General features: G+C 50.6%; 5 protein-coding genes across 5 annotated transcripts; all 5 read right to left on the reverse strand.

The window, feature by feature from the left end:
- Window positions 1–51: 51 nt before the first annotated feature.
- Window positions 52–5,854, reverse strand: LOC120379864 (putative olfactory receptor 10D4). Its single transcript, XM_039497383.1, has 2 exons — window positions 5,758–5,854; window positions 52–887 (listed from the first exon to the last, which is right to left on the reverse strand). Exons 1-2 carry the CDS (start codon window positions 5,852–5,854, stop codon window positions 52–54), a joined length of 933 nt encoding a protein of 310 aa, XP_039353317.1.
- Window positions 5,855–10,450: 4,596 nt separating this feature from the next.
- On the reverse strand, window positions 10,451–11,383 carry LOC120379865 (olfactory receptor 958-like). Its single transcript, XM_039497384.1, has one exon. It carries the CDS (start codon window positions 11,381–11,383, stop codon window positions 10,451–10,453), a length of 933 nt encoding a protein of 310 aa, XP_039353318.1.
- A 21,381-nt stretch (window positions 11,384–32,764) lies between these two features.
- On the reverse strand, window positions 32,765–38,346 carry LOC120381064 (mast cell protease 3-like). The gene is made up of 5 exons (XM_039499104.1): window positions 38,262–38,346; window positions 37,425–37,581; window positions 37,086–37,221; window positions 34,064–34,324; window positions 32,765–33,357 (listed from the first exon to the last, which is right to left on the reverse strand). The coding sequence occupies exons 1-5, from the start codon at window positions 38,317–38,319 to the stop codon at window positions 33,208–33,210; spliced, it is 762 nt and encodes a 253-aa protein (XP_039355038.1). The 5' UTR covers window positions 38,320–38,346; the 3' UTR covers window positions 32,765–33,207.
- Window positions 38,347–40,609: 2,263 nt separating this feature from the next.
- Window positions 40,610–41,725, reverse strand: LOC120379867 (cathepsin G-like). Its single transcript, XM_039497385.1, has 3 exons — window positions 41,681–41,725; window positions 41,362–41,496; window positions 40,610–41,029 (listed from the first exon to the last, which is right to left on the reverse strand). The coding sequence occupies exons 1-3, from the start codon at window positions 41,723–41,725 to the stop codon at window positions 40,610–40,612; spliced, it is 600 nt and encodes a 199-aa protein (XP_039353319.1).
- Window positions 41,726–47,343: 5,618 nt separating this feature from the next.
- LOC120381069 (mast cell protease 3-like) lies at window positions 47,344–53,736 on the reverse strand. The gene is made up of 5 exons (XM_039499112.1): window positions 53,676–53,736; window positions 49,899–50,046; window positions 48,940–49,075; window positions 47,705–47,977; window positions 47,344–47,493 (listed from the first exon to the last, which is right to left on the reverse strand). The coding sequence occupies exons 1-5, from the start codon at window positions 53,731–53,733 to the stop codon at window positions 47,344–47,346; spliced, it is 765 nt and encodes a 254-aa protein (XP_039355046.1). The 5' UTR covers window positions 53,734–53,736.
- Between the last annotated feature and the right edge of the window lie 16,016 nt (window positions 53,737–69,752).

The following is a 69,752-nucleotide window of genomic DNA, read 5'->3' on the forward strand; positions in this document are numbered from 1 at the left end:
GGAGATGTATTTCCACACGGAGTCGCTTGCTATTTCTGCAACTGCCGCACATCAATGTTCAGGCATTTGACCCCCTCTCCGTTTTCTCAGAGCCGCTTTCACCTCCTTGTTTCTCAGTGTGTAGATAGCCAGGTTCAGCATGGGTGTGACCACGTTGCCGAAGATCTGCACAGCAGTCACCAGCACTTTGCTCAGGTGGGGCTGAGTGTAGATCAGGGCACATTGCCCGAAGAACAGCGTCACCACTGTGAGATGCGAGGCGCAAGTGGAGGCCGCTTTGCGCCGCCCTTCAGATGATTTCATCTTCAGGACAGAGAACATGATTCGGATGTAGGAAATGAGGATGAGGTGGAAGCAGGTCATGGGCACCACCCCAGTGTTGGTCAAGGTCACGTTCTCAATGACGTACGTGTCTGCACAGGCCAGCTTGACCACTGGGAAGATGTCACAGAAGAAGTAGTCCACCACATTGGACCCACAGTAGGGCAGCGTGAAGGTCAGACTGGTGAGGATGGTAGCGTGGAAGGAGCTGGTGATCCAGGTGCCAGCGGCCAGGAGGGCGCACACCCTCCGGTTCATGATGAGCCGGTAGCGCAGCGGGTGACAGATGGCTACGTACCGGTCGTAGGCCATGAGGGTGTAGAGCAGGGACTCAGTGCTGCCCAGGAAGTGGTAGAAGAAAACCTGGGACATGCACCCACCCAGCGAGATGACCCTGCTCTGACCCCAGAGGTTGGTCAGTATTTTGGGTGTACTGATGGAAGAAAAACCAATGTACATCACGGCGAGATTGCAGAGGAAGAAATACATGGGGGTGTGCAAGCGGGGGTCAGCAAGGATGGCTGAGAAGATGAGCAGGTTGCCCAGCAGTGTGCAGAGGTAGAAGGCTAAGGCCTGGTCTACACTAGGACTTTAATTCGAATTTAGCAGCGTTAATTCGAACTAACCGCTCAACCGTCCACACCAGGAAGCCATTTAATTCGAACTAGAGGGCTCTTTAGTTCGAATTTGGTACTCCACCCCGGGAGGTGGAGTAATGCTAAATTCGACATGGCTAGCTCGAATTAGGCTACGTGTGGATGCTAATCGAACTTAGTAGCTCCGGGAGCTATCCCACAGTGCACCACTCTGTTGACGCTCTGGACAGCAGTCCGAGCTTTGATTCTCTGACCAGCCACACAGGAAATGACCCGGGAAAATTTGAATTCATTTTCCTGTCTGGGCACTTTGAATCTGACATCCTGGCTGGACATCGGGGCGAGCTCCGCAGCACCTGCAACGCTGCAGAGCTCTCCAGCAGAGGAGTTCATGTAATCTCTGAATAGAAAGAGGGACCCAGCATGGACTGACTGGGAACTCTTGGATCTGATCGGTGTGTGGGGCGAGGAGTCTGTGCTTTCGGAGCTGCGCTCCAAAACAGGGAATGCGAAGACCTACGAGAAGGTCTCCAAAGCCATGAGAGACAGAGGATACAGCCGGGATGCAACGCAGCACCGCGTGAAAATCAAGGACCCCAGACAAGGCTACCAAAAAATCAAAGCGGCAAACGGACGCTAATGAGCCTGCAACCACTGCCCCACCAGTGACCGTGGACTCTGACTATGGGACAGTGTCGACGGACAGTTCCTCGGCGATGTTCACGGACGGGGAAGATGAGAAAGGGTTTGTGGAGGACGAGGCAGGCGACAGCGCTTACAACGCTGGTTTCCCCGACAGCCAGGATCTCTTCATCACCGTCACGGAGATCCCCTACCAACCCTCCCCGGCCGTTAACCCGGACCCTGAATCAGGGGAAGGAGCAGTCGGTAAGTGCTTTAAACATGTAAACTTTTATTCTTAATATAACAGGAATCTGAAGTATGTGAAAAGGAGGTCTCTATATATATGGGGATAGAACAGAAATCCTCCTGGGAGATCTCCACGAAGCTCTCCTGGAGGTAATCGAAAAGCCTCCACAGGAGGTTCCTGGGGAGAGCTGCCTTATTGGGTGCTCCGTGGTAGCACAGTTTTCCACGCCAGGCTTTCATGAGGTACTCAGGGAGCACTGCCTCCCCGAGCATGGCTGCATCGGGCCCTGGTTCGTGCAAGCTTTCACGCAGCATGCGCTCTATATCTCCTTCAGTGACCCTCCTCAGGGTGATCTCGCTCGGAGACTCCTGCATCTAATTAGGGTAATTACTGTAATGTTACGCCTGGTCCAAAGTATTTTTAAAAAATCTACGGACACACGGCATAGCACAGCCTCAGCACGCAGCTGCATGACGAGCGTAACGGAAAGCCAAAGAATATAATGGACGCTCATGGAGGGAGGGGGGAATGAGGACGCAAGGTATCCCACAGTTCCTGCTGTCTCCGAAAAGTATTTGCATTCTTGGATGAGCTCCAAATGCTTCTAGGGTCAAACACAGTGTCTGCGGTGGGTCAGGGCATAGTTCGGCAATTTGCGCACACACCACACCCACCACCAGAAGTGAAAACAATCCTCTGTTGAGTCTTTTACATGTCACCCTATCTTTACTGAATGCTGCAGATAGACGCGATGGTGCAGCACTCAACACCAACATCCTTGCTCCCCCCACGCTATGGATGGCTGATGGTACAAAAAGCTGGAAATCCGTCCTCATCATCAGCCTCTTGGCACATGGGGCAGTGCAAAAGGGCTGGTAACCATGCCGACTAGTATCAGTAATGTCGATCAAGGGCGCCTGTCCCTAATTTTTGATGGCTGATGGTACAATATGGCTGGTAACCATCCTCATCATTGCAACAGGGGGCTGAGCTCCATCAGCCCCCACCCTTCATTGTAAATAAAAGATTCAATTGCCCCTGGACTAGCAGAGGGATGATGGGCTCCTTCATCCACACTCCTTAATGTCCTGCCTGGACTATCATTGCAGCTGGAGGCTTCCTTCCAGTCATTTCTCACAAACAAGTCACTGTGTCTTATTCCTGCATTCTTTATTACTTCATCACACAAGTGGGGGGACAATGCTATGGTAGCCCAGGAAGGCTGGGGTAAGAACGGAATGAACAGGTGGTGTTGTTGCAGGAGCACCCCCTGTGAATAGCATACAGCTCATAATTTATGCAGGATCTGACACAAAGCAGCTGTGCTCTCTGGTTCTCTGATATAGTGGTTCTCTAGTACACTTGACCATAATCTAGGCAGGACTGATTCTATTTTTAGATACCAAAAAGGAGGGATTGACTCAGGGAGTCATTCCCAGTTTTTGCTTTTGCGCCCCTGGCTGCTCGGCCAGGGGCACTTATGACAGCAGCAAATGGTGCAGTGCAAAAGGACAGGTAACCATGCCCATCTTATTACCATCTTATTACCAATTTATGGTATGGTTGATGGTACAATATGGCTGGTAACCATCTCTGCTGTCATGCAAAAGCAAACTCATGCTGCTGTGTAGCGCTGCTGGCCCGCCTCTGTCAGCGGCATCTAGTACACATACGGGGACATACACAAAAGGCAAAACAGTGTCCATGGTTGCCACGCTATGGCGTATGCCAGGGCAATTCTGGGAAAACGGGCTTGAAATGATTGTCTGCCATTGCTTTCCCGGAGGAAGGAATGACTGGCGACATTTACCCAGAATCCACCATGAAAATGATTTGTGCCCCAGCAGGCACAGGGGTCTCAACCCAGAATTCACAGAGACAGCCTAGACTCAGTTAATTGTTCGCCAAAATGTATCTTTGCAAGGAATTCACTCCCTGTTTCCCATCTCACAGCTTCCACTGTCTCCAGACCTGCCACAGCATCCCCCTCGCAGAGGCTGGCAAAGATTAGGCGGCGAAAGAAAAAGACAAGGGACAAGATGTTCGAGGAACGTATGGGCTGCTACCTAGCAGAGGCGGACCAGCAGAGCCAGTGGAGGGAGACCGTCTCTCTGTGCCAGCGCTCACACAGCGAACGGGAGGAGAGGTGGCGTGAGGAAGACAAGCAGGCGACTGAAACGCTGCTTGGACTAGTGAGGGAGCAAATGGACACGCTCAGGCGCCTTGTGGATGTTCTGCAGGACCGCAGGAGGACAGAGACACCCTGCAGTGTATCTGCAACCGCACTCCCCTGCCACAAAGTCCCATACCCCCCTCAACGAAAGTAATCAGGAGGAGGGGCGGCCGGGGATGTGAATACTGTCACTGCACCACAGCACAGTGCTCAAGTACCCAAAAGCTCTCATACCCTACCTTTGCCGAAGTCCTTCACTTCCACACTCACAGTAGTCCCAATCCCAGTCCCATCCCCTAACTGTGTACTTAATTAATAAAAATGCTTTGCTGTTAATTACTGTTTCCGTTATGTTTTTTCAAAGAAGACTGTGTTTGAATGGGGGGCGTGGGGAAGGGGATGGTTAATTGCATAGGACAATCACCTTTCCCAGGGTACAGACACGGGGGCAGGATCAGCAGCGGGTCACACACACGGTGCAGTCAGTAGGCACCCTGGTCGGTTTTCGGAGGTGGTTTCCAGGATCTGTGTGGGCGGGGGAGATGTGACTTTGCAGCGGGGGAGGGCGGTTACAGATCTTATACAGCGGTCCTTGTCCTGGACCGCTGAGTCACGCAGCTGAAGAATCTGTATCCGTCCTCCTCCCATACAAGGTCACATATCCACCCGCACACAGAATTCCATAAAGAGGAATGGCAGGCTCCGTTGAAAGAAGCATTCCGGCACTGCGGACCGCTCTAGGAGCAGGAGCCTGTCATTCCTTGAGTTTAGAGGCGGTCTTTACATCACCGCACACCCTACCCAGCACAGCCTGCGTCCCAGTTTCAACCCTTTCACGAAAAGTCATGAATAAAGAAACCTTTGTTAAGTAATAATGGGACATGTATTTTATTTTTACACGTGTGCTGGAAGTGGGGGTAACGGGGTGAACGGGGTATGTAACCGAAGAGGAGAGTCAACAGTAACTGGGTAAAGAAACAGGGGCAGGTTCAGCTTCTCTGTAAAGAAACTGAACAGTCACAGGTCACGCTGCTCGCTGCTCGCTGGTTTTTGAAGAGTTCCTTGTCGCTGTCCCAGGAGCCTGTATAGGGCTTCATGAGCAAGTGCATTAGCGGGTAGGCTGGGTCCCCGAGGATGACTATAGGCATCTGCACATCCACAACAGTTATTTTGTGGTCCGGGAAGAAACTACCTTCCTGCAGGCGTCTGAGCAGCACACAGTTCCTGAAAACACACGCATCATGAACCTTGCCCGGCCACCCGACGTTGATGTTTGTAAAACGTCCCCTATGGTCCCCCAGTGCTTGCAGCACCATTGAAAAGTGGCCCAATTTCTCAGCAGCTGACTGTGGAAGAGGTGGACGATAAAGTGCGAGGAGGAGAAAATGGCGATGATCACAGCGGGCTCCATGCTTGCAGTGCTGTGGCGTCCGCGCTGCCACTGACCAGAAAAGTGCACGAACAGATTGCCCGCAGGCGCTTTCAAGGAGGGAGGGAGGAAGGTAGTGATTGACGGTTCAATGACGACACTTACCCAAAACCACCCTCGACACATTTCTCCCCCCAGCAGGCATTGGGGGCTCTACCCAGCATTCCAATGGGCAGCGGGGACTGCGGGAACTGTGGGATAGCTTCCCACAGTGCACCGCTTCCAAAGTCGACGCTGGCCCCGTGAATGTGGACTCAGAAATTTGAATTAGTGTATTTAGTATGGATACACAAATTCGACTTCATAAGGTCGAATCCACAAATTCGAACTAAGTTGATTCGAAATAGTCTTGTAGTGTAGACAAGGCCTAAGAAGGTGATGAAGAGGATGGTCTGGAAGCCGTCGGCATCAGGGATCCCTAAGAGGATGAAATGAGTCACCAGAGTGTGGTTGACCAGCCCCATGTGGAACTCATTCCTGGGTAGGGGAGAGAAATAATGCCAGTGAGTTACTGAAACAAAAAGACCTATTGTCACATAGCTGCAATAGTCACCCTTCCTTCCACTGCCCCCATTATTCACTGCCATCGGGAGCGGTGTATATTTCTCTCACTGGATGGCCAGTTGGGGTCCTGGCCTCACTGGGCTGGTGCTGATCACAGAGAGAGAAAATATCTGCCTTGAAGATCATACCGTCCAGAGACGAAGAGACAAAGGTGACGTCTATTCTATTCTATTCTATTCTATTCTATTCTATTCTTCTCTTCTCTCCTCACCTACTCCAGTGTCTTCAGTTCTATTCTATCTAGGCCCTTATCTCCCATTCTCACCACAGTACCTCAGAGCCTTCCATTTGTGGCTAACGTTTCTCACTAGTAGTTTTTTTCCCTCTCAGCTTTGAATGACCTCAGCTTTGTTGCAGCTGAGAGTTGTTTGGGGGTATTTATCGGGGTTAAAGAGAGAAGGAAAAGGAAAGCAGGAGAAGGGGAAGAACCACAGCCAGAGGTGGTGGAGCTAGGGGTGCTGGGGGTTCGGTAGCACCCCCTGGCTTCACATAGTTTCCATCATATGCAGGGTTCACAGTTTGGTTCAATGGCACTCAGCGCCCTCACTACAGAAATTGTTCCAGGGCCCCTAGACACAGCTTGTCTTCGCTCTGCTGTGAACATCAGGCTGGGCTCTGTAGATGGGACTGGGGCTTTTTAAGGTGAGCTTTGAATGACAATGACAAAGTGTCTGTGTGAATTTTTCCAGGGAGTTCCCAGGCAGGAGAGCCATGGGAAGCGGAGATACTGGTGGGTTCAGGTTATGACAGATGGAGAGAGGAAGATAAATGATACAGAGACTGGCAGACAGGCACTGCCCAGGGAAGGATGGGTGGACGGCTGGATCGATTTCTCTCTAAAAAAAATATTTGGCAGACACCTTCCTCGGCATGAGGCACAGTGACAGGTTCAGAGACAGACACAGATTGAGGGACAGAGAGAGAAGAACTTTACCAAAGAGGGAGCCTTACACTGGCTGCATTGGGAGAGGTGGCTCCAGCTGACGGGAATTCTCCTTTTCTGTCCCCCGGCCGTGACTCCTGTCTAGCACCATCCAGCTTTCTTATCCCAAACGGCCCATCGCCCAGGAGAGGTGCACAGCCTGCGTGCTGGGTATCCAACCGGGAGACCTAATCTGCAGCATATCACCCCATGCTGCTGCAGACCCCACAGCTTTCTCACAGCTTCCAGCCTCCTTACAGCTCTCCCGGGTGTTTAAATCTCTGCCGAGACCCTCAGGACCAGGGCCCTATATCCCTGAGAGGCTTCTGGTCTGAGACCTTGGCAGAGTCTCCAATTAACAGAAATTGGGCATCATTTCAGCTAACGCTCATGGACCTCTCGGACTGGCCCTACTGCAGTTTCAATAAGAGTAGCACCATGGAACTGAATTGGCCCGATCCCCACCTCCACCAAGGTCGAGATACAAGTCTTGCTCCCCCTGACCTGACTCCTGAGCAATTCGATTGGATTCCCTGGGGCTCCTTCCCCCCCCAGCCAGGCACCTGGTGTAAATCAGGAGTAACACTACTGCAATCATGAGAGCTGTGTAGATTTCTACAAGCTGAGAATCTGGCCCAGCCATTGGAGTGGGGATGGGATGGGACATTCATGCTCGTCTAGTCTCTCCGGTTCTGTGACACAAGCCAGCGAATTTCCCCCACTGACGTTAAATAGGTGTAAACTGGGCTGGAGGATCAGCTGGAGGGCTCTGTATCCAGCACAGCTTTCTCCTGCGTTTGTATGTCCTGCTGTTCTCCTGCCCCCATCTCTGTGTCTCTGTGCGCACAGGGATGTATTCATGCAGTGGTGTGGTTATGTGTGAGGGTGAAATTCCCCCCTGCGTAGATGGAGGACAGCTTACATCCTGAGTACAACTTCACATCATGTTTTGCAAGATACCAGAGACTCCAAGAAGAGCATTGAGTCATTTGAGGCAGTACAGTAGCTCCCAGCAACTCCAGCTAGATCCTGGCACTGTTGTCCTGGATGCCACAGCGACAGAGGGTGAGACAGATCCTGCCTGTCAGAGCTCACTAGCTAATTAAGCCAAACACCGTGATAATTATCAGCCACAAGTTACAAGGGGAAACTGAGTCACGGAGAATTTCAGGGTGGGATTTTCAAAGGAGCCGGGCTCCCACAACTCATTCCAGTTGACTGGGCATTGGGACCGAATTCCTATTGGTTGGATGAAACTCTCAATCGTATTGAATTGTCTAAGGTGACAGGTTTTGGAAGAGCCGGGAATCTGGTCCAGATTTCCTGGGTTCCAGCCCAAGCACTGGCCGTGAGAACCTTCTCTTTTCATTGGGATGAACCTCGCTCTGCGTCTCTCTAAGTCTCAGGCCTGTTCTCTTACCCTCCCCTCTGTGGAATCAGGGTTCAGGAGTCGAGGCCTTTAGAGCATTAGGGCTGATTTAAGTAAACCAAAGCTGCTTCTTTACTAGCCAAGAGAGCGGAATGATAGACCCGCACCTCGTCTCGGACCTCTACTGTGCATCTGCGCTAAGGGGTCAGGAGTGGTTAGCTAAATAGGTGTGAAGTATGTTAATGTGGAGATATTCACAGACCCCACACAGAGAGGGATGGGAGAGAGACAGGGCTAGATTAGGGGGTTTCCAGCAATTATCTCATCCATCCATTTGCTGGTGTCCAAGCTCCGCAGTTGTAATAAGGTCCCTTGCGATTCCTGTAATCTCTCTCATTTACTCCTCGCCCTCTGCGGGGCTTCTTACTTGGGAGCCAGAATGCAGGGGCCGAAGCAGACGTGATAATTAATCTCTGTAGGTGTGTTATCCCCAGCCCAGGCATAACACCCCAGGGGGCGCAATGGCCATTGAGGTTAATTAAAATGGTGATATTTCTAAGGGGTCCCAGGCTGAGCCGTCTCACTGCTCTGGAGACCAGTCTCAGAGGTTACTCTTGGTTAGCATGAGCTGAGTTCTGTGTCTTTGCCACAAACACCAGAACCGGAACTGCCCTTGAGTATATTAGTTTGTATTATCACTATTTTTATCAACAGTATTATGGTACGACCTACAGTCTGGAACTGAGACATAGGCTGCTTCGTGCCACACCCCGCAGAGACACACAGTAACAAACAGTCCCTGTCTGAATGTGATTCACCTTTAATAGCTGACAGTGACAAAGGTTTTAATTAGCCATGTATAACAGATGAGGAAACTGAGGCACAAAGCGATTGAGTGAGTTACTGAAGGGCAATCAGGGACTCTTCTACCCACCCACACACGGCCAGAGACAGCCCCTTCACTAAAGAGCTTACAAGAGAAATGGGTGGGAGAAAGGAATAATTTTTACCACTGTGTCTCAAGTGGGGAACTGAACCGCAAGGAGATGACATCATTCACCTAAGTTCCTGCCTCGCCCGCATTAACCCTGGCACGAATGTATTCACTTCCTGCCTCACCCCAGCCCTGGGTAACTTTATTAACCTCATGCATCAGCTGAACCCTAATGTCACCCAACTGCTCTGCCTCAATCCAAGCAGAATTCCTTTGACCTTTTCCCCAACGCTAACCCTAGGATAACACCAGTGCCCTCCTCCCTCACCCTGGGAAAACTCCCCTGACATCCATCCCAACCCTACAGGGCCGCCCAGAGGATTCAGGGGACCTGGGGCAAGGCAATTTTGGGGGCCCCTTCCATTAAAAAAGTTGCAATACTATAGAATATGATATTCTTGTGGGAGCCCAAATGGGGCCCAGGGCCTGGGGAAAATTGCCCCACTTGCCCTGTCCCCTCTGGGCAGCCCTGGAACCCTAACCCTGGAATAACTCCACCAACCTCCTACCCAGTCGGGATCTGGATCCGGAGTGATGGAAGCTCCCTAAAAGTCAGGATCCACTGGCACCTGAACAGCGGACAAGCCACCCGACCCTTCCCCTGAGACCCTGCCCTCACATCACTCTTCCCCCAGTGCCCTGCCCCCCACTCTCTACTCCCTCCCTGTATCGCTCAGGGTGCATTAAGGAGGAATATTGAGTCTGAGCAGAGAGTTGATTTTACCTCTCTGTTTGGCACTGGCACGACCACTGGTGCTACAGGGTCCCGTTCTGGTGTTCACAATTCCAAAAGGGGGTTGATAAATCAGAGACGGTTCAGAAAAGAGCCATGAGAATAATTGAAGGAGTAGAAAACGTTCCTTGTAAGGATAGATTTAAAGAGTCTGAGCTCTCCAGATGTGTGTAATAAGGCTGAGATTTTCAAAGTCCTCTTCAAGGTTCCGATCTCCAATGCCTGTTAATTTGAATGCATACGGAGTGTGCATCTCCCTTCGGCTGCTTTGAACATGTCAGCCTTACAGTGTGTCAAAGACAGCTAGGGATCTTTAGGAGCATTTCTATGACGTGTAGAGCTGCACATAGATCGATGGAGCTGAGTGGGGATGTGGGGGAGAGAGAGAGGTTCACAAAAGCCAGGGAGCAGCCATGCAGATGTATATGTAGATGTATTTCCACACGGAGACGCTTGCTATTTCTGCAACTGCCGCATATCAATGTTCAGGTATTTGACCCCCTCTCAGTTTTCTCAGTGCCGCTTTCACCTCCTTGTTCCTCAGTGTGTAGATAGCCGGGTTCAGCATGGGTGTGACCACGTTGCCGAAGATCTGCACAGCAGTCACCAGCACTTTGCTCAGGTGGGGCTGAGTGTAGATCAGGGCACATTGCCCGAAGAACAGCGTCACCACTGTGAGATGCGAGGCGCAAGTGGAGGCCGCTTTGCGCCGCCCTTCGGCCGATTTCATCTTCAGGACAGAGAACATGATTCGGATGTAGGAAGTGAGGATGAGGTGGAAGCAGGTCATGGGCACCACCCCAGTGTTGGTCAAGGTCACGGTCTCAATGACGTACGTGTCTGCACAGGCCAGCTTGACCATCGGGAAGATGTCACAGAAGAAATAGTCCACCACATTGGACCCACAGTAGGGCAGCGTGAAGGTCAGACTGGTGAGGATGGTGGCATGGAAGGAGCTGGTGATCCAGGTGCCAGCGGCCAGGAGGGCGCACACCCTCTGGTTCATGATGAGCCGGTAGCGCAGCGGGTGGCAGATGGCTACGTACCGGTCGTAGGCCATGAGGGTGTAGAGCAGGGACTCAGTGCTGCCCAGGAAGTGGTAGAAGAAAACCTGGGACATGCAGCCGCCCAGCGAGATGACCCTGCTCTGACCCCAGAGGTTGGTCAGCATTTTGGGTGTACTGATGGAAGAAAAACCAATGTCCAGCACGGCGAGATTGCAGAGGAAGAAATACATGGGGGTGTGCAAGCGGGGGTCAGCGAGGATGGCTGAGAAGATGAGCAGGTTGCCCAGCAGCGTGCAGAGGTAGAAGGCTAAGAAGGTGATGAAGAGGATGGTCTGGAAGCCGTCGGCATCAGGGATCCCTAAGAGGATGAAATGAGTCACCAGAGTGTGGTTGACCAGCCCCATGTGGGACTCATTCCTGGGTAGGGGAGAGAAATAATGCCAGTGAGTTTCTGAAACAAAAAGTCCTATTGTCACATATCTGCAATGGTCACCCTTCCTTCTTCTGCCCCCATTATTCACTGCCATCCCGAGCGGTGTATATTTCTCTCACTGGATGGCCAGTTGGGGTCACAGCCTCATAGGGCTTGTGTGGATCATAGAGAGAGAAAATATCTGCCTTGAAGATCTTGCCGTCCAGGGATGAAGAGACAAATGGGACATCTATTCTATTCTATGTTCTTCTTCTTTTCTCTCCTCACCTACTCCAATTTCTTCAGTTCTATTCTATCTAGGCCCTTACCTCCCATTCTCACCACAGTACCTCAGAGCCTTCCATTTGTGGGTAATGTTTCTCACTAGTAGTTTTTTCTCTCTCAGCTTTGAATGACCTCAGCTTTGTTGGAGCTGTGAGTTTTTTGGGGGTATTTATTGGGGTCCCAGAGAGAAGGAAAAGGAAAGCAGGAGAAGAGGAAGAACCACAGCCACAAGTGGTGGAGCTACGGGTGCTTAGGGTTCGGCAGCACCCCCTGACTTGACGTGGTTTCCATCATATCCAGGGTTCACAGTCCGTTTCAATGCACTCACACCCTCACTGCACAAATTGTTCCAGGGCCCCTAGACACAGCTTGTCATCGCTCTGCCGTGAACATCAGGCTGGGCTCTGTAGATGGGACAGGGGCTTTTTAAGATGAGCTTTGAAGGACAGTGGCAAAGTATCTGTGTGAATTTTTCCAGGGAGTTTCCCAGGCAGGAGAGGTACAGGAAGCGGAGATACTGGTGCGTTCAGGTTATGACAGATGGAGAGAGGAAGATAAATGATACAGAGACTGGCAGGCAGGTACTGCCCAGGGAAGGATGGGTGGACGGCTGGATCGATTTCTCTCTAAAGAAAATATTTGGCTGACACCTTCCTCGGTACGAGGCACAGTGACAGGTTCAGGGACAGACACAGGCTGAGGGACAGAGAGAGAAGAACTTTACCAAAGCAGGGGCCTTACACTGGCTGCATTGGGAGAGGCGGCTCCAGCTGACGGGAATTCTCCTTTTCTGTCCTCCAGCCGTGACTCCTGACTAGCACCATCCAGCTTTCTTATCCCGAGTGGCCCATCGCCCAGGAGAGGTGCACAGCCTGGGTGCTTGGTATCCGTCCAGGAGACCTAATCTGCAGCATATCACCCCACGCTGCTGCAGACCCCACAGCTTTCTCACAGCTTCCAGCCTCCTTACAGCTCTCCCGGGTGTTTAAATCTCTGCCGATCCCCTCAGGACCAGGGCCCTAAATCCCCGAGAGGCTCCTGGTCTGAGACTTTGGCAGAGTCTCCAATTAACGGAGATTGGGCATCATTTCAGCTAACGCTCATGGACCACTGGGACTGGCCCTTCGGCGGTTTCAATAAGAGTAGCGCCATGGAACTGAATTGGCCAGATCCCCACCTCCACCCAGGTCCGGATTCAAGTCTTCTTCCCCCTGACCTGACTCCTGAGCAATTCCATTGGATTCCTTGGAGCTCCTTCCTCTCCCAGCCAGGCACCTGGTGTAAATCAGGAGTAACACTACTGCAATCATGGGAGCGGTGTAGATTTCTACCAGCTGAGAATCTTGCCCAGGCATTGGAGGGGGGATGGGATGGGACATTCATGCTCATCTAGTCTCTCCGGTTCTGTGACACAAGCCAGCGAATTCCCCCATTGACGTGAAATATCAGTAAACTGGGCTGGAGGTTCAGCTGGGGTCTCTGTATCCAGCACATCTTTCTCCTGCATTTGTATGTCCTGCTGTTCTCCTGCACCCATCTCTGTGTCTCTGTGCGCACAGGCATGTTTTCATGCAGTGGTGTGGTTTTGTGTGAGGGTGAAATTCCCCCCTGTGTATATCGAGAAAAGCCTACGTCCTGTGCACGACTTCACATCATGTTTTGCAAGATACCAGAGACTCCAAGAAGAGCATTGAGTTGTTAGTGGCAGTACAGTATCGCCCAGCAACTCCAGCTAGATCTTGGCACTGTTGTTCTGGATGCCGCTCAGACACAGGGCGAAACAGATCCTGTCTGTCAGAGCTCACTAGCTACCTAAGCCAAACACTGTGACAATTATCTGCCACCTGTTACAAGGTGAAACTGAGGCACGGAGAATTTCAGGGTGGAATTTTGAAAGGAGCCGGGCTCCCACAGCTCATTCCAGTACACTGGCAGGGGCGGTGTAACCTATTAGGCGACCTAGACGGTCGCCTAGGGTGCTAGGATTTGGGGGGCGGCATTTTCTTCGGTGGTGACCGCAGCGGCCGGATCTTCATCCACCCCAGTCGCCACTGGCATTTAGGCAGAGGGAGCTGGGGCAGGGGAGCGTGGGGAGGGCCGCCTGCAGCAAGTAAAGGGGGGGGCGGCACGCAGGGGAACTCCCCGTCCCAGCTCACCCCTGCTCCACTTCCTTCCCAAGCACACCATCACCGCTTCACTTCTCTCGCCTCCCAGGCTTGCGGTGCCAATCAGCTTAGGCGCCGCAAGCCTGGGAGGCAGGAGAAGTGAAGCAGCGACGGCGTGCTTGGGAAGGAGGCTGAGCAGGGCTGAGGTGGGGCAGGAAGCTGCCGCAAGGCTCCCCGGGCTGGGGGGGGGGAGCTGCCATGGCAGGGGGGCACCTCAGGTTGGAGAGGGGGTGGGGAGCTGCCGCAGGGCTCGGGGAGAAGGCAGAGCAGGGATGAGCTGGGGCGAGGAGCTGTCGCACGGCTTCCCGGGCGGGGAAGCTGCCATGGGGGTGCCTTAGGGCGGAGGGGGGTGGGGAGCTGCCACGTGGGGGCGCCTCAGGGCGGAGGGGGGGAGCTGCTGCGGGCGGGGGCGGCCTCAGGGCCGGGGGGGCAGGGAACCACCGCAGGGCTCAGGAATGGGGGAGTTTCGCCTAGGGCACAAAACATCCTTGCACCAGCCCTGTTCACTGGGCATTGGCACTCAGTTCCTACTGGCTGGATGAAACTCTCAATCGGATTGAATTGTATAAGGTGACAAAGGGAGGTTGTGGAAGAGGCAGGGCAGATCTCATCCATCCATTTGCTGGTGTCCTAGCACCACAGTTGTAATAAGTTCCCTCATGATTCCTCTAATCTCTCTCATTTCCCGCTCTCCCTCTGGGGGGCATCTTACTTGGGAGCCAGAATGCAGGGGCCGAAGCAGACGTGATAATTAATCTCTCTAGGTGTGTTATCCCCAGCTCAGACATAACACCCCACGGGGTACAATGGCCACTGAGGTTAATTAAGATGTTAACATTTCTAACGAGTTCCCAGGCTGAGCCATCTCACTGCTCTGGAGTCCAGGCTCAGAGGTTACTCTTCACTTGCATGAGCTGAGTTCCATGTGTCGTTGCCACAAACACCAGAACTGGAACTGCCTTTAGAGTGGTAGCCATCTTAGTCTGTATTCCTCACTCTCACAGACCTTGGGAGACAGACTAGTCCTCACTTACAGACAGCCCCCCAACCTGAAGCAAATACTCACGAGCAACCACACACCACACAACAAAAACATTAACCCAGGAACCTATCCTTGCAACAAAGCCCGATGCCAACTCTGTCAGCATATCTATTCAAGTGACTCCATCATAGGACCTAATCACATCAGCCATGCCATCAGGGGCTTGTTCACCTGCACATCTTCCAATGTGATATATGCCATCATGTGCCAGCAATGCCCCTCTGCCATGTACATTGGCCAAACTGGACAGTCTCTATGCAAAAAAATAAATGGACACAAATCAGAAATCAAGAATTGTAACATTCAAAAACCAGTAGGGGAACACTTCAACCTCCCTGGTCACTCAATAACAGACTTAAAATGGCAATTCTTCAACAAAAAAACATCAAAAACAGACTTCAGTGAGTAACTGCAGAACTGGAATTAATTTGCAAACTTGACACCATCAAAGTAGGCCTGAATAAAGACCGGGAGTGGCTGGGTCACTACAAAAAGTAATTTTCCCTCTGTTGATACTCACACCTTCTTGTCAGCTGTTGGGAATGGGCCACATCCACCCTTGTTAGCTCTACAAAAAGTAATTTTCCCTCTGTTGATATTCACCCCTTCTTGTCAACTGTTGGGAATTGTCCTCATTAGCACTGACCCCCCACTTGGTAAGCAGGGGCGGCTCCAGGCCCCAGCATGCCAAGCACGTGCTTGGGGTGGCATGCCACAGGGGCGGGGGGTTTTGCCGGTCGCCGGGAGGGCGGCAGGTGGCTCCGGTGGACCTCCCGCAGGCATCCCTGCGGAGGGTCCGCTGGTCCTGCGGCTCCGGTGGAGCATCCGCAGGCACGTCTGCGGGAGGTCCACCGGAGCCGCGGGACCGGCAACCGGCAGAACGCCCCCCATGGCGTGCCGCCATGCTTGGGGCGACGAAATGGCTAGAGCCGCCCCTGTTGGTAAGGCAACTGCCATCTTTTCATGTGTTGTAATATATATGCTGCTTATTGTATTTTTCACTCCATGCATCTGATGAAGTGGGTTTTATCGCATGAAAACATATGCTCAAATAAATGTGTTAGTCTCTAAGGAACCACCTTTGAGTATTTTAATTTGTATTATCATTATTTTTATCATCAGTATTATGGTAGAACCTACAGTTTGTAACTGAGACGTAGGCTGCTCGTGCCACACCATGCAGAGACACATAGTTAGAGACAGTCCCCATCTTAATGTGATACACATTTAATAGCTGAGAGTGACAAAGGCTTTAAGTAGCCATGTATAGGGCAAGCAGGGACACTTCTACAGAGACTGTACTGGACCGACAAAGATACATCTTTATACCCGGTACAAACAAATTCCATACTGCCCCTTGGACATCGTTAGTTACTGCCCCCTCCCGCCCCCATTTGGCTAGTTATCACCCCTCACCTGGTACATGTTGGTACGTTCAAAACATCTCTATTACGTACTGTCATCTAGACCTTATCTTTTAAGAGGGGTCAGTGTTGCTAAGGGCGGGGGACCCCTACTGAGATGTGGGGCTACCCTGACGGGAAGCTGCCACGTCCATCTGAGCCAGTTCCTGGGACAACACGCCGTAAGGGCCAATACCTGTTCCCACAATCTCCACAGCCTTAGTCCTCGGCTGTGGCACAGGCGGGAGCTTACTCCCTGCCAAGTCACTCACAGCATTCCATGAAACCTCTCAAGGTTGTTCTTCCAAGAGAGCCATAACCACTCCCTTCTCCTGGAGTAAAGCCCATATGTGTGCTCACACTGATCCTCCGCTGGACTCTCCATGTCCTCTGTTGGGTCCTTCCACTCCACATCCCACACCGGCGTGACTGGGACCTCAGTAACCTGTTCGATTGCTGTAAGAGACTTCGCTGATTGCCTTCTAGGAGGAACCATTTATTCTGCTTACCACCTTTTCAGCCTTTTGGACCATTTTAATCAGTTTGGCCTGATCCGACTCCTCTCGAGAACCTATAAACATCTTAATAGGTTCCCTTAAACCATCATATAACGAATCTGTTACCTGCCTTTCCTCCATATCAGCTAGAGAACCTGCCAACAACATTTTAGCATCATAAGCCATAATGGACTCTCCCTAGTAGGAAAATTTGTAAAACCAGTTCCTCAATATTCTTATCCTGCAGAAGCTCTCCCACACATAGAGGAATTGCTACAGGATTTAAAAGAACAAGGAGTGGTGGTGGAATGCCAAAGTCCATACAATTCTCCGATCTGGGCTTTGCGAAAACCGGACGGAAGGTGGCATCTCACAATTGATTATAGAAAATCAATGTGGCTACAGTCCTGTTGGCACCGATGGTAGCTGGAATAGCTGCACCTGCTAAATGGTTCTCTGTGTTGGATATTGATAACTGTTTCTTTGCTATTCCATTAACCCCTGAGAGTCAGTCTTGGTTTGCATTTACATTCCAGAACAATCAGTTTCAACGTGTCCCTATGGGTGACCACGATACTCCGGCTATAACACATGCACATGTGACAAGGATGTGAGACCAACGCCCCGGTTTGGCTAAGCCGGGGGGTTTCTTCTTATGTGGTTTCCCAGGAGGAGTGTAAACATCAAACTAAGCTGGTCCTGGGAATAGTGGAGAAAACAGAGTTTAAATGATCATGGGACAAGTCACAGCTGGTACAGAAAGAAGTTGAATATTTAGGCACTGTTTGGGGACAGGAGGGTTGTACTATCAACAAACAAAGAATGGAAATTTTAAGCACCCTCCCTAAGCCACTGGATGTGCATTCCATTAGGGTATTGTTAGGGGCTATGGGATTTGTCCAGGATTTTATACCAAATGTTGTTGAAATTTGCAGACCCCTGTGGTCTTTAATAAAGAAAAAAACAACAATGGGACTGGGGCCCAGAACATGATGAGGCATTCAAAAAGTTAAAGGAAGCAGTTATGACTGCACCAGCATTAGCACATCCAGATTCAACTAAATCTTTTTACTTAATGGTATTACACAGCTTGGGAGCCATGGGCGCAGTACTATTGCATGAAATGTGTGGAAAGTAACGCTCTGTTGCTTACGGAAGCTGCAAATTAACACTCCATGAGTCCACATTTTCTCCATGTGAACTAGAATGCTTGGCTACTGTATGGGCCTTACAGAAATGGGAATACATGACAGGACACGCTCCTATTATTGTAATCACAGCTCATACTCTCCAGAACTGCAGGCTTGTGGTGAACAAAGTAAAGGAACCCCACTACTTCCATATGCTCTAATAATAGAAGGGGAACAACAGGAATGTCCTATGCCAATACAGATACAGCACATGTGGCCTGTGCAGGAAACTGGGGATTTACTACAGGCACTATTGGAGCACGAGTGGGTATGGTTTACAGATGGGTCACGTTATTACAAGGAGGGTCAAGTTGTTTGTGCAGCAGCAGCTGTTTGTTTGTTTGTTTCCAGAACAGGAACGAGTGATCCCTTGTAAAAGGATGCCAGCCCAAAGATGCGAAGTGGCAGCAGTCAAGCTGGCATTTGAAGCAACCCCCCTGGGCTATGACAGGATCATATATCCTAATTCTCAATGGACGGAGCAAGGAGTGAACATATGGGCACCCATATGGGAACAACAAGAAGGCAAAGAAGTTGCATACTGGGATTATTGGAAAAACATTATTGATATTGTCCAGAGAAGGACTGATTCTGCAGGAATCAAGCATGTCAAGACTCATGCTAGACAAAATACTTTAGAAGGATACTATACCACCAAAGTGGATAAGATGGCTAAAGAAGCAGCAGCTCCATCACCTTCTGTCCACAGTAACGTCAAAGTGGTAACTTGAACTCAAAAAGGAAAAGAAGTAAACCCAGAAAAACTGCAAATGCTGGTACCACTGATCAAAACCTTCTGCAGCAACACAACACATTCGTACAGTATGAAGAACAGGAATGGAAACTAGTGGGACAAAGGATAACAGGAGTAGAAGGAAAATAGGAAATAACAAAAGAACAGGATGTTGTTAGAGGGCTTATCCCCTCACCCTCCCACTTCCCTGGTCCTTCTCGTGTGATCAGAGAGCAGCAATACCCAAACTCCAGAGGTGCAGACAATTCAATGTTTATTGGGGTGAACTTTCAACAAGCAATGATCTTAGTTTCCTTCCTCAGTGTCCCCCTTCCCAGCTCTGACGCCACAGAGCCTTGCCTGTGTCCCCTTCCCAGCTCTGTCACTGCATAGTGTTTACCCCATGTTCCATTCCCAGCTCTGATGCCACAGAGCGTTTACCCCACATCCCTCTCTCCAGCTCTGACACCGTAGAACATTTACCCCGTGTCCCCCTTCCCAGCTCTGGCGCCACAGAGCCTTGCCTGTGTCCCTGTTCCCATTCCCCCCTTAGGTAAAACGTGATTCCAATCCCCACCCGTTTACTTCCTGATTGACCTCAGTCTGTATAGTAAAACTTGAGTTCTGCTTAGCTTAACCCTTGAGATACAAACACCTAGCCAATATTCATAACTTCAGATACAATGCTAATCCATAGACTTAAACAGGATAATCATACTTAACAGATTATATCTGTTCCATTGATACCTTACAAGGCATACTTTGTAGAAGATTTATTTCAATTTTGTAACAGTGGTGACTATATTAGTGTAGCCAGTTATCATGCTTTTTATACAGCATCAAATCACTAACCATATTTAATTCCAGGCACTCAAGTTCACACACGTTAGTATTTAGATGTCTAGCATTTGTATACAACCTCTTTCCAAATTTCTCAATATTTAGTTGTCTGAGTGCTCTGTGCCTAGCCTCTCCCCGGTCTCCGGTGACAATTTGAAGGGCCCGGGGCTCCTGGGACTTTAATGTTGCTTTAACAGGGCAAAAGGGGCTTTAACATTGCTTCCCCTTTTGCCCTGCTGCAAAGTGCTTCCATGGCAGTGCTGCTGGACCCTACTGGCATGGCCGCCAGCAGAGGGGAGCAAAAGAGGCAGCGACATTAAAGAGCTGCCACGGCAGTGCCTTAACATCAGCTGTGTATGGGCCGGTACCAGCGGCTGGTTCTTACCAGTATGCCGTACAGGCCTGCACTGACCCACTTTCACCTTTGCTGCAGCCAAACCAGTTTGTCCCCCATCTGTATTTGTGCATTTGGTTTTTCTTCCCCAGATGAAGCACCTAACGTTGTCTTTGCTGAATTTCATTTTGTTGTCTATAGCCCAGTTCTCCAATTTAACAAGATCCCTCTGAATTTTAGCTCTTTCCTCTAAAATGCTGGCAACCCCCCCATGTTTGTGTGACCTGCAAATTTGATCAATATGCTATCTATCCTCACATATTGGTCCTTTATTAATGACCAGTATGTAGGGATAGATAGCATACTGATCAAATGTTAAGCAACACCTAATACAGAACAGATCTGTGAGGAACTTCACTTGAGACCTCCCTCCAATCCAGCATCATTCCCTTAGGGTCATCCCTAATCATCCGAAGAAGTGAGCTGTAGCTCACGAAAGCTCATGCTTAAATAAATTTGTTAGTCTTTAAGGTGCCACAAGTACTCCTGTTTTTTTTTCCCCTTAATAGTTATTCTTAGTTTGTGGTTATATAACCAATTATTGTTAAGTTATAGATATTCAGGCCTGTCTGCAAAGGCCTGTACTTTAAGAATTTAGGTGTATTCTTATCACTTAGCTGGTTATAGAGGTATAAAACAAGAATCAAAATCACAGTCTGCCGGTTTATACGCCTTCTCTCACTATGATAGTGTAAGGCCCTGTTCTTAAGCTAAGGCCTTTGGCTAAGCAGCGCAGCAGCCATTAGCTGAGAAGCAGAAAGTCACATCCTCATATTTTATCTAAATTACATTAAAATAGGCTGTTAAGAAGGCGACCCTGTCCTAATGGTAACTGATATCACCAGATAAAGAAACAGATCTTAAGATGGTTAAAGAAAACTTAGTTTGATAGCATCCGGTCTGGCAAGAAATCACTTATCAGTGGTTGTGATTGTGAAACCTTCACTTCTTGTTATTTTGTCTCTATAGTCCCCATTTCTCTATTGTTTATCTGTATGGTCTCTGTCTGGTTCTGTGATTGTTTTGGTCTGCTATATAGTTAATTTTGTTGGGTGTAAGCCAATTAAGGTGGTGGTGTATAATTGGTTAAATAATCATGTTACAGTATGTTAGGATTGGTTAGTTAAATTTCAGTAAATTGACCGGTTAACCATTAAGGTATAGCTGAGAATATTTCTATATGAATTGGGGGCAAACAGGAAGTAAGTTGGGGAAAAAGGGAAAAGGAAATTGGATTCATGCTTGCTGGAAGCTAACCCCAATAACCATTGAACCATCTGCACTTCTGGACTTTGGATATTGCTGCACTCTCCTTACATGAGAAGGACCAGGAAGTGGCAGGGTGAAGCGATAAGCCCTTTAACATCTTGGTGCTATGACTCGGATGCATCGTGTCAGACAGGTGAGTAGCAGCTTATAAGGCTCCCCCCACAACAGTCCACTCAGCTGCTTGGAGGGGGTATGGTGAACGCTCATGATGGTAGTTGTGGGTTCTGGCAACCTGGGAGAATGGATCTTTTAAATAAACGCATAAGGAAGAACCAGGTCTCATACCAGGTGCAGGGGTCCACCTGGGATAAGATCAAGAAGGAAATGGGGGAGGTCTGGGGAGAGCCCAAGGGAAAGGAGTGTAGAAAAAAGGGACTGGTATTACAAGGTTTGTGTGCTGGGATGGCATACTGGATGGCATACTGGGTAAAAAGGGAAGCCGATCTCCTCCAAAACATTAAGGATTTGGAGGGGATTGGAGCAATGGATTTTAATGGAAAAATCTGTGTTAATAGTAGAAGTAGCAGATTTAAAGGCACGGGATACTCCACAGACAGAGGAGTCTTGTGAGGCAATCCGGCAAGAGAGGGATGAACTGCTGGGGAGAATAGCGGACTTAGTGGATGAATTGTAGCAATGTAAACATGGGGGCAATGGACTTGGGGACCCCAAACCATCTGCCCCATCAATGGAACTGAAGGAGACACCTCCCCACCCCCACCCTGAAAAAACACTGTACCCACCACTGCCAGTGGACGTTGTAAGCCGGGGATCCACAGTTACAGCCCCTGCGAGAGAGGCTACCCAGGAGGAACTGCAGGAGGCAGGAATAGTGGCCCCAGTTGCAGGGTGGGGGGATCATGCCCCACAAGTAGTAGAACAGGCAGAAATCCGCCCCTTGTCCCTGAAGGACCGGGAGGCAGTACTGGGCCGGTTGGGAAAGGTACCCCGGAGGATTGGGATCAGTTTGTGCTGTGGCTAGTGGAGATGGGCAGGGAGATGGAGGGTCTAACTCGTGAGGACCAGGTGATCACTTGGCGCAGTCTTCTGGGATGGGGCACCTGGGGAATCGATGTGGCAGGGCTAGCGCACCCATTTCTAATCCCAGGACAGGTGGCAAAACAGTAGTTTGGGGTGTACTCTCATGCTACGGGGATGAATAAGATGAAGCAAATCCCTGGGGAAACAGGGCGGGATGCACTTAATCGCATACAGGCATGGGCACGGGGCTGGGTGCATCCCCTGGACGGTCCATGGGTGATACCCAGACAGGGGCACCAGGACCCGGGGGTGTGTGGAGCATGGTAGGGGTGTGGAGTTGCTGGAGAAATGGTTGGAGCTGAGCGAGCTGCAGTTCATGGGGCATTTACAGTTGCAGCATCCTGAACTTGCACCCAATCAGCTACCTCAGTTTCTAGAACAGGCGGCTGTGTGGAGTCAGATGCATCAGAGGGGAGAGCCAGTCCATGTTATTACACTGGGGGGTCAGTACAAAGTAGAATGGGGTGGGTCAGCCCAGAGGGGCGGATGTAGAGGGAGAGGTTGTGGCTTTGGGGCGGTAGTCAGGGATGAGCTGACGGCTATAGAGCAACAGATTCAGAATTGCAGGATCTTACCAGATCAAGTGGAAAGTGGCCCCAGAGGCCAGGGGACTGGGATTGCCTGAAATGCCAGACACACAATTTTGCTTGGAGACAGGAATGTCTTTGGTGTCAGCCCCCCCCCCCAGGCCCCCTCTGAATCAGTGGGAGGGTTGGAGATGGGTGCCACAACTTAGGGGTGCCATGGGAGGAGTCCTGTCCATGTTCTTAGGCTAGGACGGGATGCATCTGGTCACCCCTCGCTCCAGGGGGCAATTGAAGGGAGTCCCATGAGGGATTTTTTAATAAACACTGGAGCAGCCATCAGCTTAACCATACCGGGGGAGGGGGGGACGGGCATAAGGAACTGTGACAGTTGTTGAGGCAATAGGAAGGGAGACACAATTAAGGCGGTGATGGATCAAAGGAATCTGGGGGGAGGGAAGATTATGTGGGGTTGTAATGATACACTCAATCTGTTGGGGGCAGGAGATTTACACAAGCTGGGACTTGTACTGGACTTAGCCAATTGGGTGTGTTCACGGGGGCAGATGCAGGACGGTCAGGGCTTTACCATTCCTATGGGGATAGCCACTATGATCACATGCCCTCCCACCACCCCTGGCAGGGTGGGAACACATCCCTGTGCAGGCTAGGGATAGCCTGGATTGTGGTAGGGGCAGCATGGAGGTATTGTTAGAGGGAGGGGACCCTCTCCCACAGAAACAATATCCTATTCCTCGGGAGGCATTGGCAGAGGTGGGGGCAACTATTGGGGAACTGGAGCGGAGGGGATTAATTAGAGCGGTTGCATCCCCTTGTAATACTGCTGTGTGGCCAGTGAGGAAGCCAAACGGCACCTGGCGCCTCCCTGTGGATTACAGGGCACTAAACGCTCTGGCCAGTTCACCAGCCTCGGTGGTGGCAGCGTACCCTGAAATTCCAGCCCGCATTGGACCCTGTGGCAGGGCAGGGGTAAACCCCTTGAAGGCCCAGCTAAAATTCTGGCTAAACCCTGCTTTTTGGTAAGGAGGCCAAGTGCAGGGGCTTGGGCAGCCAGCAGCGGGCCCAGCTGCAGGCCCTAATGAGGGCTGACTCACAGCACTGACTTGAGTTAAATGCCAGCAGCTGGGCAGGGTAAGGGAGAGCTATAAAAGCCCTGAGGAAAGCTCAGTCAGGAGGCCAGCCTGGGAGGAGACAGGAGGGCTCTCAAGGAAAGGAGCCTCATGGGCCAGCAGACCCTGGGAGGGTCTAAATGTGGATAACTGTTGGGGGAACAAAGTGGGGTTGCACTGTTGCACTGTAAATAAAGACACAAGGGTGAAGCACGGAAGAAGGCGTGAGGACTATTTATTTAACAAGCCAACACAGGGCACAGACACAAGAGGGCAGGGCTGCCTGTGGGGGGCAAGAGGGGCAATTTGCCCCAGGCCCTGGGTCCCGCAGGGGCCCCCATGAGAGTTTTTCGGGGCCCCTGGAGCAGGGTCCTTCACTCGCTCCAGGGGGGCTGGAAAACTCTTGCGGGGCCCGGGCCCCCGCAGCTTCTTCCACTCCCGGTCTTCGCCGGCGGGGGGTCCTTCCGCTCTGGGGTGGAAGGACCCCCCACCGGCGAATTACCACTGAAGTGGGACCCGTCGCCAAAGTGCAGCCGGGTCTTCAGCAGTAATTTGGCAGTGGGGGCCCTTCCATTCCGGGACCTGTCGTTGAAGTGCCCCGAAGACCCGCGGTGGGGGCCTCCCCCGCTACCGAATTACCGCCGAAAACCCGGCTGCACTTCGGGTCTTCGGGGCACTTTGGCGGCGGGTCCCGGAACGGAAGGGCCCCTCGCCACCAAAGACCCCAGGGCCCCGGAATCCTCTGGGCGGCCCTGCAAGAGGGTGGACCCTGTGACAGACCCCAATTCCGAATTTTCATCATTTTGGATGTAGCAAATGGGTTTTGATCTCTGCCACTAGCTACCTTCTGTCAGTATAAAACTGCATTCACCTGGGAGGGCAGACAATTTTGCTGCACAGGGATATCGGGACTCCCTGGCAATTTTCTACAGATACATGGAACAAGCTTTGGATGGGGTGGATTCAGCAAGGTGTATACAATATGTAGACAACCTGTTGAGAATGTCAGGGACAGACAAGTGTGGAGGTGTCCCAGATGGGAAAGGAAATTGATATGGGATGGATGCAATTGATCCAGTCTCTGCCACCGCCTACTGACGTTAAAAGCTTGAAAAGTTTTCTAGGTCTAACTGGATCCTGCAGGGATTTTGTGGCCAACTATGCAAAATAGCCCAGACTCTATTCAACCTAACCTGAGCCTCGACTTGGGAGTGGTCAGAAGAGTGTCCTGAGGCAGTGAGAATACTAAAGAAAATCCTGGCCAGTGCTCCAGTGCTGGCCTCCCTGAGTGGGGAGAAACCCTTTTCTATGGACCCTTTGGTATCTGACACCACCATTGGGTGTGCATGAACACAGGAGTATGGGGCAAAGGACCGACCTGTGGCCTTTGCCTTCCAACTTTTGAGTGCTGTGGAACTGAAGTCTGGATGGTGTGAAAAGGTGCTGTTGTGCACCTACTGGGGTGGGGGTGGGGGGGGTTAGGGAAATTCAAATACCTCATGGGAATGCAGAAGGTAATAGTCCAGTCCCATCATGACCCCCTCCAGCTGTTAAACGTGCAAACTATCTTACAGGGACAAGTGAGCGGGCAGCGTATTGCCAAATGGTTACTGGCTCTACAGAAAACATTACTGCAGAAGTGTTAAAGGAACCCGTAGTCTGGGTAGCCGGATTACAACTGGCTGGCATCCCACACCAATGTGAAGCCAGCCCAGGTAAAACCCAGCATCAGGTGTTTTGGGTGGCTAACCCCAATCAGGTAAAGGAGGGGACTCTGGTATGTTTTTTGGATGGAAGTTGTAGGTATCAGGAGGGATGGAAAACTGCAGGCTTGGCTGTTGTGGGAATCAGATGAAATGAGACAATGAGCACTATTGGTTTCTCACTAGAAGCACGGTCAGCTCAGGAGGCAGAATTGGCAGCCTTGCTAACAGTTTTAAGTGAAGTGGATCTCAAATTGGAGCCAGAAACACAGACCCAGGTCTGTACCACGTGCTCCCAAAGCTGCAGGCTTAACTGAAAACAGCTTAAGAAGTGCTCCTGTCCCCCAGCACCCAGATACTCAGTTCCCAATCCATTTTACTCTGTATAAAGCTTATACAGAGTAAATGCGTAAATTGTTCACTGTCTATAACACTGATAGAGAGATATGCACAGTTGTTTTCTCCCCCAGGTATTAATTACATACTCTGGGTCAACTCATAAGCAAAGTGATTTTATTAAAAGTGATTTAAGTGGTTCAAGGTAAAAACAGACAAAACAAAGTGAATTATCAAGCAAAATAAAAGAAAACACACAAGTCAATACAGTAGGAAATTAAATGCAGGTAACTCTCACCCTCAGAGATGTTCCAATAAGCTTCTTTGACAGACTAGACTCCTCCCTAGTCTGGGTCCAGCAATCACTCACACCCCCTGTAGTTACTGTCCTTTGTTCCAGTTTCTTTTAGGCATCTAATTGGGGTGGGGAGGCTATCTCCTGAGCCAGCTAAAGACAACCTGGAGGGTTTTTTGGGGCCTTTTATATTCTCTCTCTTGTGCAACATCACCACCACAAGAGGGGGTCTCTAGCCATATGGGCAAGTCACATGTCTATGGATGATTCAGCTTTTTGCAGGCTGACGCCATTGTTTACATGTTAGTTTGAATGTTCCCAGCAAAACTCAGTTGTGGATTGGCGTCTCTCAAAGTCCATTGTTAGTTAAATACTCCCAATTACTTGAATAACCCCTTCACACTATGTTGACCAAATCTCTCTTATGGGTGCTTCCTACAGCAAACACTTTAAATACAAGCATTGAGACAATGCCCATAACTTCAGATATAAAAGTGATACATGCATACAGCTAGGATGAATATAATCAGTAGGTCATAATCTTTGCAAAGATATGTTATATGGCATATATAGCATAAAATATATTCCAGTTATGTCATATTTACGCTCAGAAGCATATTTCTATAAAGCATTATGGGGTGCCATGTCACACCCACCCCAGGGCTCCAGTCCAGTCCCTGGATTGCTGGTACCTCGGAAAGACTCTCTGGGCACAGACATCTTCCGCAACCACAGTGGAGACTGCATCATCTGCTCTGGCCTGGGCTGCGACCTGCAGACAGAGCTCCTTGAAAATGGGAACAACGTCAATATCCTTGCAGCCCGTGTGCCAGGGCAGGGACCACTACCTGGGCTGTGTGGGGGACCTCAATATCTACATAATCAAGGGCAGTAGTTTGGAGGACAGGCGGGTGGGGGCGTGGGGAGGGGCACCCTCCCCTTGCTGCGGCAGGTCCCCGGGCGGTTCCCTAAGCGCCCGCGTGGCGCTAAATAGGCTGCTGCATGGCCACACATCTGCACAGCTTACAGGGAAACTAGGAATCCCAGCGAGTTGACACAGGACGGATCCTCATTCCCAATTCACACTCTGGGAAATCCAGGCACAAGGAGAAAAATGGACTCACTCCAGATCATTGGTGCAGTGTGCAGTAGAACTGGAGAATGAACTCAGGATGCCCAGGGCCCCCCTCCCAACCACTAGAATCCACCATTGACCTCAGTGCCCCCAGAACCCACTGCCTCCCTGAGCGGGAAGCTGAAACCAGGAGTCCTGGCTCCCAGCCCCCCGCTCCCCCGCTTCTGCTCTAACCACACAGAGCTCCATTTCCTGTCTAGGGGCCAGCTGTTCACACCAATGTGTACTGAGCTTCACTGTGTCACCTCCGCCTCAGGGGATTTATTATTATAGCACCAAACCCCTCTGCACCCTCTGACCCTTTAGCTCCCTTTCCACCTGCCCCCAGACCCCACAGCTCCCCAGCCGGGTCCTGGGCACACATCGATAACCGCCCCAGAGCCCACGGCCCTCAGGCTCCCCAGCTGGGTGCTGAGCAGGCACCAATGCCCCCACAAACCCCATGGTACCTCAGCTGGGTCCTGGGGACACACCGATGGCCCTGGTGGAAGCATCTGACTCTAGGGAGGAGCCAGGGTTTGCAGACAGCTCCAGCATATCCAGGCTCTGCTCTCTATGGGGCTGGCTTTGGGGGGGATCTTCCCATGTACTCACCAGCCTGAGCCCAGGGGTCAGGGGAAAGGCAGTGTGGAACAGGAGCAGTAACAGCATCGTCAGAGGGACATCAGGGAAGTGGGTGATACATCTACTTCTGGGGATATTTATAGACCTGATTAGGAGGGGCGGGACCCCCCAAGTGACAGTTGGCTCAGGGTAAACCACAGCCCCTGGTTCCTGCTGGGGAGGAGCTCACATGTGGGGTGTCACTCACTAGCCGCCCTGCAGAGCTAGCAGAGAGTAATCTGCTGGGGCTGTGCAAATCTGGGGCCTGGTAGTCCAGGGGATATGCCCTTGCCCCAGTCACCATCTTAGCACCAGTGAGCAGCAGCAGCAGCAGCAGCATTATCAGGGCTCATGATGGGGCAGCATCTGCCTGTGAGGTGGGTTACAGGCCTGGCCTGGTTGGGCAGTGGCGATGCAAGGCAGGAAACCTCCAGGCCAGGCACTCCAGCGTTTGGGTGGAGGATCTGCCAGCTCAGTGCTTGTACCCCACACCAATGGCAGGGAGGGTGGAGAAGGAGAGTCACCATCTGGGGTCCCTCAACTGTTGAGTCCATTCTGGTGGGGCCATGGGCACAAGAGTGGCTCTAGCTTTTTTTTTTGCCACCCCAAGCACAGTAGTCAGGCTGCCTTTGGCGGCGTGCTTGTGGGAGGTCCCCGGTCCCGCGGATTCGGTGGCTTGCGTGCGGGAGGTCTGCCGGTCCCGTGGCTTTGACATATCCACTGCCAAATTGCCACCGAATCTGTGGGACCGGCGGACCTCCTGCAGGCATGCCGCCAAAGGCTGCCTGACTGCTGCCTTCACAGGGACCGGCAGGGCGCCCCCCGCGGCAAGCTTGGAGCGCTGGTGCCTGGAGCCGCCACTGCATGGGAATTGCAGGGCTGCGCTCACCCTGGACAGTGCCCTGCAGTCCTGCAGAATGGGGGGAGGGGAAGTGGCTCAGCCACCAAGAGGAGAGGCCTAGCCTGAGGCCTGTGCTGTAGTTAACCTGGACTCATCTCAGTGTCTCTGTGCACAAGAGGGTTCCTGTGTCTGGTTGGAAACTTTCACCAGTCACAGGCTCACAGACACCTTTGCCTGCTGTCTTGCAAAGCAAAGCTGCTCCCCTCCTCCCTGGCATCCAGGTGAAGGAGCTGCAGGAAGGTTCCTCTGTTGCTACGCGCCCTTCACAGCTGGGGCTGGGGCACATCTGGGCACTGGCCCAGCCTGGAGCTGTGCATATCTGGGGTACAGCTGGGCCCTAATGCAGCTTGCACTACCCCACACCACTCACTCCATGCATGCACCAGATGAGGTGTGTGGTAGGGCTGAGACATCTGCTGATGGCTTCGCTGGCCTCTTCCTTCAGACACCTGGGTCGGAGCAGAGATGAGGGTTTTGGGGATTGCAGGGACACCTCAGTGTGATGTTTCCACTTGCCAGGTGGGGCCTCGGCCGTCTCTGTTCATGGAAACCCCACCACATGGGCGTGGTGGGGGGAACCAGTCCTCACATCTGAGCCCCTGGAGCCCTGCCCAGCAGGGGGCTGCCCATTCTGGTGCCAGGCACAGCTGGGGACACACTTAGCTGGGATCTCCCCCGCTATACCCAGCAGCTGTGCACATCTGGACACCGCACTCATCTGGAGCAAAGATGGGGGAAGTGGCTCAGCAGCTAACAACAGAGTCTGAGTTCTCTCCCTGGCTTGGTGCTACTGTGGGGGGAGCCGTGGTTTGACCAAGACTCAGCTCAGCTTGTGGTGGGAACCTGGCCCCTTGATCCTTCTCAATGGCTCTCCTTCCCCTCCATATGGGTGTGAGCTGGGGGGAGGGATGTGGATCTAGGAGACCAGAGCCCCCTGTCTTTGACAGCATGGCTTCCCAAAGACCCTGTATTGCAGGTGGAGGCAGAAACAATGCATCTGATTCTCAACCCCGCTGAACCAGCCAGTCTTGGATGGGAGTTGGCTCCCCCTAGAGGGGAAAGGCCCCATCTCCCATTCCCCATCCCCCTGAGCCAGCCAGTCCCCAGCCCTGGGACTGGATAGGGGCTGCTGCCCCCTGGAGGCAAAACGCTGATATCCATTTCTCACCAGATGAAGGGTAGCTGTGTACTGTGAGGCTGGGTCCCATGAGGAGCTGTTCCCATTGTACTGGGTGAGGGGCTGAGTGGACTCCAGTGTGTACCTTCTCCTGGCCATATGTTCTAGGGGGCCCATGGCATGTTCGGTGCTTGTAAAAATCTCCCCAAAACCCCGTATTTGGAGATGCTGGGAGCTGAGCTTCAATGGGATTGAGCCCCAGCACTTGACAGGATGGGCTGGGGATTGTAAAGGGGGGGGTCATGGTGTTAGGGGCCCAACACCCACTGAAAGTCAATGGGATTTTGACACCTCATTCCTGCAGGTGGCTTTGAACATTCCAGCCTGGTAGTGTGCGGCAGCAGTGGCCATTTCTAAAAGCCCTGGAAGGAAATAAACACCCAAGAAGGCTGAATGTCACTAAACTTGATAGATGCAGACAGCTATAGGACAGGAAATGAAATTAACAAGCAAACATGGTGGAGGTGAAGGCACCAAGAGGGCTGAGATACTATAGCAATGGGTAACAGTGTCATCAGATGGAGGAAGGGAAGGAGGGAGGAAGAGAGTGTATGGGGAGGGAGGGAGGGAGATTTGCATATGCATAGGGTGAGAAGGATGTCAGGACAGATTGATAGAAGAGTGTGGATGGGGAGGGAGGGAGGGACAGATAGAAGGAGTGGATGGACATGGAAGGTGTAGTCAAAAGAGAGATCCTGCGACATGAGGCCTCCCATAAGGGGTCTGGTGGAAGGCCTAAGGTTTGAACTAAAGTCATGGCCTGCTGAGATAAGATAAAGTTAGCAGGAGTCAGTCTATGAGCAAAGGTCAGGCCCTGTTACAAAGCATATTCACTATCCGATACATGAACTTGCCAAGCACAGGGCTAGTGTTGCAAAAACACAAGCACTCCTAGGCACTAAGTATTCACGTAAATATATTCCAGAAGGACTGTGCCAGAACATCCTAATGCAAGGTAAACACAGTTCCTGAAGGTGACACAGAGACACATCAGCTCTTCCTAAAGATAAGGTCAGGATGACAGCGTGATGGATAGAGATGTTTTGAGTGAACCATCAGGGACCCCCAGGTAAATGAGGGTGACTAACCACATCACAGGGGCAATACATAACTTATTCGTACCAGTGTATAAAAGGGGGGTCACAGAGGGATTGTCTTTGTTTGGTTTTGGGGGAAGTGGAGTGTCACCCCCCTCAATGAGCCAAGCCCATTGTCACAGGCATAAATGTGTTCATGTACCTGTAGCACATATAGGGCAGTAATACCGTGCTTTGTCAGCAATAAACCTGGCCAAGCACCTTCGCCACTGAAACGAGTCTGTGGTCTTCTTGGACAGTTCGAGCAAAGTCTACTGTACTGGCTACCTGGCCAGAGCTGGTGCAGCACACACAGAGAGAACACACACGCAGCCAACAACTGACAACACTGGTGACCCCGACCGCTGATCTGGTAAGTGGGTGAGCTGCCCTCTGTAGGAATCATGAACTAACATGGCAGAAAGCTACGAGCTAGGGAACCCCCTTATCTCCTCCCTGCAAATCCTCACAGAGTTTGAGGAAATATGGACACAGTGGGCTGCCAGCAAAGGATGTTCATATTCATTAAAAAAAGAGAGTAGGGAAGAAACATAGACTGGAATCTGTAGGGCTAGGGCAGCCACTGTAGCATTGAAAAATAAGAAGAGTAAGTTCTGTCTGGAGGGAGAGTTCACGGCAGGCTCGACTGTTCATTTCTCTGGAACATCAATAGTTTTCTGTCCTCCTTTCCTCTGCAGTATCCCTCCATACATCCTTCTTCTATATCCATCTGTCTTCTCATATACTATGTCCATCCATTCATCGTTCTCCAGTATCTATTCATGATCATCCATCCTTCTTCAATATCAATCTATCTATTCTCTTGTAATATCCATCCATCCGTCTATCCATCTGTCCAGTCATCCTTCTGCAATATCCATCCATCCATCCATACTTCTTTATTGCCCATCCATCCATCCTTCTACCTTCTCATCTACCATATCCATCCATTCATTGTTCCACAGTATCTATCCATCCTCTGTCTGTCTATCCTCCTGCAATATCCGTAAGTCTTCTCATCTGCCTTTTCTAGCCATCCATCCACAATATCCATCCATCCAGCTCTCCATCCACTCTTCTGCAATATCCATCCATCTGTTGCCTTTTCTTTTATTTAAGTGAATTTTGTAGTGTGGTATTACACCACCATAGGTTTGGCTCTAGTGGCTACAGTTTCAAACTCACAGAGTGAAAGTCACCTCCGCTACTTGCTTCAGATTTAGAGTCTCTAGGAACACATAAGGACAAAGGGTTGTGACCACACGTACATTTCACACATAAAAGGCCCAGTCTGTTTTACAAGTTTTATTAAAGTTACAGTTAAAGTTATGATTAACCAAGCACATAGAAATTATATAAAGACCTGTGCACATGTTACAAATATAGTTATAATCACATCGTTTAGTGATATTTTAAAGGTCTGATTGCTGCCTGGCCAAATGATCATCACTAGAGGGGTGGTTCCTGCTGGTGTTTCCAATAGGAAACTCAATTTTCCTAATCTGGGCATCCTCTTTTTATAATGTGGTTACAACTATGCCTCATTAGCTTTTATGCACCCTGTGCACCCTGCAGTTAAGACACATGTTAGAAAAATGTCACTACTGGGGATCTTGTAAGGAAAAAATTACTCGCAGCACCACATAGGGGTACATCTTTCCCCGTAATCTTGTGGCATAGGGTCATTCTTTGGTCACTTACGTCAAGCATTGCTTAAGCCTGTGGCCTAGTGGGGCTAAGCCGCTATCTTACAGGCCTCAGCCTGTAGGCCTTGCGTTTGAGCCCTCCTTACCCAGAAATTACTGAAATCCTAATTCTCGCTTCTAACTCCTGATCAATCTTATATTTCTGAAATCCTACAATTTAACTCTAATCAGCATAGAAAGATTATGTATGGCATAACATGTGGTTTAATCGTAACCTCACACAATAAATGAGCAATAAACTAAAGTCATTGGCTACACATCTATCTATCCATCCATCCATCCATACATACATACATACATCTGCAATAGCCGGCCATCCCTCTGCAATACCCATCTATCTCTCCAGTCACACTAGAGATAGACACTCCCCTCTAAGGCTTCAGCTTGTGCAGAGTGTTCTTGATCCAGCTCACGTATTTGGAGAGCCTGGTAAACACACTGGGAGTTGACCAGTCACCGCTGCCATGGGAGACAATGCCCTGGGCCTTCCCATCACAGACTAGGGGGCACCCGGAGTCGCCCTGAAATGCAAACACCAGGTGTAGGGTTACCGATGTCCAAGCAAAGGGTGGGCTGCATTCTCTATTCACGGTCCTGAAATCCACCTCTGTACCCCGCTTCCTGGGGGTTCACAGTCAAGTCACTCCCAGGACCTGCCCAGGGCTCCCACCCCATGATCCAGAGACCCAACCAATCCCTTTCCCTGAATTCTAGGATTTGTCCAATTCTGGTGCCTGATTTCTAGTATCCATGTCCTGCCCTTGATTTCTAGGATCTCCTGCTGATGTCTCAGATCCACCTCTGGGTCCTTGATTCAGCAATTCCTCTCTCTGACTCCTAGGATCTGTCTGATTTCCAAACCTGATTTCTGGCATCTCTCCCTCACTACTAAGATCCGTCCCTGATTTCCAGGATGTGGCTGATTCTTGTCCCTGATTTCTAGAACCTGTTGAACATCCAGATGATTTCTGTCCCTGATTTCTGGGATCTAGCCAGTTCCTGTCCCAAAATATTAGCATCCATTCCTCATTTGAAAGATCTGTCTGGTTCTTATCCCTGATTTCTAACTTTCATTCCTGATTCCTAGGATCTGGCCAATTCTGATTCCTGGTTCCCAGGATCTGCCTGGCTCACCATGGATCCTGACTCTCCGCAATCTGACCAGCCCTGTCAGTCTCCTGTTCTAGCAGCTCCTTGCGGCGCCACATGTCCCTGTCCCACACTCACCAGGAATGGTGCCTTCCTCTCCTGGGGGTCCCCCACGCACAGCATCCTGGACGGGACATAGTGCAGAATGGGCCGAGACAGACACATGCTCTTGCCCATGACTGTCAGTTCCACCTCCTGCAGGGTCGGGGAGGGCCAGGTGTTTGTTTTGACACTGGTCTGGCCCCAGCCAGCCACGCTGCACACTGCCCCCTTCTTCACCTTCTCCTGGGACAGGGGGATGGTGCCCACAGTCTGGGTCAGCTCAGCCTTGTCCCTCAGCTGTAATGCGGGAGTGGGGGGAGAGAGAAAAGGGAAATTAAACTCCTCGTGGGGGATGCATCCTGTCCTGGGGGGATGGGGCTAGATGGGATCAGGTGGGACATCCCCATGAGAACTGTGAAAATCTGTGATGCCATGTGCCTCCTGGGGGCTTGGTGATGGGATAGAGTGATACCTACAACAGTGTGAGGTCTCTGGTGGAAGGGTGACGTGACTGCAGTGCTACATGCCGCAGTGTGGGGGTCAGTGCGGGTGGGAGGGTGGAATGAAAGTGGTACCTACAGTAGTGTGAATTCATTGAAGTTGGGGTGGTATTACATCCCGTTGTGACGTTGCACTCCATATGCTTTATAAAAATGTGCTTATGAATATGACATAACTGCTGTATGCTAAATACCCCTTGTATGATATCATGGGAAAGTTTATAATCCACTGAGTGTGTTCATCCTATTTGTCTGCATGTATTATTTCTATGTCTGGAGTTAGGAGAATAAGATATAAACTTGTATTACTGATGAAAACATATTAAGTAGAAGCCATTAAGGGTGCTTCAGAAACAATGAGTTGTGAATGGCCCTGATTACCTGCAAGCCTTCCTATGTACCTGTGGGCCAACCCAGGAAGAATGGAGACTGGGTTCTTACAGTGACATGTGACCCTCTCACCTGATACTGAATTCCATCTTGAATGTGGTACTTTTCGGGGGGGGGGGGATTTTAAACAAACGTTTCCCACCTTAGGAAAGTTCTATATAAAGTGGGGAAGCAAACAATAGGTGTCTTCAGCTGGCTTAAGAGGTGGCCTCCTCACCCCACAGAGATACCTGCAAGCACCTGGGAACAAAAGGAATGTAAGCACAGTGGTGGGTGAGAAGAGGCTGGCCCCAGGTCAGAGAAGTCATCTGACCTGAGAAGGATTTTACCTGAAGTAACATCTAGGGTGAGAAGTTATCATTTGTAACTGATTTCTTAGTGTATTCAGCTTAGCCTTGCGTGTTTTGTTTTATTTTGTTCTGTGATTTACTTTGTTCTGTCTGTTATTGCTAAAAATCACTTAGATTCTACTTTTTATACTTAATTAAATCACTTTTGTTTATTAATAAACCCAGTAATTGTTACCTGGGGGGCAAACAGTTGTGCATATCTCTCTTTTGATGATACAGAGGGAGAACATTTAATAACATACAGAGTAAAACGGATTTATTTGGGGTTTGGATCCCACTGGGAGCTGGGTGTCTGAGTGCAGGAGACAGGTGACCTGCTGAGCTGTTTTCAGTTAAGGTCTGCAGCTTTGGGGAAGCGGCCTGGACTCTGTGTCTGTGTTGCAGCAGGCTAGAATGTCTGGCTCAACCAGGCAGGTTCTGGAGGCCCAGGCTGGCAGGAAAAACAGGCTCAGAGGTAGTTTCAGCACATCAAGTGACAGGCCCAAGGGGATCTCTGTGACTGAGCCCATCACACCCATATTCTTCATAGTAATGTTAGGATATGAGTATGGCACAATTATGATATATTTTGTGCAAGATAAGGCATGTGAAATATCACTGGAAAGCTTATGATTTCCTGAACATGATTATCATATTTATATGAATGTATTATTTTTGTATCTGAAGTTAGGAATATGGTCTATGCACCTATTACAAATGTGTTTACACCTGAGGAATACCCACTAGACAGAATGCAATCAATCTAGATTGCCGGCTGTTAAGGGCCGTTAGGAAGAACAGTAGGTCTTAGAAGATGCCAATCTCTTACCAAGGAGCCTTCCTAGGCAAGCAATCCTGGGAACACTGCAAACAGCCTTTATGTTATGTCTGCAGGTTCATGTGATCAAGCCACCTGGTACTGGACTTCATGATAATATTAGTATTTTTCCACTGATCTGCAGTGGGAATCACACTGGAAGACAAATAATTCCTGCCATATGTAAAACCTATTTAAGGCAAGGGAGTGACATAATCATGGCTCGTTCTTCACGGAATCCCCACCGAGGATGACTGCTGTAAACATCTAAGAAACAAAGACTGAATGAGGTCCGAAGGACTGAGCTCAGGCTGGAAGGCTGGCTTGCCTGTAAATGAAATATCAGAAGTTTTAATCTGCAGGCAAATGCAACTGGCCTTCGAGAATCTCTGCAATCTGCCTAAAACAACATTTAGGGTGGGACTTTGCTACTTGTAAGCAGTGTAGTATATTAAGCTTAGATTGCATATTTGTCTTATTTGCTAGGTAATCTACTTTGGTCTGTTTGCTATCCCCTATAATCACTTAAAATCTTTTGTAGTTAATAAACGTGCTTTGTTTTGTCTAAAACCCAGTGTGTGTGTGGAAATTATATCTTGGGCCAGAAAGCTGTGCATGTCCCTCTCCACATTGAAGGAGGGGGTGAATTTCATGAATTTACGCTGTATAGTTCTCTGTGCAGCACCGGATGGTACAATTTTAGGGTTAGTCTCTAGATAGGGGTGTTCACTTGAGTACCGGGCAGTTCCTTAGCTGAGCCTTCCCATGCAGAGCTGATCACAACATCGTTGTGAAGCTGCAGCTGGATGTGTCCCTACCTATATATATGCTGGAGGGGATTTGAGAGCCTGTCACACCATTACAGTATAAAGGGAGCCCAGGTTTTGGGTCAGGCGGGCTCAGTGGTACCCCAGTTCCAAGCTCACCCCAGGGGGTATCCGTCACAGTGGGATGATTGGATGGGGTGATACCTGCAGCAGTGTGAGGTCACTGGGGGTGGGGGGGTGAGATGAGGGCAGTACCTGCAGCAGCATGATGTCATTTTCAAACGTCTCACTATTGAATTTTGGGTGGGGGATTCGGCGACGTACCCAGATTGTCTGTGTCCCCAGTTCATCTATTTCAAAGTTGTGGGCCCCCAGCAGCACGGAGATGTTGCTGTGAAATACAAGGGGATGCAGGTGCTGCAGATAGACCAACACTATGGATTCAGGCATGAGTCATTAACCTCATTAAAGTGGGTGGGTGTAGATCATGCCAGCACTCCAGGGCCTTTCTGCTGTTGGGTGGAGGGCAGCTTTGACCTGGCCCAAGGTTAGGAGAATGGCTGGCTCCAGGGCAGGGGATCTTGCATTTCTTACCCAAGGTTGCAGTTACAATGAGCTGCCGTCACCACCACGTCCTCCCGGATCAGGAACCCTCCGCACATGTTTGCTCCCTTTCCTTCTCTCTGTATTTTCACAAAGGCCATGTAGGGTCTGGAGTGAGGCCGGGCTTCCTGGCCTCCAATGATCTCCCCTGACAGAAGTGCCAAGAGAAGGAGTTAATTCAGGTCCCTGATCCAGCCAGCTGGTGTATCCCTTCACTAACCGGGATCAGGGCCTCCATTGTCCTAGGCTCTGAACAGACCCAGTCCGAGACCAGAGTTTGGTAGAATTGGAAAATGAACCAAGGAGTCCTGCCTCCTCCCCCTCCCTCCCCCGCTCTAACCATAAAGGCTTCACAGACCTGCATTTCCTGTCTAGGAGTTGGCTGTTCACATCAGCAGCTTATTGAATTTCTGTGTGTTGCCTCCCTCTCAGGGGATTTATTATGGTAGCATCAACCCCCTCCCCTCCCCTTGCCCCTTTAGGTCCCTGCCCACCTGCCCCCAGACCCTATGCCTCCCCAGCTGGGTCCTGGGCACACACTGATGCCCCCAGGCCCCAAGGCTCGGGGGCACCTCAGCTTTGTTCTGGGCACACACACACCAATAACCATCCCCAGACCCCGCTGCCCTGAGGCTCCCTAGTTGGGTCCTGGGCAAACACCGATAGGCCCCGGAGCCCCACAGCACTCAAGCTGGGTGCTGGGGACACAGCAATGGCCCTGGTGGAAGCATCTGACTCTGGGGAGGAGCCCGGGTTTGCAGACAGCTCCAGTAGTGCCAGGCTCCACTCCCTGTGAGGCCAGAGGGGTCTATCCCCTCCTGTACTCACCAGCCTGAGACCCGGAGGGCAGGGGAAAGACCACGGGAAACAGGAGCAGCAGCAGCATCGTCAGACGAAGTCTGGGGAAGGTGATGGTGTGTCTGTCTCTGGGGTCACGTATAGGACTGGTGACGCTTGGCTCAGGGTAAGCCACAGCCCCTGGATCCTGCCGGGGAGGAGTTCACAGATAGGGTAAGGCAGTCACCAGCCACCCTGCAGAGCTAGCAGAGAGCAAACCTTTGGGGCTGCACACATCTGGGGCCCCAGAGCCTCTGGGGATGTGCATATATGGGGAATTGCACCCCCTGGGGCTTTGTACATCTGAAGCCCTGTACCCATGGAGACTGTGCAGCTCTGGGGCCTAGCAGCCTTGGGGGGCTGAGCACATGTGGGGCCCTGTACCCCTGGACTATGCACATCTGGGTCCCCTTAGCCCCAGGGCTATTCACATCTGGGGCCCTGCACCCCTGGAGGCTGTGCACTTGTGGGGCCTGCACCCCCTGAGGTTTTGTACTTCTTGGGCCCTGCACCCCTGGGGCTTGTGCATATCTGGGGTGCTGTAGTCCAGGGGCCATGCATATTTGGGGCTCTGAACCCCCTGGATGCTGTGCACACTGGGGCCACTATGCCCCCCCCAAATCACCAGCCTGAGCCCTGGGGAGCAGGAGTACGAGCAGCATTGTCAGGGCACAGCGGGGGAGGGGGCATCTGCCTGGCCGACAGGTTACAGGTCTGGCTTGGCACTGGGAATGCAAGGCAGGAAACCTCAGGGCCATGCTCTCTGGGATGTTGCCATCTGAGACCTCTCAGCCCCTGTGTCCATTCTGGTGGGGCTATAGGCATTGCAGGGCTGCTCTCATCCTGGGCAGTGCCCTGCACCCTGCTGAGCAGGGGCAGGTGGCTCAGCTGCTAAGAGGAAGGGCCCAGCTGAGGCCTGTGTTGTGGTCAACTTGACCTCATCTTAGCATCTCTGTGCAACAGGAAGGCTCCTGTGTCTGGCTGGGGCCTTCATCAGTTGCAGGCTCACAAACTCGCTTGCCTGCTGTCTTGCAAAGCAACGCCACTCGTCTCTCTCCTTGTGTCCCGGTGAAGGAGCTGGAAGAAGGTTCCTCTGTGGCTAGTCACCCTCCAGAGTCTGGAGCAGTGTGCACATATGGGGCAGAGCTGACCCCTGATGCAATTTGCATTGACACCCCCCGCCCTGGTCTGTGCACATGCCTGTTGGGGCATGTGGCTAGGGCTGAGACATCCACTGAACCGGCTTTGTTGGCCTCTTCCTCCAGGCGCCTGGGCTGGAGCAGAGATGCGGGTGGAGGGGGACACCTCAGTGTGATGTTTCCACCCGCCAGGTGGTCCTTGGCCATCTTTGTTCCTGGGCGGGGGGCGGGGAGATCAGGCCCAACTAGGTCATGCCCCCCCACAGCTGAGACCCTGGAGCCCTGCCCAGCTGGGGGCTGCCCGTTCTGTGGCCAGGCACTACACATAAGACTATATAGATGTCTTGAGAGATCCACAACCTTTGCATCATGCAGGCAAGCCTCCATTCGGTTCTTCCGGTCATCGCAAACCCAGCTATCTATGTTTCTAATGATCAAAACACGTATTGCTATTACCTGTCTCTTCCTAAATAACTGGAGTTCTCTCCCCTGGAGAGGTATCCTCAGTACAAGAGAATACCACAACATCATCTGGAAGGAGGGTCCGAACTATCGGATCATTTCCAGTTAGATGCTCTCCTTTGCTGAGGCTTTCATCCTACTCAATAGCACAGAGGCTGTCAGACCAGGGGTGGGACCATTCTACTGTGTCCCAGAAAGTCTCCTCTGTGTACCTCTCTCTTTCCCTTGGCTCCTCCAGCTCAGCCACCCTGGTCTCCAAAGCCCCTACGTGGTCTCTGAGGGCCAGAAGCTCCTTGCACCAAATGCACACATATGCCACCTGTCCATAGGCAGACAATCATACATGCTGTATTGGGTGCACTAAACTGAATAGCCCCCCACTCTGTTCCTGAACTACTGCCTGCATCCTCCTTTTACTCCTGAAGCTGGTTCCTTTGTTGATGTTTTGTTTTTATCATGTGTTTTTTAGCTTAAGTTTAAAGAAGTTTAAAGAATGTTAAGTGTATCTAGCCCAAGGTTTCTCAAACAGGGGTCACCGCTTGTGTAGGGAAAGCCCCTGGCGGGCCAGGCCGATGTGTTTACCTGCCCCGTCCGCAGGTCTGGCCGATCGCAGCTCCCACTGGCCATGGATCGTTGCTCTGGACCAATGGGAGTTGCTGAAGCGGTGGCCAGTAAGTCCCTTGGCCCGCGCCGCTTCCAGCTTCCAACTAACATTGGAGATACTTCCCTGGAGACATCCTAGGTGCTGGTCTCCCTGCCTGGGCTGCATCTCCCAAGATGCACCATGGCTCCCCTCTGAGCAGTGGAGCATGGGAGGGGCATGGCCATACTGGTTTTCACCAGCTCCTTTCCCTGAAGCAACTTGCTGTACCCCCCAATGGCTCCGGGTGGGGGGATTTTTATTTGGAACACTGATTTCTTGGCATGGAAGCTGCCGGTGCACAGCACAGTGGTGGAGTCATAATGCTGGTACCACCCTTTGCACAGGCTCTCTGACACCACCTCCTGCTCTGCCTCCTGCAGCCTGTCGGTGGTGGTGTTCACTACGGTCCGACCCCACCCAGCCACACTGAACTCAGAGCCTGGGCTGATGTGGTGATTGGCCTCCAGCAGGGATACAGGCCCCACCCACTCCATCAGCTCGGCGCTGTGCCACAGCTGCCATGAGCAAGAGAAAGAGAGAATGGACCCGGATCAGCACAGGGGTCAGAGCTGGTTTGGGGCACCACCACCCAGTTGGAGCCTGGACGTCTGTCCAGGGAATGAGTGTGGGGTCACTGGGGGCAGAGCGATTGGATGGGAGTGGTACCTTCAGCAGTGTGAGGTCACTAAGGGTGGGGTGATGAGATGGGGGTGGTACCCTAGCAGTGTGAGGTCACTGGGGGCAGGGCAATGGGTTGAGGGTGGTGCCTGCAGCCGTGTGAGCTCACAGGGGGCAGGTGATGGGATGGGGCAGTGCCCTGGCACTGTGAGGTCAGTGGGGGTGGTACCTTCAGTGGCATGGTGTCATTGTGAAAGTTCTCGTTGTTGAAGTGAAGATGCTGGACCCAACGACAGGCCTGGATCTGTTTCCAGTTCTGTCCCGGCTCCATGAAGTCTTGGACTACTAGGTGAGAAAGATGTTGCTGGAAAAGTCAAGGGGATGGTAGGGTGGAGCTGTCACAGCCCTGCTCCTAGCCCGTGCAGATTTCTACCTAACATTATGCGACTGAATAACACAGAGACCATTTATGCACCTACGTATTGATTGTCTTTCTCCTTCTCCTTTTCTGTTTAGCTAAAGAGACACCAAAAGACTGACCAACGGACTTTTCTCCTATATAGGGTGACCCATTGTCCAGTTCTTGTGTCCATGGTTCCAGAAAAATGTTCATACATTGTAGAGGGGTCAGAGAAGAGCCACAAGAATGATCAAATACTGGAAGACCTGTCAAGTTAAATTGGTTTCAAATTCAGAGGGACTCTAAAGTTTGTTTTATTTTCCAAATGACCATTTCATGGTATGAGTTTTTAACAGGGACAGTAACTAACCATTGGAACAATTTACCAAAGGTCACAGTGGATTCTCCATCACCCCCAATTTTTAATGAAGATTGGATTTTTCAAAAGATCTGCTGTAGATGAAAAGGAATTATCTGGGGGACCAGTTTTTTCTCAGATTTTATGGTTCAGCCCCTGAGCAGAAAACATAGTGATTTGCTCAGCCCCAATCCTAGCGTGAGCCCTCCAGGGCTGGGAAATCAATCAGTTGCTCTACTCACCAATGTGAGGTGGGACAAAAGCCGTGGAGAGCAGCAGCAGAATCCTTGGTTCAAATCCAGGGACTGGGATTGGTGGATGTGTCTCAGCCCTGGGGCTTATATAGAGCGAGCAGCAGGGAGGGGACCCTTTGAAGAGTTGACCCAGGACATGCAAGGTCATGTGTCCGGCTAGCAAGAAATTACCCCGCAGCGATGTGTCAGGGGTAGAGATTCCCCGAGAGGAACCTTGTCTGCATCAGGGGAGGTTTCCTTCCTGCACTGGTGCTGTCATAGGTTTATTCCCCACTTGGAACTTTAGCGTCCACAAGATGGGGACCTGCATGGGCTCCTCTAAACTTAAATCCTAGTTTAGATCTGATAACACTGCCACCAGCTAGAAATCCCAGTGTCTAGCACACTCCCTGTTCCCCCAAAACTTTCCTGGGGAACACCAATCCCAACTTCTTGGATCTTAACACAAAGGGAAATAGCCCATTCCCCCACCTCCCCCTCCCTTAGCTGTCGGGAGAGATCACCTTGATTCAAACTCCTTGAATCAAAACAGAGAGGGATTCACCTTCCCCCCCACTCCTCTTCCCCTGAGGTTCCAAACAAGGGAAGAAATTAATCAGGTTCTTAAAAGGAAAGATTTTATTAAAAAGAAAGGAAGAAAGTAACACTATCTCTGTAACACCAGGATGAAAATATTACAGGGTCTAGTTTATAAACCTAGAGGGACTCCCCCCCTTTTCAGAATAATCAAAAGTAACAGCAAACAGAAATAAAGATATTTCTCCAGCAAACACACATTTGCAAATACAGAAATTAATTATAAGACTAATCCGCCTTTCTAATACTCACTATACTGAATAGAAGAAAATACTTCAGGAAGCTTGGAGAACCTGGATATACGTCTGGCCCCTCTTAGATCCAAAGAGAGAACAATCCCCAAAACAAAGAACACAAACAAAGACTTCCCTCCACTCGAGATTTGAAATTATCTTGTTGCTTGATTGGTCCTCTGGTCAGGTGTCCTTCAGGTTACTGAGCTTGTTAACCCTTTACAGGTAAAAGAGACCTTAACCCTTAACTATCTGTTTATGACAGGTGCTTTCCTTGCCCCTGGCTGGGGACGTGGCCAGCTCAGAGGCCTCCCAGCTACAGTTGGCAGAATCCCTCAATGTCTGTTCTGCCCCCAGATGCCTGGATCCCCAGATGTTCAGGCCAGCAGATTCTATTCCACCATCCCATCTTCAGAGTGACCCTGGCTGGAGAACCTCATCCAGCTCCACCGGACTGAGCCCAGTCACTGGTGTCTGGTGAACACTTCTTCCAGCCAGGCAGCCAGGCTGGGTCTGACACTAGCCAGAGATGGAGAAACCCCCCTGCTGGTTCCTTGGTGAATCCCCCTCTCTGTCCCACACTGGGGCCTCCTTTCCCATTGGATTTGGTCAGGCTTGAGATTTCCCTGTTGGCTCTTGCTCCGTCTTTTCCTGCTGGATTGATGAGCCCCCCAGAGCCCAGCTTTGTCTCTCCATGAAGGTCCTTGTGCCCTGAGCACCAGGTACTTCCCCAGTGACTTGTGGAGAAGCCAAACAGAGCGAGTACTTTCAATCTCTCCCTGCCAGGCACTTTCTCCAGCCCTCCAATCATTTGCCTGGCCCTGTCCTGCCCTGTCTCCAGTTTGCTGCTATCCTGTTTAACATGCACACCCCAGAACTGGGCACAGGATCCTCAGATCCCCAGGGAAACACCCCTCCCCACCTCAGCTCACCACACCCTGTTGACACGGCCAAGGACAGCACTAGCCCTTGTGCTGCAGCATTGTACAGGTCGTTAATTGGGGTTGTCAGGTCGAATTTGGCTGGAGAATTCTGCCCCAGCTGGGATGGGAGAGAAGCTGCCTTAGGAAGGTTTTTGGTTGTCTTGGGTTTGGGTCTGGGATGCAAAGGCAGCATTAAAATCCTTCAGCAACCTCAGCTGTAAGGATAAGGCCTTTTCCTGTAGCCATATTGTAAGGCCAAAGACCTTTGCCTGCAGCCAGGTTAGAAGAACAGGAACCATGAGCTAAGTAGCAGGAAGTCACAGCCTCACATTCCATCTAAATTACATTAAAACAATGTAATATCGGACTGTTACAGAGGAGACCCTGTCACAATATCGCCCACCATTACCAGATAAAGAAACGGATCTTGAGATGCTTAAAGAAAACTTAGTTTGATGGATTCTGTCTGGGAAGAAGCTAATTTTATCAGTAGTTGTGGATGTGAATTCCTCATTTCTTTATTGTTTTGTCTTCATGGTCCTTACCTCTCTATTGTTTGTCTGTATGATCCCTGTCTGGTTCTTTGATTGTTTCTGACTGTTACACAATTAATTTTGCTAGGTGTAAATTAATTAAGGTGGTGGGGTATGACAGGTTAGAGAATTTTGTTAGGATTGGTTAGCAAAACTTTAGTAGAATAATTGGTTAAGGTACCTAAACAGGACTCAAGTTTCACAATATAAACTAGGATCCAAAAGGAAGTTCTTTGGGAACCACTCCGGGACACAGCCCCAAAGATCAGAGCTGCCAGACCCTAACACTCTGCCAATGACACTGTGTAGAAACTAGAGTCCCCCAGATGGACCTGATCCTGACTGGCCAGCAGGGAAAAGTTCATCTGTCTTATTGGGAGTGATGAGTTCTGTATGTGTAGCATGTGCAGTCTGTTTTAGTGATTATTAATAAATAGAGGTTAAGTAGGATATTACTGTGTAAGGCTCTTGCACTGGTTAAAGATCCCACAAATGATTAAGCCCTGAGTCCACAGGGAATGGGTGTTTACCCGGAGCCCATGGAGGAGTAAAGCCTAGAACCCACAGAGGGGTAAAGTTAAGTTACGCCTGAGCCCTAGGCACGGGTAAGGCTGGGTGCCCTAGAGTTTAAGGTTATGCCTGAGCCCTACAAATAGGTAAGGGTGGGTCCCTAAATTAAGAAGGTTAAGCCTTGTGCCCTATGAACTGTGTAAAGCTGGGTGCCCCTAGAGTGTCTGAGTAACAGAGAATTTTGCGTGGGTAACAGAGCAACCTCTTCCCTCAAGAGAAACTGTAGGGCCAGCTCTTAAATTATGCTCAGCCCCCAAAGGTCAACCAGGCTGTCAGCAGCAGTGCAAGTCCAGAGTCTATCTGTCTATTTATTCATCCATCCCCATACTCTCTCTCTCCATAAAGCTCCATATCTATCTAGCTATCTGGCTGAAGAGATCTCTGATCCATTAGTGGTTATTTTTGAGAACTCATGGAAGTGGGAAAGATCCCAGAGGATTGGAAAAGGGCAAATATAGTACTTCTCTATAAAAAGGCTTAGATTCCTGAAGGAGAGAACCATCCTGTTTGCTGTTTGTGTTTCTTCTGACTCCAGGTGGGTATACAGAGTGGAAGAGTGTCATAAACAGACAGTTAAGGGGTAGTTCCTCTATTATCTATAAAGGGTTAAGAAATTCAATTAGCCTAGTTGACACCTGACCAGGGGAACCAATGGAGGGACAAGATTTTTTCAAGGGGAAGGAGGGAAGTTTTTCCTTTGTGCATTCATTAAGTTCTGTGTCGGAGTGAAAAGATTCAGGAATCAACCAGGGTAGTGAGTATTAGAGAAGGAATAAATTAGCTTATGTTTATTTCCTTTTGTGACTTCTTTTTAAAATAGAGGGGGAATCAAATTGGGTTTTCTTTTGTGTACTTTAAGTTTATGCCCAGAGAGAAATCTTCTGTGTTTTGAATCTGTCTGTGAGAATAGCTTACATGCTAATCTCCCAGAGGTTTTCCTTTCACCTTTTTTTCTTTAATTAAAAGTCTTTTCTTTAAAACCTGGTTGATCTTTCCTTGTTTTAAGATCCAAGGGAATTGGATCTGGACTCACCAGGAATTGGTGGGGGAAAGGGAAATTAAACTCAAATCCTGCCAGGAAAGGCGGGGGGTGATTAATTTCTCCTTGTTTTAAGATCCAAGGGTTTGTATCGGTGTTCACCAGGGAATTGGTGGAGGAGTCTCCCAAGGCTACCCAGGGAAGGGTTACAGTACCTGGGAGGGAGATATTTTGGGGGGAAGACAGAGTTCCCAAATGACTCATAAACGGTTGTTTAAGCGATTTGGTGGTGGCAGCATACTGATCTAAGGTGGTAATTAAGCTTAGGGGTTCTCATGCAGGTCCCCACATCTGTACCCTAAATTTCAGAGTGGGGGTGAAACCTCTGACAAAGAGGAATTACATAGAAGGGAAACTAAAAATACCCTGGTACTGATTTCTCCTCCAATGGGTCTAAATGCGCTCTATTGGCAGGGAGATGTCCCAGGTGTCAGTGACAGGATACCATAGCCAGGAGAACAGACAGAACACGTAGTGCATTGCTTGTTCACTTGTGATTTTCCTTGTCTTTCTAGCAGACCCGGCGTGAACTACTCCAACCCTGGGGGTGAATCCCCCATGGGTCCAAAGCAGTCCCTGGTGAGCCCTGTTAGGTACAACCATTGGCCGGGGACCCTAGGCTAGGGACATTCATTCAGTTCCCAGGAAGGCACAAATTAATTGTTTTGTAACTTCATTTTTATTCAGTGCTGGGTAAGAGGCAGAGAGTGAAATGCAGCAGGCTTTTCAGGGGAGGTTAGAAGGAGGCACTCAGAGCTGTCATTTCATCTGAAATCAGCATATCCTTTGCTAATTTCCCTTCCCATGAACAAACTCCCGCTGGCCTTGCCGGCCCTGGGAACATGTGTGTTTGGAATAGGAGGTGGCCATCCTGGGGGAACTAACATGTGGGAAAGGACCAGAGAGGACAGAGCAGGCTTCAGTTTTAACATGAGTTAGCAGGTCAGGTAACAACAAGGATCTCCCATAAATGGTCACCAGACCAGCTGACACGGGGGAGAGCTCAAACCACTGGGTCCTCCCTGGGTTTGGCTTGGGTCCATTACTCCAGGGGAAATAAAACCAGTTGTTTCCCTAGTGAAGAGGCAGCTTAGGGGGTCTGAGTCGGGATTTCCAAGGGAGCCAACAGAAGCTGGCCTTGAACCTGACCCTAACTCCCCTAGGCTTCCTGCCTTTAAGCTCATGGGTTGGGCGCTGCCTGAGCAGAAAGCAATGGCTATGGGAGCTGAGTTCTTGCCCTCCCTGCAAAGCAGACTCTACATCTGGGCAAAGCCAAAGGACAGAAGTGGTGAACCTCTGGCCCGTGCAGTAATTTCCAGCAGGGCTCAAGGCTGCAGCATCCTCATAGTCTTCCGTATCCAGGGGATGAAGGTGGAGACTCTTGTGTACACAGCGGGTGGGGTCCCCTCCTCAGATCCCCAAGAGACGATGCCCTGGGCTGTTTTCTGGCACACCAGGGGACCGCCAGAGTCACCCTGTGAAATGGAGCAAGGAACAGCTAAAGAACTGGTCTCAGCAACACACCCTGGCATCACTAGCAACATCCTAGTTCTCCATTCATTTGTACAGCATTGAGCGCAGCAGGGCCTGACCTCTGATCTTCTCTCTGAGGCCCAATCACAACCCCAACTGCCTCATTAATAACAAAAAATTGTCAAGAGAGCTTGAAGGCAGGCGGAGATTTACCTTGAAAGAACTTTTGCCCTTCTCTGGGTCCCCCACACACATCATGGTAGAGGGGTTATAGTCACGGTATATCACATCAGGATCCCTCGGACACGCAGCATCCTGCATCACCACCACGTCCACCTCCCGGAGTGTGTCCGAGCTCAGATTATTGTGTGCACTGGTCCGGCCCCAGCCGGCGACGCTGCACACAGTGCCTGGACGCACTCTCTGATGGGCCATGGGCAGGGGGATGAGCCTGACATACCCATTGAGACGTGCTTTGTGCTTCAGCTACAAACAGGAAAGGACACAAGGACAAGGATGAACATGAGGGTCAGAGCTGATCATGGGCAGAGACATATGAACCCAAGGAGAAAGACCCTAAAGCCAGTGCATGGCCATGAGGTCACTGGGGGCGGGGTGATGGGATGGGGGCGGTACCTGCAGCAGTGTGAGGTCAGTGGGTGGGGTGATGGGATGGGGCTGGTACCTGCAGCAGTGTGAGGTCACTGGGGTGGGGTGATGGGATGGGTGCGGTACCTGCAGCAGTATGAGGCCACTGAGGGCACAAGGATGGCATGGGGGTGATGCCTGCAGCAGTGTGATGTCACAGGGGGCGAGGTGATGGGATGGGGGTGGTACCTGCAGCAGTGTGAGGTCACTGGGGGCGGGGTGATGGGATGGGGGCGGTACCTGTAGCAGTGTGAGGTCACTGGGGGCGGGGAGATGGGATGGGGCGGTACCTGTAGGAGTGTGAGGTCACTGGGGGCGGGGTGATGGGATGGGTGCAGTACCTGCAGCAGTATGAGGCCACTGAGGGCACAAGGATGGCATGGGGGTGATGCCTGCAGCAGTGTAATGTCACTGGGGGTGCAGTGATGGGATGGGGGTGATGCCTGCAGCAGTGTGATGTCACTGGGGGTGCAGTGATGGCATGGGGGTGATGCCTGCAGCAGTGTAATGTCACTGGGGGTGCAGTGATGGCATGGGGGTGATGCCTGCAGCAGTGTAATGTCACTGGGGGTGCAGTGATGGGATGGGGGTAGTACCTGCAGCAGTGTGATGTCACTGGGGGTGCGGTGATGGGATGGGGGTAGTACCTGCAGCAGTGTGATGTCACTGGGGGTGCAGTGATGGGATGGGGGTAGTACCTGCAGCAGTGTGATGTCACTGGGGGTGCGGTGATGGGATGGGGGTGGTATCTTCAGCAGTGTGAGATCTCTTGAGGGGGTGGGATGGGATAGGGGCTGTACCTCCAGCAGCATGATGTCATTATTATGGGTCTCGTTGCTATAATCCTGGTGGGGGTAATGGCGTCTCACAGGGATCACTTGTTGGCTCCATTCCTCTTTAGTAATATCGTGGGCTCCCAGGATGACAATGATCTTGCTGCAAAAGCCAAGAGCAACATGTGGGTTGTAGGGACTAGAACATGTAGATGGGATGGGATGGGCGGATGTCAGTCTGATACAGGAATGCGGCTACTTGGGGGGGCAGGGCAGCCTGGGGTTTAAAGAAGTGATTTCAGACTCAGCTCCCAGCCAGTAAAAATGTAAAATACTCATTGACACATTTCTGTCTCTGATCCAGACCCAGGACTGGAGACTGGCTGTCTGGGGGGCTGGTGAATGGGAGATGAGGCATTTTCCCTCTAGCAGAGCTGGCTCCGATCCATCTTGGGGGGACACTGACTTGCTCAGGTGGGGTGGGGCATGGCACAAGGGCCTTTCCCCTATGGCAGGCACTGGCTCCGGCACAAAGCATCTGCCCAGCCCTTGTGCTGTCCCACAAGCAACTTCACTCCCTATTGTCCTCCCAGCCCCTGGGTCTCAGCTTTCCTTATGTCTGTGACCCCTCCCGGCTAGATCCAGACAGGGGTCCATGCCCAGACTCCCCAACCCAGAGCCCTGCAGCGCTGTCCTGGGGCTGTGAGAACCTCACTGCCCCGATCTGGGCAATGGACCAGACCCCAGCTGCTCTCACTGGCTGTAGCTCCATTGATTTACCCAGCATTGGTGCTGGACCATGGTTTGCAGAGACCCCGAGAGACACACCAACGCCCCCTGAGCAGATCAGACCCCTGGGCTCTGCTCTCCCAGCCTGTCGCACTAACTGCTCCTTCCCTGCAACTATGATAGCGCCAGAGCTCCCGGCTCCCCCATGACCTGCTAACCCCGACCTGCCCTGACATCCCCAGCACAGAGGCGCTTACTCTCCATTGCAGTGAGCGGCCGTCAGCACGAAGTTCTGTGACACCAGGAACCCTCCACAAAAGGAGCTATTGTCTCCATGTTGTATTTCCAGATAGGCCATGTAGGGTCTGGAGTGGGGCTTGGCTTCCCGGCCCCCGATGATCTCACCTGGTGGGAGACCAGGTTCATATAAAGAGCCTCATTTTCTCCCTGGGACAGGCTGGGACTGAGCTCCCCATCCTGAAGGGGAGTCACCACAGTCTCAACCACTCCTTGTGATGTTTTCCTGCGGGGGGGATCCCTGTGCCTGGAATTCTGCCCCCTGCTCTGCTCTGCTCCAGACTGAACACCCCAAGGGGCTGGGGGTAAATCTATAGCTCTGACCTCTCTGGGTGGCGAATCAGTAGCAAACATACCGGGAGCGGCTCAGTAATTGCTCTGCCTTGAGTTAACGGTTTTGGGAGGCAAAGTCAGCCAGAAAACCACTGACAAGTCTCCTGCTGATGTTTCACCTTCTCCATCAAGCCACAATGACAAACCAGGGCTGCTCCAAAGCTGCCCCTCCAAATTCTTTTTAAACAGAAAATTGGATTTTCTAGATAATTAAAAGTTTCTTAGAACACCCCTCCTTGCCTCAATTACAGGATTTTTCTTGGAAATCTGATTATTTCTCCCAGTTTTCGGAACTTTTCAGCTGAATATTTGTAAATTTTTGGTCGCCAATTTTGCCAGAGCACAGAATAGTTAATTATTTTTTGTCAAGATCCAATTTTTTTTTCAAGGATAGACTCCGCAGAACACAATAATAAAAAGCCAACAATAATGATGTTAATAATAAGTAAATACAAAGATTTTGGGGTCCATTCAAAAGTGTCCGGCAGTCCAGATTTGGTCCACGATCCACCTACTGACTAGCTCTAAGTGAGAGAGTAAGAAGGAGTGGCAAGGTTTGCAACAGTAACATGCTGTCTCCCATCTGTTTATCCCCGCTTCCTTCCCTACCCCTGACCCATTACTGCTTTCGTATCTCCAAATGTTTGTCAGATTTCCAAGATCTAAGGCAACATTATATGCAAACCTGGCCAGCAAATTTGAACTAAACACTCATCCCCTTAAACAGTGGGAAGAGAAACTAGACCAATTATTTTCTGCTAACTAAATGGAAAGAAATTGTAGCCAGTGCTCTGAACTGCTCCTTGGAACTACATTTAAGATTAATTCCACAGGAATGTGGAGGGTGTATTGGACCGCTCTTTAGTCATTCAAAACAGATGCTGCTAAGTCAGACAAATATTGGTGCTGTAATTCAGCAGGTGCTGATTTAACCCATATTCTCTGAGAAGGCACCTAGATGCTTTGGGCGGAACTGAATTGGAGAGGGGTTTTTTTTTTTTCATTCAAACAAAATTAAACATGTATTTTTCAACCCAATGGGTGTTAACTGAAAGCGGAACAAATCTGAAAGACTCTGGCTAAGTAGAGCAGTAGTGGCAAGACTAGTTCCGCAAAAACAGAAGTCCAAAAAGCGACCAACAATCAAAGATTGGACCATAGACACCCTAAGCTTGGCCACCATGGAAAGAACGGCAGACTGTGTGCAGTATGGTGCAGTGGCTAAGGGGTTGGACAGGAAGTATAAGAAGGGCTTCTAGCCCAGTTGAGCCTGAGCCAGGGAAGGAGACAGATGTCCGGGGCCTGCTGCAGGCCCCAGGTTCTGCTGCAGAGTCAAGGATCACCCTGACTCCAGAGGAAGCTGAGAGTGGAGGGGACTGACCAGCATTGCTGGCAGGTTAATACCTTGATGAGACAGAGGACCCATGGACTACGGAACCCCTTGTTCAGACTGTGGTCAGAAGTAGCTGAGGGAAAACAGATGCTGGTCTAGTTTGTCTGTCAGAACTTGAGTCAGCGTGTTGTGGTGGGATCATCCGCCATTGTTAGAGCCCTGGGCTGTGACCCAGTGGAGTAGGGTGGGCCCAGGTCCTCCCTACTCCTGTTGCCTTGGGTGGCAACCTCACCACCTTAGGATGAATGGCCTGTTTGTTGCTATGCCAGGCCTGAGGGTCAGCGCCACCTAGCCTACTGGGCGACTGAGCCCTATCCCACTAAAGGGGCCTCGGGTCCAGACATTTGATTCACTAACTACCCAATACTAGGCAATGCCCCAGTGACGTAGTGAGCCAGAGGGGGAGGGACAGTCGCTAACCCACTACACTGTTACAGAGATACCCAAGAAAAGCTGTTAGAGACATTAGATGCTTTCCTGGAAGTATCCAAATGATCCGATCAAATGCATGGACCCCCCTCACCTCATCCTCTTCTCTACCCACTTCCTTCCCCTCCCCATCTCTAGCCCCCTCCTCTGAATTTTGCTTCTAGTTGTTTTCTTCCTTTAATAATTTTTCTTTAGTGGGATTTTTATAAGCAAATTGTATTTGTAAATTGTGGAATGCAGTGGGAGATTGATATTGTAACCGTTCACATTACAGATAACGTCTCAAGCTAAGGTGAGTAGCAAATACTTAATATCTTATGAGAAGTTTTTGTATTATGAGGAGTTTATGTATATTCTGCTGTTTGTTTCCTCACTTTCTCTCTCTGTCTTTTTCAAAAAATAATAAAAAGTGAATAGAAAAAACCCTAACTTTGGGGGCTTTCAATGAAAAGTCAAAATTTCCCATGGAAAAATAAAAGCCTCTTTGGACCAGTTCAGAACCAGTCTCGACACACATGGGTCTCTGGGCATGAAATAAAATCTAGACAATCGATGTAAAGACATCAGGGTGGAGGGGACAGAAGGGCAGGGTAAGAGCCAGTGAAGGTCACAAGGATAAAAGGGGATAAACTGGGCAGGGACAGATTGAGGTGGAAATGAGAAAGTCTCTGACCACCAGAGGGATGTAGGATTTAGGAACTGCGAGACTGCCCCATTTGCTTTAACCCCAGGCCACCCCCCCCCCATATGCCGGCACTCGTATGGGTTGACCCACCACTGATTCTGTGGGGTTAGCTGGCCCCTGGGAAAATTTCCAATGCTGTCAGCCAAGTTTAAATTACAGGCAGAGCTGAACCAGTCGAACTACAGATGTGGTTTGAAATCAGTTTAGTTAAACCAGTGCAAGTCTTGTGTAGCTCCCACCTGACTCTTTTCAGCGATGACTTAGGAATGTTAATTTGGCATCCAAATCAATCAGGCTGTTTGAAAATCTGTTGCTGTTATTTGCATATGGTGCAACCAACCTAGATCAGGGCCCCCCTTGTGCCAGGCGCTGCACAGACCCTGACCAAGATCAGCGCCTCTATTGTGCCAGGTGCTGCACTGAGTCTAGCCGAGATCAGGGCCCCATTGTGCTGAGCACTGCCAAGATCCTTACCAAGATCAGGACCTGTTGTGCCAGGTGCAGCACGGCCCCTTCCCTAAACATCTTCAATGTAATGTGACAGCACAGACGAAGAAGCTAGAACCCAGGAGTCCTGACTCCCAACACCCCAACACTGCTCTAACCTCTGGACCACACTCCAAACCTAGGCATAGAGCCCAGGAGTCTGGGCTCCCACCCCCTACTTAAGATCCCCATGCTCTCAGTCCCAATCTTTGTCTCAGGGGGTTTATCTTGGTACCAGCTCTGCCATCCGGGTTCCATCAACTCCAACTCCAAACCCTTCCCTACCTGGGTCCTGGGAGCCAGCAATCACCCTGGCAGAAGCATCTGACTCTGGGGAGGAGCCAGGATTTGCAAACAGCCCAGAGAGCTGCCGGCTTCATTCCCCACAATCCTTCATCCCCCAACACTCACCAGCCCCAGTGCCAGAGGGCAGGAGAAAGGCCACGGGCAGCAGGATCAGGATCAGCATTGTCACCGTCTGGGGAAAGCGACAGTGCTCGTGCCTCAGCCCTGGGGGATTTATAGAGTCAGCAGCAAACCACAGATCACGTACATTCTCCCCTCATGGGGAGCTGGGACCACTCAGGGGCCCTCAGAAACCTCAGCATCACATCGCTCGCACATGGGGAGGGCACAAGGGAGGGAGCTGGTGGCTGGAAAACAACCTCCCTCAGGGGGAAGGAGCCCACGTGAATGTCACTCGTGATCAGGGCATCTCTGCCCCCTCTCCCAGAGCATCTGGGATCAGGGTCCCCTGGGGCCTGCCTGGAGTCCAGCACACCTGGCGCCGAGCTCATCTGGATCTCACCATCTCCTCCCTCCAACAGCTCAGCTGGTGGGGAGTGCGGCCGATGCTGAGTCACCCCTTGACTTGGTTCTGCTCCCCACTTCCTCCCCAGTGCGTCTTTCAGAGCAGCAAACTGAAGATAGGGCCCTGCTGTGGGTTCCTGCAGCCCAGCCACAGAGCCCACGGCAGACATTCTCCCAGAGGCTGGGGAGCACGTATCCCTCAAGGTAGTGGACCTGGGGCTGCACAGCTACCATGGGGATGGGCAATGGGGAAGGCCCTGGAAAGCTGGCACAGGAGCCGTGTTCCTGTGAGGCTGCCCCATGACAGGCATGGTTGAGTAAAGAGCAAACGCCCCACACAACAAGGCTGACCACTAGGAAATGTGACCTTGGCTGTTCAGCCGTTTGAATCTCTCACGCACCTACAATTATCGGCCCCAGAAAGCAGCTTAAAATCACCCTGAGACCCCAGCCCCATTTCTTCATCAATCTCCGAGCCCCCCTGAAATGGCTCTGTGTTTTTTGCTAAGCTCCAGCATCAGGACTCACAGGATCACCTGCAAATCTCACCTTCTTGTGTGGTAAAATTGGATGTTTCAAGTCTATGAACCTGTGGAGAAGAGCTTGAAGAAGAGACCCCTAAATGCATAAAGCCCCCTAGCCGTCTCCTCACCTGTTCCACTCCCTTATGGTGCCCCTATGCCCCATAAACAGCACCCACAAAGTGTGGGAACCTCCCTTTCTCTCCCAGGGGTCCTCCTCCAACCCCTCACGAGTGGCATCTTCATGGCCAGTCTAAGGAGGGAGCAGTGCTTCTACCTGGGCCCAGGGGGTTTGCAGCCCCAGCTGGATGGGGACAGGGTATGGGTCAGGTTCCCAGTGCGGAGATGGGTGCTAGGCTGTCCCAGGGCCTGTACACCCAGACACATGGCAGGAGAAAAGGAGTCCAGGACTGGGATGGGGCAGGGTGCTGCAGGTCAGGATTGAGAGTCACCGGCAGAGATGATCCATGCCCATGCAAAGGGGGAGGGGGCAGAATGAGGACAGCCGGCTTCAGCAGTGTTACTGAGCATGCTCAGTCCATGTTAATGTGCTCAGTACAAGCCATGCAGCAAATCTGGGGGTGGGGGGAATCTGACCCTGCATCCCGCACACACACACACTGCCTCTGGCCCACACTGGCAAGACTATTAGAAGGCTACATCTTTGTCTGCTAATTTGTCATTTCTTTGCTCCCCATTTGCTGAGTCATTTTCTTTTGCTTCCGATTCTCAGGAACTTTTCAAGACCAGCTTTGTTTTCTCGGTCTAATGTTTTATATCTGCCTGGCCCCCTGCCTGGCTGGGCTCCAGATAATGGGCAATGGAGGAGAAGGAAGCTCAGAGGATTTAACCTCAGAAGACATTTCATAGACTAGAACCATAGAGATATTAGGGTGGAAGGGAACTCGAGAGGTCACCTGATTCAGCCCCTTGTTGTGAGGCAGGACCATGTCAACCTAGACCACCCCTGACAGCTGTTTGTCCAATCTGGCTTTAAAACACTCCATTGATGGGGATTGCACAACCTCCCTTGCGATCTGATTCTAGACATTAACTCCACTTAGGGTTAGAAAGCTTTTCCTAACAACTAACCTCAACCTCCTTTGCTGCAGATTAAGCCCATCACTTCTTGTCCTGCTTTCAATGGACTTGGAGATCCACTGACCCCTGTCCACTTTATAACATATTGGGAGATTGTTCTCAGGTCCCCTCTCAGCCTCCTCTTCTCTAGACTAAACAGACACAGTTTTTTCACCTTTCCTCTTAACTCAGGTTTTCTAAACCTTTGATCATTTTTTGTTGCTCTCTTATAGAGTCTTTCCAATTTCTCTACATCTCCCCTAAAGTGTGGCACCCAGAACTGGACACAGTACTCCGACTGAGACATCACCAGAGTGGGGAGAATGGAACAATTACCCGCTGTGTCTTACATATGACACTGCTGTAAGCACCAACCATTCTGAGTTTCCTGATTTCTTTGAAGGTTCTTTTGCACTAAATCCATCATACACAGTAAATTCTCCTTAAAACAGGTGACATACTCCCCTATCAGAAGTCCTCTTTCCTCAGCACTGCCCCCCCTAGATCCTTGAAGCAAATTGTGGGTCCTCTCACTTGCCTCCCACACAGGAGATCAAAGGGGTCAATGCCAGTAGTTTCCTGAGGAACACTTCTGTAGGCATATAGAAGAGAAGGGAGACGCACGTCTCAGTTATTCTCATGCCTAGAGAGATACATTCTTAGCATAGCTTTTAAAGTTTCATGAAATCATTCCACAAGTCCATCAGTTTCTGTATGATGAGGAGCAGCCTTTATTTGCTTTACTATAATTACCATAACTTTTTAGAGATTGCAGACATGAAATTTGCTTCACGATCTGTCCAGATTTCTCTGGGATCACCTGGGCGTGGGGGTCCCCTTCTGGAATCCCAAAGAGATGATGCTTGAAGCTGTTTTTCCACACACTAGGGGGCCCCCAGAGTCGCCCTGTGAAATAAAACAAGCCACAGATGGCAAACAGCTCAGTGAGTCATTCCTGATGACGCATAGCTCAGTGACATTTGTTTCAAACTCTAATGCTCTCCTCCAATGTGTTAGCAGCCCCTCCCAGTTTCGTGTCATCTGCAAATGTATAAGTACATTCTCCACTCCATCACCCAAGCCATTAATTAAAAGATTGCACAGTAGCAGATCCAGGATTGACCACTGAAGGACCCCACTAGAATTATTCTCCCAGTTTGACACACTACCACTGATAGTTTTGAGTTCACTTTTTCAACCCATTTTGCCATCACCTTATGGTAATTTCCCTAGTTTACTGATGAGAAACTCTTCTGGCACTGTATTAAAGCCTTACTAAAATCAAGATCTGCCATGTCATAGAATATTAGGGTTAGAAGAGACCTCAGGAGGTCATCTAGTCCAATCCCCTGCTGAAAGCAGGACAACACCAACTATATGACCCCAGCCAGGGCTTTGTCATGATGGGCCTTAAAAACCTGTAAGGATGGAGATTCCACCACCTCCCTAGGTAACCCATTCCAGTGCTTCACCACCCTCCTAGTGAAATAGTGTTTCCTAATATCCAACCTAGACCTCCCCACTGCAACTTGAGACCATTGCTTCTTGTTCTGTCATCTGCCACCACTGAGAACAGCCAAGCTCCATCCTCTTTAGAACCCCACTTCATGTAGTTGAAAGCAGCTATCAAATCCACCCTCACTCTTCTCTTCTGCAAGCTAAATAACCCAAGTTCCCTCAGCTTCTCATAAGTCATGTGCTCCAGCCCCTTAATCATTTCCGTTGCCCTCTGCTGGACTCTCTCCAATTAGTCCACATCCCTTCTGTAGTCAGGGGGACCAAAGCTAGACACAATACTCCAGGTGTGGCCTCACCAGTGCCGAATAGACGGGAATAATCACTTCCCTCAATCTGCTGGCAATACTCCTACTAATACAGCCCAATATGCCGTTGGCCTTCTTGGCAACGAGGGCATACTGCTGACTCATATCTAGCTTCTCATCCACTGTAATCCTCAGGTCCTTTTCTGCAGAACTGCTGCTTATCCAGTTGTTCCCCAGCCTGTAGCAGTGCATGGGATTCTTCCTTCCTAAGTGCAGGACTCTGCACTTGTTCTTTTTGAACCTCATCAGATTTATTTTGGCCCAATCCTCCAATTTGTCTAGGTCACTCTGGACCCTATCCCTACCCTGCAGCGTATCTACCTCTCCCCCCAGTTTACTGTCATCTGTGAACTTGCTGAGGGTGCAATTAATCCCATCATCCAGATCATTAATAAGGATGTTGAACAAAGCCAGCCCCTGGATGACCCTTGGGGCACTCCTCTTGATACCAGCTGCCAACTAGACATCAATATGTCTACCAGTTCCACCTATTCACTAGGCCAGTAACCCTGTGCAAGAAGGAAATTAGATTCTTTTAGGATAGTTTCTTCTTGACAAACCCAGCCTGGCTATTCCTTATCATCCTCTAGGGGCTTCCAAACTGATTGTTTAACAATTTGCTCCTGTTTCTTTCCAGGTATCATAGTTAGGCTGACTGGTCTATAATTTCCTGCATTTTCTTTATTACTCTTTTGAAAGATAAGTTCTCTGTTTGCCCTTCTCCAGTCCTCTGGGACCTTATATCTCCTACAGAGGTTCTCAAACATACTTCCTAATGATTCCAAGATTGCTTCAATCAGTTCAGTAAGTACCCAAGGATGAATTTCATCAGGCTCTGCTAACTTGAATACATCTAACCTATCTAAATATTCTATAAATTCTTCTTTCTCCATTTTCTCTTGTGTTCCTTCCTCCTTGCTAGTATTAATTGTGAAGAATATCTGTTCACCATTAACCTTTTTAGAGAAGACTGAAGCAAAACCGACATTAAAAACATTTTTTCATGTTCTTTTTATTTAGTTCTCCTTCCCGGCTAAGTAGCGGACCTACACTTCCCCGAATCTCTCTTGCTCCTAATGCATTTCAAGAACCTCTTCTTACTGTCTTTTATTCCCCTTGCTAGGTGAAACTCATTTTGTGCCTTAGCCTTTCTGATTTTGTTCCTACATGCTAGTCCTATTCTTTTGTACTCCCCCTTAGTAATTTTTCCAAGTTTCCCCATTTTGTGGGATTCTTCTTCGGTTTTCAGGTCATTAAAGAGCTTCTGTTGGAGCCATGTTGTCCTCTTACTGTTCTTCATATCTCTCCTTTGCATAGGAATAGTTTGCAGTGAGCCTTTAATATTGTCCTCCTCAGAAACTGAGAGCTCTCCTGAACTCCTTTCAAACTTAGGTTTTCTTCGCATGGCACCTCACCTATACTTTTCTGAACTGGTCAGTCTGCTTGTTTGAAGTCCATTGTCCTTATTCTGCTGCTCTGACTTCTTTGTTTCATTAGGATAAAGAATTCTATATTTCAGGATCACGTCCATATAAACTGCCTTCCACCTTCAGATTTGCAACCAATTCCTCCTTGTTGGTCAGAATCAAGTCTAAAATGCCCCTTCCTCCCGGCATCTTCCTCCACCTTCTGACATAAATAATTGTTCCCAAGCCATTCCAGGCACTTATGGGAAATGTTGTATCTTGTTTCATTACTTTTCTAGTAGATGTTTGAGTAGTTAAAGTCCCCTCTTCTCCTCACCATCTGACCTATTTACTTCTTAATTCCACAGGCTGGTTTGTGTCCTCTGGAATCAATACAGACTTTTATGAAACCCCGTCCCTGTGAGTGTTTCCTTCTCTCCTGGATCTCTGTCAGCCAGGCAAGGGGAGCCCCAGCCTCTCAGTGGTTAAACCCAGCAGTCTGAGCTGTCTGTCAGACCAGGACAATAAGAAAAACAAATCACTAAGATCCAGCCACTCAATATGCATATGCCTATGCTGTCAGTGGTGATGGGGTATACGAGATGGGATCTTTCCCGTCTGAGTGACACTGGCTCTGATCAGGACCCATGTCTGGGGGACTGACTGGCTTCGGGGGGAGCAGGGAATGCTACAGAATCTCAGCTGAGGCCTGGAATTGCTCTTTCTAAATCCCCATCTGCATCTCCAGCTGGAACCATGTCCCCTCCCCTTCATGTGAGTAAGCAGGCCGATGTCTCACCTCAGTAAAGAGCATTAGCCACATTCATCATCAGACCAGCACGAGCGGGTGTGTGTGTGTGTGTGTGTAAGGACCTCCTATGGGCTGCAGAACTGCCTGAGCTGTAGGTAGGCCTGGCTCCAGTTGTGCATGGCCCCAGCTGTGCATTCTAAAGCTCCAGCTGTGCATGGCCCCTACTCTGTATTGTATACCCCCAGCTGAGCATTACATACATCCAGCTGTGCATGGCCCCTACTCTGTGTTGTATACCTCCAGCTGTGCATTCCAAAGCTCCAGCTGTGCATGGCCCCTACTCTGTGTTGTATACCTCCACCTGAGCATTGCATACATCCAGCTTTGCATGGCCCCAGCCGTGCAGCGCTCTAGGCTGTGGGCTGTTCCTTACCAAGTGTCCTTATCCCCGGCATCTTGAATGTGAGAAAGAAGAAACCACAGCGCTTGCATGATGACCCTGAGGTTTCTGAGGGTCTCATCCAGAAGCCACATCCATCCCCTAGAGGCCTGTGTGTGTGTCATCTGGGTTTTCTGAGGGACTGAAGCTCTCCATTTCCTTCGTCCCCTGGCTGGGACTCTTGAGTGGGAGGCATTGTCCCAGTTACATCTGACCCAGCCCTGCCATGCAGGCTCTACTCTGTCACAAGAAGACCCACGTCTGACCCTCACATGCTTGCAATCAGATGCATCTGGGCCAAGACAAGCCTCTGTCCCTAGCTGTGGGGCTCCCAAGGCAGGCTTCCAGGGCCAGACCTACCACCGGGCACCTTTCCTAATGGCATGGGATACCTCATTCCAGCTGCACTGGCCCAGTGGTACGATCATACCAAACACCTCCCATCACTCCTCAGAGTGCACCGGAAGCTGCCTGTGGTGAGTTGGACCAGCTGAGCTGTCACTTGGGGTGCTGGGACACCCGCTGAGCCAGACTCTCCTGCTAGCATGGGCTGCTTTCTACGTGGACTTGCTGGGCGAGGCTCCCTCCAGCCTTTTCCAGTCAAGCACACACAGGCAGAGCCACACCCAGCTACACAGAGACACAGAGATGCACTCTGAGAAGACTCAGCTTAAGGGACTTGCCCACAGCACCCAAGTGTCCACCCCTCCTAGGAGTTCAAGCCCAAAATTATATTAAATTCGCCTCTCCCCTCCGTGTAGAAGAGAATATGCACAGACTCCTTGCTCCACTCCAGGTAACTGGGTTTATTAATAAACAAAAGTAATTTTTATTAAGTATAAAAGGTAGGATTTAAGTGGTCATAAGAGACAGCACACAGAACAAAGTAGGTTACTAAGCAAAGTAAAACAGAACATTCAAACTAAACTTAATACACTAAGGAAACTTGTTACATGTAATATCTCACCCTCACAGTTGATCTAAGAATCTCTGCCCAGGCTGGATGCCCTTCCAGTCTGGGTCCAAGTGTTTCTCCCCAGTTCAGTCTTTAGTTGATTCCAGCCGTCATCTTGGGCGGGGTAGCAGGGGAACACTGACAACCAAGAGCATCTCACTCCCCACCCTTAAATAGGGTTTGCATAAGGTGAGGCTCCTTTGTCTCCCAACTCTCTTCTTGTGGAAAAGTACAGAATTTAAGATGGATTCCAGCATCAGGTGTCATGGCCACAGGTTGATGCAGCACCAGTAGCCATTTCTTACAGGCTGATCCTCAGGTTTACAGGAAAACCAAGTGTTTGCATAATCCACTGTCTCTCTTGCTAATGGGCCATTAGCTCTGTGTCTGGCATCTTCATTGTTGTACCTGATGGGCCAGTAATTGGCTCTTTCCTACATGAACTCATTGATAATAAATCTACAGTCAATAATCCTGACTCCAGATACAGAAATAACACATTCATACAAATAGGATAAACATATTCAGCAAATCATAACCTTTCCAATCATGAAGTATATTGCATAAAGCATATTCCAGTTATGTCATATTCATATTAATATGCATATTTCCATAAATAATATGGAGTGCAAAATCACACTGCTGTCCCCCTGGCTTCCCATCTGGAGCCATTTTGTGTGCAGGACCGAGGAACTAAGACTGGAGCAGAAGCAGAGCAGGGCTGTGAGGGTGCTCAGGGGACCAAAGATCCAATCTAAAGAGAGAAGAGTGAAAGAGCAGGGCTAGATTATCCTAAAACACAGGCTGAGATGGGGTCTGATTACTCTTTATGTTGGTGGTGTGGAGAGTGGAAGGTTTGTAGATCATCAGTCTATCTTCTATGGGGAGAGGGGGCTGCAGAGTTTGGATGGACTCCTCCTCAGGAGAAGGGGGACCGATCTCCATGGGGACAGGGGGCTAAACTAATAGTTAAAGGGGAGGTTAAAAAGGGGGAAGAAATGAGCAATCAGCACCATAGGTGCTGGCTTCATCCGGGCCCTGGAAGTGCTCAACTCCCCACTCCAAGTCCCCACTCCACCCCACCTCTTCCTGCCCTGCCTCTTCCCTGCCTATTCCCATCTTCTCCCCTGTGCATTCTCTGTCCCCGCTCCTTCCCCTCCCTCCCAGAGCCTCATGCATGCTGTGAAACAGCTGATTGTGGTGTGCTGTAGGCATTGGGAGGGAGGAGGAGGAGGAGTTAATCAGGAGGGATGTCGGTGGGTGGAAGGTGCTGGGGGGAGGGGGTTTGCTGCCAGTGGGTTTTAATCAGTGCCTATGGTCAGTACAAAATCAAGAACTAAAGTATTCCAGAACTCCAATTAAATGAAGGGAAGAAATTCTTAGCTCACCTCTGCACCAGTGTGAGGAGTCTGTGGAACAAACACGAGGAACTGGAACTGCTCCTCTGGGAGCATTACTTTGCTCTAGCCGGTATGACTGGATCCTGGTGGGATGATTCCCCTGAGTGGATGATTAGAATCCCTGATTACCACCTAGTCAGGAGGGGTCATGTGGACAAAAGGAGAGGGGATATGCACTCAGTGTCATAGGCGCCGACTCCATGGGTGCTCTGCACCCAATGTCAACCAAGTTGCTCACCTCACTTCACTTCCTCCTCAACCTCCACCACTGAGCATGCCACGTCCCAGCTCCTCTGCCTACTGCCCAGCGCTTGCCACCACTAAACTGCTGTAGGAAGCTCCAGAAGGGAGGGGGAAGAAGCAGGAACGTGGCACACTCAGGGGAGGAGGCGGAGAAGAGGCAGGGCCAGGGCAGGGATTTGGGGAAGAAGTCAAATGGGGCAGGGAGGGGGCGGAGTTGGGACAGGGACTTTGGGGAAGGGGTTGGAATGGGGGCAGGAGGTGGTAGGGCAGGGGTAGAGTCGGGGCGGGGCCGGGGCAGAGGGAGGTTGAGCACCCACCAGTGCCATTAGAAGTCGGTGCCTATGCTCAGTGTCAAAAATGGCATCAGCTTCTTCCAAGTCACTGGTAACTGAGAAGACAATGATCCTGGATGCGTACGGAGCAATGTTCTACTAGATAAAGCACAAGAGAGGATATGAGTTGATGTCTGCTATAGACCATCACATCACACTTGGGAAGAGGATACCTGGCTCCTTGCGCACCTGTCTATGATGTGTAGGAAATAATCCATGTGAAGTGTCCTAGGTCCCAGTTTAACACATTAACCACAAGCCCAGCCTTCCCCTGTAGGGGTTAATTCCCTCCTGGCCCTGGCAGATGCAGCGGCTGCTCTGGGTTTTGTGGGTCAGGTTGCTTACTCATCGCCAGAATCACTTTTCTGGTAACTTCATTTTTATTCATTGCTGGCTACAGAGCAGCGAGTGAAATGCCGCAGGCCGTGCAGCAAAGCGTAGTAGGGGAGGTGGGATGTCTATCAGCGACGGGGACTGATCTGCGATCAGTTCTGTGTAGCCCTTCTCTGAATCCCCTGCAGTTTTAATATGACGTAGCAGGTCAAGGTAATGACTCGACTGGCTGAGATGAGGGAAGTGCTACAAACTGCTGGGTCTTGCTCAGCGTTTCGCTCATGTCTGTTATACTGAGCGAAATAAATGAGCTGTTTCCCTAGTGAAGAGGCAGCCTAAGGGTTGGGATTTCCAAGGGAACCAATAGGAGCTGGCTTTGAACCTGGCTCCTAACTCCTCTAGGCTCCCTGCCCTGAGGCTCATGGGCTGGGTGCTGCATGAATGGAGCTATGGCTGGAGGGGGCTATGTCTTGCGGGGGCTCAACCCCTCGGCAATGCAGACCCTACATCTGGGCCTCTCCAAAGGACAGAAGTGACACAGCTCCAGCCCGTGCAGCGATTCCTGGCTTGGCTCAGGGCAGCAGCTTCCTCAACGTTGCCTGTATCCAGGGCATGACGGAGGAAAGTCTTGGGTACACTTTGGGACACCCCCCACCCCCGGTCCCCTTCTGGAATCCTGAAGAGATGATGCTCAAGGCTGTTTTCACGCACACTAGGGGGGAGCCCAGAGTCACCCTGTGAAATCATACAAGCCACAGATGGCAACCAGCTCAGTGAGTCATTCCTGATGATGCACAGCTCAGTGACCCCCCGCCCCCGGTTCAGCTGGTCTCAGTGTCACCCCTCGATGTCCACCCAAATCTGCTTGGCCCCCCCATTGCCCAGATGTTCTCAGCCTCCTGGTGCCTACCCCTCTGTGCCTTCCACTGGGTGAAGAACAGTTATTTTCCCATTCAACTGTGCAGCACCTTGTCTAGTGGGGCTTGATCCCCAATTGCTGCTTGCACGCCCGATTGGAACACCAACAGCCTCATTAATAATAACGATATATAAAGGACCCTTGAAGCCAAAACCAGATTCCCCTCTGCAGAATCTTTGCCCTCTTCTGGGTCTCCCCCTCCACCTCTCCAATCATCGTGAAGGTGTTATAGTTACCTTTGAGAGGCTGTGTGAGATTAATCATTTTCCTGAGGGCAAGAGAATCCTCATTTCGGTTGCAAAGCTCTGTCCATTGTCTTCTCTCCAAGTAAACAGGGTCATAAACAGGGTCGCCTGGCCCTCCTCTCCTCTCTTCGCAGCCCATTGTCCTCCCACTGGCCAGAACCCGCTGTGACTCCTGAGCTGGGCCTCCGAGTCACCAGTCACTGGGGTCTCCATTCTCCATGTCAGTGGCTGGGGTCCCAAGTTCCCTCGCCGGTCCTCTGTAACATCGAACTCCCTCTCCCCTCACCTCGTTAAACCTGCAGCACCTAGGGGAACCAAGTCCCACCCCCTCTGCATGCAAACCATAGGAAAACCAAGAAACTCCTCCACTTCATCACATCAGGCATGAGGGGTTCAGGGTGCAGGGCAGAGGGTTGGGGGCAAGGCTGGGGGTACAGGCTCTGGGGTGGGGGTGGGGATGAAGAGTTTGGGGTACAGGCTGCCCCGGGGCTGAGGCCAGAGGACTCCCACCAGCCCTCTCTCCTCCAGCAGCACAGAGCTCTGGGGGAGGGGCCCCTCTCTTCCTGCCAGCAGCAGTAAGCTACAGGCTGGGGGAGAGTTCCGCAGCAGCCCTGCATGCCCTGACTTGCTCTCCTTCCCAGTTCCCAGTTCCCACCCCCCAACACCTCTCTCCTCTCCAGGACCCTGTTGTGCAGCCCTTTATAGCCTGCTGCATGGCCAGAGTTTAGAGGGAACTTAGGAGCAAGTCCCAGGAATTGCTGAGGGAAAGAGGGAAAGTGTCTTTGATTCCTTTGTAGGAGGAGAAGCATCAGGCTCGGTGTTGGGGTGAGTGAGACGGGCTCCTTCACTGCAGCTGAAGGCAACAATTCTTCAGGAAGAAAACAGGAAGTCAGTGAAAGAAGGGTCCAGGTTGTTAGTTGCCAGCACATCGCACCTGAACAAGGGATAGTTCCCACTCTGGAGAGCATAGACAGATGTGTCCTAGAGGGAGGCCTAGAGGAAGAAACTGGGGAAGGAAAAGTGGGAGCACATGATGGTCTCCTCACCAGTCACCTGAGAGAGGATGCCCAGGACAGAATGGCTGAGTCAGCATCTGTACACCCAGGCACTCAGCCCATGACCCAGGTTTTGAGAAGAACTGTGAAACTGCTCTCCCGGAGTAGAGCAGTCACACAGCTGACCACTTGGGGGTGGAGAAAGGGGTGACAAAGGGTACCCCAATCCAGGTCCCAGTTATTCAGGACACGGGGCCTGATATGCCTATGGAATTAACGGTATCTCTTTAAGACAGGATGCAGATTCTATTGAGGAAATGGATATCTCTGAGAATGCAAGTGACTCAGCTGGAAGAGGGGAGAAGGGCCTTCTCTGGGCTGGTAAGCCACAGAAAGCAGCTGAGAAAAGGTGCATCTGACCAAAAAAGTAGACACTCTTCACCAGAGAGCACAGATCAGAACCCTATAAGAAAAAAGTTGGGGGGAGGCCCCAGTGTTGGGAATGGAGTAACAGGGTAACCCCAAGAGAATAGATGTATTTTTGAATGCACATAACCCAGGGCTTGGGGGACAGCTCCACAGAGAGCTCTCCAGTATGCGCAATCCCCCTAGATCCTGACCTCGCCAGATCCTGGAGTACCAGAGCCCCCAAAATACCATTGGACTGAGCACCCACACTGAAGGGAAAACAAAAACAGTAACTGAACACATGCTAAGTTTCAAGACGGAGCTGGTAGACACAATGGAGATTGAGCAAACCAGACTGTGTAAACAGAAGGATGGATATGATAAAAATGCTTGGAAACACCTACGTGTGGTGAAGTGTTAGGTGTTACTGTTACATCTCATGATAAAAAGTTTGATGCTAATGGTTAACCTTATGACAGAGAATTTAGTACTGATGATAAATCCTATGAAACAGTGTAACATGCATGATTTTGGGGATAAGTTTTTGGACACGCTAGGAGTGGTAAATAAGAACTCATCATGTATTTTGGGAATGCTACTTCTCAACTAATACCTGTAAACACATTTGAAGCGCATCACAGCAGAGAAACTATAATAAACCTGGTCTGCTGTGAGGAAGGGGAAACTGAGGTATGTCACCTAATGATATAGATGACTAAATGCCAAGATACCTACACTTTAGAAAACATTAATATAGGCACTGAGTTAACACCACTTAGAACAGAAGAAGGGTTAACAAGGTTGCATATTTACAAAGAGATGGTTTCTAGTAACCCAGAGAAGGCACACTGGCTAACTTTTGAGCTCACTAGACTGATCCACAAAGGTTTAAACGGTACATCAAAGTTTGCAAGAGCTCATGTGGGTAACACTACAATGTTTAGCAACACTTGGAAGTTGCGTGGTCAAAACCTGAAAACTATCTGGGGCTCACTTCCTCCTCATTAGCCAGTGACTAACACTCCTGCAGTAAACTAAGCGGGACGTGTGACACTCTGTATTTCAAAATAGCACCTGAAACCTCCATATTCACCACTGTCGACAACTATGATATTTTTGTACAGTCTGCCTTGTGAAGTATCATTTTAAGTCTTGATCTTCTAAACATTAATATCCTGTTGATTTGTATGTTGTGACAGAGTCACAGGTCCGATGCTCTGGGACTGCTCTGTATGAAGCCAGCTAGGACTCTGGGTAGCGTGACTCCCCTCAGAGCAGCCTGTCCAGGGCAAAAAGCCTCCTTGGCTACAGCCTTCCTGGTGTGATCTTGGAGCATTCAGCATCCCCGTTCACACCTCACATTGCCCCTTGGTGGATCCACCTGGACAGGATCCCTGGGGAAGCCAGAGGGCCCTGCACCCCAACTCCGCAGCCAGCCGTGACTCTCAGCCAATGCTGTAAAACAGGAGCTTTATTAGTCGACAGGAACACAGCGTAGAACAGAGCTTGTTAGCACAGAAATCAGTGACTTTCAGCAAAGTCCATTTTAGGAGAATACCAGGCCGGATACGCTGGACTCCCCCCTCTAAGTCCCAAACAGGAGACTGCCCAGCTTCCAGTGCCTTGACTTTCAACACTCCCATTGCCTCTCCTCCTGGTCTTTGTCTCGCTTCCCAGGCAAAGCGTCACCTGGTCACATCCCCCTCCTGGGTCTCAGGTTACAAATGGCACCGTCCATCGCTTAGGTACAGGGAGGTGAAGCCGCCTCCCCTGAGGGTCTCAGCAATTCACACACCCTTATTTCCACCACCTAGGCATTGGTACAATGCATGGGGAAACTGAGGCATTCACAGTATTTGTGCATAACAGTAAGACTCATATAGGTTCACATACAACATAATAATGGGGGGAAATCCACATTGTCACATTTGTGCTAGTGTTATAGGTGAAGTTATGAAGTATTCTGCATGTGTTACTGAAATATGTTGTGAGGTTGGGAGCATCCACTACCAGCCTTTCAGTTACAACAAAGGAGTAGCCATCAATAGCCAGACGGCGTTAATGGCTCATCAACACCCAATCCAGTATCCCAGAGGCTTCTAGGAGAAGGCAAGTACACCATGGGGGCCGACTAACCCGCATCACAGCAAAGATCTTTCCAGCAAGCTGGAAATAAAGCATAAAAGAGGGGAAGTGACATCATCACTTGGCCTCTAGGCCCCAATCTCAACACCTGTAAGAACGTCTGGAAAACAGACTTTGAATGGGGGAAGGGTGGTCCTAGGCTGGAATAGAGTCCCAGTCCCAGTCTGTGTATTGAGGATCTGTGAGACTCTGATCTGCTCGGGGATGTTGGCGTGTCTCTAAGGGCCTGTGCAAACCATGGTCCAGATTGAATGCTGGGTAAATCAGTGGAGCTATGGCCCATTGACACCAGTGCCCAGATCGGAGAGGGAGGGGCTCACAGCCCCGGGACAGCTCTGCAGAGCTCGGGGCTGAGGAGAGCTGGGCGTAGAACCTGTCTGGGTCTAGCCAGGGAAGGGCCACTGGGGTGGAGAGGAGCTGAGACCCAGGGGAGAAGCAGCTCAAGGGAACAGCACAAGGGGTGGTGATGACACAGACTGGGACCCCAAAGCCACTGAGCAGCTGCTATGTGGTGCAGCCAGTTCCCCCAGAGGGAAAAGGCCCCTTGTGTCTTTTCCCACCCTCCTGAGCAAGAAGCTGAGTTGTCTCCCCACCATATCGCTTTTCATGAGTCAGATTCACATGTGCCCATCCCCCACCTCACGTACGCTCCTGCCCCGATGCCCCATGGATTACACTTGGCTCTTACAGCGAGATCACTGCCACACTGGGAGCCCACATCATTAGATAATGGGAACAGAGCCAACAGACAATCTCCATGCGCCGCCGGATCCCCCATCCACAATACAGCAATGAGACCTGTAACAATGACATCACGCTGCTGCAGGTACCGCCCCCATCCCATCACCCCACCCCAGTGACCTCACACTGCTGCAGGTATCACCCGCATTCCATCACCCCGCCCAAGTGACCTCACAATGCTGCAGGTACCGCACCCACCCATCACCCCACCCCCTGTGACCTCACACTGCTGCAGGCACAACCCCTGTCCCATCACCCCACCCCCAGGGACCTCACACTGCTGCAGGTATCACCCGCATTCCATCACCCCACCCCAGGGACCTCACACTGCTGCAGGTACCGCCCCCATCCCATCACCCCGCCCCCAGTGACCTCACACTGCTGCAGGTATCACCCGCATTCCATCACCCCACCCCCTGTGACCTCACACTGCTGCAGGTATCACCCGCATTCCATCACCCCGCCCCCACTGATGTCACACTGCTGGAGGCAGTGCTTTAGGTGGCACATAACATGACAGTGTTGCACAGTTGTCATGACGATGCACCACCTGGTCTCATCTGGCTCCCTCCTTACAGTGCAGATCTATCCCCCAAGAGGAGTTTGATTTCCCTTCTCTCTCTCCCCCATCACGGCTGAGTCACAAGGCCAGGCTGACCCATGATGTGGGCACCATCCCCCTGCCCAAGTGAGAGGTGAAGTAGGGGGCTGTGTGCAGCGTGGCCGGCTGGGGCCAGACTAGTAATAAGGCAAACACCCGGCCCTCCCTGACACTGCAGGAGGTGGAACTGAAGATCATGGACAAGGGCATGTGTCTATCTCAGCCCTATATGCACTGCAACCCATCTAGGAAACTGTGCATGGGGGAACCATAGGAAAGGAAGGCATTGTTCCGGGTGAGTGTGGGACAGGGGCACACAGTGCCTGGGGCTAGGTGCTGCT

This window comes from Mauremys reevesii, linkage group 13 (genome assembly GCF_016161935.1).
Source record: "Mauremys reevesii isolate NIE-2019 linkage group 13, ASM1616193v1, whole genome shotgun sequence".
In the NCBI taxonomy this organism is placed as follows: Eukaryota; Metazoa; Chordata; order Testudines; family Geoemydidae; genus Mauremys; species Mauremys reevesii.

What these genes read in the sequence shown, in the direction of transcription:
- LOC120379865 (XM_039497384.1), bottom strand. Translation starts at nt 11,383, where the DNA reads ATGGGGCTGGTCAACCACACTCTGGTGACTCATTTCATCCTCTTAGGG.
- LOC120379867 (XM_039497385.1), bottom strand. Translation starts at nt 41,725, where the DNA reads ATGGACACAAGAACTGGACAATGGGTCACCCTATATAGGAGAAAA. An exon ending in TCACCCTATATAGGAGAAAA is followed by an intron (nt 41,497 to 41,680) that starts GTCCGTTGGTCA and finishes TGACTTTTCCAG; the next exon opens with CAACATCTTTCTCACCTAGT. An exon ending in ATGACACCATGCCACTGAAG is followed by an intron (nt 41,030 to 41,361) that starts GTACCACCCCCA and finishes TGCTCATGGCAG; the next exon opens with CTGTGGCACAGCGCCGAGCT.
- LOC120379864 (XM_039497383.1), bottom strand. Translation starts at nt 5,854, where the DNA reads ATGGGGCTGGTCAACCACACTCTGGTGACTCATTTCATCCTCTTAGGG. An exon ending in CCTCTTCATCACCTTCTTAG is followed by an intron (nt 888 to 5,757) that starts GCCTTGTCTACA and finishes ACCAGGCCTTAG; the next exon opens with CCTTCTACCTCTGCACACTG.
- LOC120381064 (XM_039499104.1), bottom strand. Translation starts at nt 38,319, where the DNA reads ATGCTGCTGCTGCTCCTGTTTCCCGTGGTCTTTCCCCTGCCCTCCGGG. An exon ending in ATGACATCATGCTGCTGCAG is followed by an intron (nt 34,325 to 37,085) that starts GTACTGCCCTCA and finishes CCCGCATTACAG; the next exon opens with CTGAGGGACAAGGCTGAGCT. An exon ending in AGAGGAAGGCACCATTCCTG is followed by an intron (nt 33,358 to 34,063) that starts GTGAGTGTGGGA and finishes TTTGCATTTCAG; the next exon opens with GGCGACTCCGGGTGCCCCCT.
- LOC120381069 (XM_039499112.1), bottom strand. Translation starts at nt 53,733, where the DNA reads ATGCTGATCCTGATCCTGCTGCCCGTGGCCTTTCTCCTGCCCTCTGGC. An exon ending in GCCCTCTGGCACTGGGGCTG is followed by an intron (nt 50,047 to 53,675) that starts GTGAGTGTTGGG and finishes GTCTCCCACCAG; the next exon opens with GTGAGATCATCGGGGGCCGG. An exon ending in AGGGCAAAAGTTCTTTCAAG is followed by an intron (nt 47,494 to 47,704) that starts GTAAATCTCCGC and finishes TCCATTTCACAG; the next exon opens with GGTGACTCTGGCGGTCCCCT.